We start from the raw sequence: 72,089 nt of genomic DNA, 5'->3' as shown, positions 1-72,089 counted from the left end.
CGATGCGTGCGATCACACATGTGCCTAAACCCTTAAAACATATTTTTGTAATTTTATTTAAGAAAGAGAAAAGGTTTTCAGCACAAGGACGATGCGTGCGATCACACATGTGCCTAAACCCTTAAAACATATTTTTGTAATTTTATTTAAGAAAGAGAAAAGGTTTTCAGCACAAGGACGATGCGTGCGATCACACATGTGCCTAAACCTTTAAACGTATTTTGATAAATTACTTTATTTAAATTGTAAATACTGCATTATTAAATATATATTTTAGGATAAGTAAATATGTAGAATGAGTAGATAGAAGAAAATAAAATAATAAATAAAATAAAAATAAAAGAAATAAATAAAACAAATGAGATAAGATAGACAAAATAAATGAAATAGAATAAAATGAAATAAGAAAAACAAACGAATAAAAATAACGAGCGTTGGGTGGATCATAAACGGACGTTGGGAACGAAGTGAAATAACGAGCGTTCGTTTCGGGGATTAACGAACGTTTGTTGAGAATGAGGAGGAGGAACGAGCATTGGGGACGAGCGTTCGGTTTGGATTTGAATGACGAGCGCTCGTTGGGACGAGCGTTCGTTGGGGACGAACGTTCGTTGGGAAAGGATTGAATGACGAGCGCTCGTTAAGGACGGGCGTTCGGTTTGGAGTTGAATGACGAGCGCTCGCTGGGACGAGCGTTCGTTGTTGGCGTTGAATGACGAGCGCTCGCTGGGACGAGCGTTCGTTGGGGACGTTGAATGACGAGCGCTCGCTGGGACGAGCGTTCGTTGTTGGCGTTGAATGACGAGCGCTCGCTGGGACGAGCATTCGTTGGGGACGTTGAATGACGAGCGCTCGCTGGGACGAGCGTTCGTTGTTGGTGTTGAATGACTGAGCGCTCGCTGGGACGAGCGTTCGTTGGGGACGAACGTTCGTTGGGAAAGGGCTGAATGACGAGCGCTCGAGCGTTCGGTCAGGAGTTGAATGACGAGCGCTCGTTGGACCGAGCGTTCGTTGTTGTCGTTGAATGACGAGCGTTCGCGAGCGTTCGTTTTTGGCGAGCGTTCGGTTGGGAGTTGGTCACCAAAAGGTCCGTCCAAGAAGTGGACGGACAGACGTTCGTTGAGGAGGTAGGGGACGAACGTTCTAAAAAGGCTTAACGTGCGTTATTTATGGGCTTGGCCCACCCGGGTGATTTCTAACCTAGAATCTCCTAGGGGTTTGGCACCTTCCCTTCCATTCCTCACCCACTCAGATTCAAACACCCTCCCGTAAGCTCACTCCCACGACTCACACACTCTCCAGAGACCCAAGGTCTCTTACTCTCTTCGCGGGCTCGCCGCCGCCTACATTAGCGCCGGCCACCATCGCCTCAACCAGCACACGCCTTGGCCTCGCCGGCGACAACTCGCGCCACCAGCCCAACTGACGACCGCGGCGCCACTGCTTTCACTCCCTCGCTTCTCCCACACTAGCCTAGGGTTGAGGCTTTTCCACGCTGGGCACCTCCTGCCGCCGCCTCTGCCAGAGCCGGCCACCGTCGCCTCTAACCGGAGCACGCTTCCTCACCGGCGCTACCTCCGTCACTTTCCTCCCTCTCCGTTCGAGGATTCTCTCGACTGCTAACCGTCCCTGCAACACCACCTTTCCCTCTCTTCTTCCCCTAATCTTCATCGTTTCTCCTTTTTATCTACTGATTGATTTGGCATTTGGTTTATTCATTCTTTGTTTTCCTATCTTGGTGCTCCTGCTTACGCTATTATTTACGTGTTTTCCTGGATGCAAGTGAATGGATACTGGATTTTTTGTGTGTTGATTAGATTATGAGAAAATGATGAATGAAGCTGAGAACTGGATTCGTACTGGAAAGCGAATAGGATGTGAGAATTGGGAGTGGAAGGAAAAGGTGATTGGAAGGGTGTTGGTAGTAGCCGTGAGTGCCAAAACATGGCCGTGGGTGAATCTGGATGGTGAAAGGGGTATCCGACGAGTGAATGGAGGCAAATAGACTTATTATCTGAATGTGGTTGCTGCAATTGATTCTCTGGTTTTCTGGTTTTCAGGTGATGGGATACAGCAAAGCCATGTCTATGGTGTTGGAGTGGTGTTAGTGATGGAGTTCTACGTGATGGGGAAATGGTGGGTTCGAAGCTGGCCAAAGAATCTACGTTGGTGATGGATGAATGGAAAACAAGAAAACAAGGGTAACAGAACCAGACCAGACGTAACAGGCAAAGTAACCTCTCAATATAATTTCATGTTTAATTCAAACACCATCAGACAAACCAAACCAAGCATCATCAAATCAAATGCAAGCCAATAACAATACTATGATCCCAAGATTGTAACATTTACGCTAGTGACCAGCGAAGCTTGAAGCTTGAAGGATGAGGACTTACCTTTTACGTTTTCCCCTTGTAGGTTTGGATGGAACAAAAGAAAAGGAAACCACTTATGTGATAATGGCAGGAAGACAATAATGGGATTATGAAGGAGAAGATGCGTCGTGTAGTAGCTACAGTTGATGCTCGTGCTCCTTCTTCCCTCTGTTTTGCCACTCTTTTATTTCTTTCTTTCTAGCTTCTATATTCCTCTTCCTTGTCTCTGTTCCAGTGATCCGTTCCTCACCAAGACCCTCCTCTCCTTGCTGTGAAAAGCTCCCCTGGTCTCTCTGCTCTCTCTGAGTGTTTTTTGTGCCAATTCTCTGTGTCCGAATCCCGTACTGATTTCGTACGTAAAAACCAAAACGCTTCTGCCACCCCCGCCACTCTGCAGAAAACGGTTTCTTGCTTTTCTGTTCCCCACGTTCCAGCCAACCTCCCTTTCTTTTTCAAATCTTTTTCTTATATTTTTCCTTTACTTAATACTAAAATGAAAATAGAATAAAAATAAAAGCAATAACTAAATAGTAAAATTTTAAAATAAAAATAACGTAAGAAAAATATATATACATATATATGGAGAAAAATAAGATAACATATAAAAATAGATAAAACAAAAATGACGATAATAATAAATAAAAACAAAAAAAAACAAACAATAATAAATAATAATAACAAACAAATAAACAAGTAACAATAAATAAATACAAGACAAAAACGAGAACAAAAATAAAGATACAAAGAAATAAATAATAGATTATAGTAAAGCCAAAAACGATCCGGACGAAATTTGGTATTGACAAGTCCATCATAATGTCTAGAAGGCATTCTCCTAGGATTAGTGATAGTGAAAAAGAACATTTTTCTCTTCAAACTTTAGTTAATGAATTCAAGGAAATAAGAAGAGAAATGAATGAAGAGAAAGCCAATAGAGAGCTTCAAAATGCTGTTATTCAAGATGAGTTAAGAATGATAAGGAAAAGTAAGTCTAGGGGAAGTCAGAGTGAAATCTCTCAAGAGGGAGGGATGTCTATGAGTCTGGGTGATTATTACCCTCATCAGCCTTCTACTTCTAGAAGGCATAGGAGAAATTCTCATGCACCCCCACCCCCTAAAGAAGTCAATGTGGTGTTGCCTCACTTCCATGGGAAAGACAATGTAGAGGCTTATCTTGATTGGGAGATGAAGGTAGAACAATTGTTTGAATGCCACCAAGTGAGTGAAGAGAGGAAGGTCTCTCTAGCTACCCTAAGCTTTCAAGGGTATGCAATGTATTGGTGGACTGCCTTGGTCCAAGAGAGGCTTAGACATCAAGCCCCTCCCATCCACTATTGGAATGATCTCAAGTCTGCCCTTAGGAGGAGACACATTCCCTCCTACTACAATAGAGAACTCATGGATAAACTCCAAAGGTTACAACAAAGGTCTATGATAGTTGAGGAATATAGACAAAAGATGGAGTTGTATATGATGAGGGCAGGCATAGTAGAAGGTCCAGAAACTACTTTAGCTAGATTTTTAAGTGGGCTCAATTTTGACATAAGAGATAGGGTTGAACTTCTACCTTATAGAGATTTGAATGATCTTGTTCAAATGTGTATAAAGGTAGAACAACAAAACTTGAGAAAATCTTCTTCTAAAAGAATTCAAGTTCAACCTACTTTTGAAAAGAAAATTTTTAAAGAAAGAGAGACCCAAGAAAGAGACACCCTCCCACACAAGAACAAGTGAAATCAAATGCTTCAAATGTCTAGGAAGGGGTCACGTAGCTACTCAATGTCCTACAAAAAGAAACATTATTTTGAAAGGCAAGGACATTTATAGTAGTGAAAGTGACACCCCAACTAGTACAAGTGAGAGTGAGGAAGAAGAGAGGGAAGAGGAAATATATGCTGATGATGGGCAACTTCTCATGGTGAGAAGGATACTTAGCAACCAACCAAGTCTTGAACACATATCACAAAGAGAGAACATCTTTCACACAAGATGTAAAATTCAAGAAAATCATTGTTCTCTCATTGTTGATAGTGGGTCTTGTTGCAATTGTTGTAGCACAAGGTTGGTTGAGAAGTTGAAACTTGATATTATACCCCATCCAAAACCTTATAAACTTCATTGGCTAAATGAAGATGGGGATATAATAGTCAAGAATCAAGTGAAGTTGGCATTTTCCATTGGGAACTTCAAAGATTAAGTTTTATGTGATATAGTTCCCATGGAAGCATGTTGATGAGAGGGTCGCACCTCTCACAAAAGTTGTGCATAAAAGAGTGCAGTATAGTACTAGGAAGTGACTCCTAGGTCGTCTCTCAAGGACCAATTTTGGTTCAGTCTCAGATCAAACACGTAGTGGGGGGGATTTGATGGTTGTTTTTGTGCAGGAAAATGTAAATGTTGAAAGTAGTAAATTAACAAACCGTAAAAATAAAACAGTAAATAGTAAAAACGAAATGAAACAGTAAAAATCGAAATCACAGTGAAAATAAAATGCGGAACAGTAAATTGCAGAGACGCACAATTACGGAAATTAAATTTTGAAAGTGAAATTATTTCTAAAAATTCCTAAATGCCATAACATGTTGAGCTTCCATGTATTTCATTCAAAAGAAAGAAAAAAAAATAAAACAAAAGGAAATAGGTTCTTCAAACAAAAAAAACCGTGGCCTCTCATCCTCTCCACACGTAAACATACTTACTTCTCCTATGATTAAACTACAATTTAAAATCAAGTGCTAAAGTATTCTACCAACTCTTATCCTTCACGTAAGGAAGAGAAGCCAAAACCAAATTCTCTTCTCATTTAATTAAGTTGCTCAAAGAAAAACCAAGCTCATGACAATAAGATTCAACACTAAGTATGCGGAAATAAGATTCTCATTCAGCTGAGTAAAGAACTTGAATTGCAAAGATAAGCCAATGCTAGTAAAATTTCAGTGATGTGCTAATAAAATAACAGTACATTCCAGCAGCTCAAGAAGAGAAATAGAACAACATTCAAGCTACTATAAGAAGTGAAAACACGTTCATGGAATACAACAAAATGAGTGAACTTCCCCTCTTTCACGTCCCTTTCTCCATGTGTCAGCTCAACTCTTCCAGCTCAACCGTAACCCTCCATTCTCTCAACGTACTGCTCCCCTCTTCAAAGCAAAGAAAACCAAAAAAACTCTAGGTGGCGGCTGGATGCCTCACACGTCCAACTCCCTTCTTTTCTTTCAACTCCACAGGTTTTTAAACCCTCATGTGCCCTCTGTCCAAGCACACCTCTAGCTGCTGGACGTAGCAGCTCCATCATGGGCCATGTGCTCTTTCTTCTGTGCACACCCGCTGTTGCCTTCCATTCTCCGCGTGAAGCTGTTGTCCGTGTGAAGGCTGGACTGCTGCACCTCTATTCTCTCCAAGCACACACCTAAAGCCCATCATCATTCCTCATTCTCGGTTGGCAGTTGGAAGCCTTTCTCCAAGCTGTTGGATCTCCAAATGGAAGTCACTTCCTCTGCTGGATTCAACCCCCCCGTGGACCAGCTGCTGCACCTCCTAATTAATATCTTCCCATTCACGTGCTTTTTCTTTGCTGGACACTCCAATTCAATTTGTCCATGGGCCCCGCTGTTGCTTTGCTTCCAGAATCAGGCCGTGACACTCCATAGTTGCTGGATGCCACCCCCTCTTGCTTACTGGACCGTGGATCCAAGTGTGGGCCTGTTGTACCAATTCAAAGCTGCTGGCTTGGAGCTCTCCATCAACGTGCATCTGCTTGCTGCTGGACTTGAGTTTGTTGGACCAGGCCATGATCGTGTGCACCTCTCCAAATGTTCTCTGTGAATATGTTTCTATTTTCTAAGTGGTGGATGGGTGATGAGAGGGTCGCACCTCCCAACAAAAGTTGTGCATAAAAGAATGCAGTATAGACTAGGAAATGACTCCTAGGTCGTCTCTCAAGGACCAAATTGTGGTTCAGTCTCAGATCAAACCCGTAGTGGGTGGGGGGTTTTGAAAGATCTTTGTGATTTGAAATAAACTAAATTAAAAACTGAAAATTAACTTCATCCAAAATAATTGAAAACATTGAATTAAATTAACAAAGCATGAAGACCAAACGATCCTAAAACAAGATGTGTGGAGTAATTTAAATGCACTAGAGAAATCTAAACACTCATTTAACACTATTGAATTGCAAAGCGTCAAGCGAAATAGACGAGATTAAAATGAACAGAAACGATAAACTGAACAATGCAATAGATGAGTGTCCAAAGCAATTAAGACCAATAAAATGCAAAGCTGAAACAAATGGCAACGGCGTGAATAAATTCAAATGCAATAAGCTAAAAAGAAAAATAAGGACACGTTGCAGCTTGGAATGAAATTAAATGTAAGGTTACGTGAACAAATTGAATGCATAAAGCAAATTCACAAACAGCAGGAAACACAAATGAAACCTAATAAATGAAGTGCCATGGAAAAGTAAAATAACTAAATTAGAAAACATTATCATGGTTGGCAGCTGGAATAAATGCAACAAGTAAAGCTAATAAATTAAAAGCACAAACAATGTCACATCTTCTTCACGTGGCTTCACACCGCTGGCGCCTCCTGCTACCATTTCCCCAAGCCGAGACAACACCACTTCTTCCTCCTACGTGCTCTCCTCTCTCATCCATAAGCAATTCAATAAAATTTCTTTTCTCATAGCCTACCACCGTACACCTGCTACTCGTGCCCTCCAAATGCTATAATTGATGTGACCGCTCCTTACTCCAACCCAATCTACTCTTCATTCCATAAACGTGCAGTTTCTCTTCTACCAGCTCCACATTTTCGTGCACACCCTTTCATCCCTTCAACACTTGTCTCCGTATGCACACCAACAACCCAAGGCCGGACGTGACAGCTCCCATTAGAATAAAATAAACTTTGCTAAAAGCAAGTGCTGCTCCAGATTCATCCAATAACAACGTTCCAAATAAAGTCAAGAAGCCCCCCCTCCTAAAACGAGAGACCGAGAGTGTAAGGGGCGGCTGTTCCTCCACCAGACCGAGACCCTCCTTCCAGCACACTCTCCCTCTAGCCGTAACCCTCCATGTCTTTTCTTTCTCCCGTTCTACTCCTACTAGGTCACACCTCTTTCTCCAACTCTCCCCCTTTTTTTACTGTGGCCACTGGACCTGCAACCAAGCTGCTGGATGCCTTGCTGGACCGTGAGCTCCTCCAGCTGCTGTGGACGTGTTGGACGAAGCTTTCACTCTGCTGGACGCACCCCTCTTTTACTAGATGTTCCATTCATCCGTGCACTACCTTCTTTCCTGCCGTTGGTTGCTGGTGCTTCTTCTTTTTGCCACCCGCATGCTGTTGTTGGACGCTTGAATCAGCTCACAGTGCGTCCAAGCCAGTGCTGGGCCGTGGAGGCTGCTGGATGGGTGATGGACAAATTTGTAAGCACCAAAATATGATGTCACAAACTTGTTTCACAATCGGCAAGTATGACCGAATCGTTCAAGTAATAAAACTTGGTAAGACCAAGTATCGTTCTTCCCAAAGGACTCACGGCCTAGTTTAGTTATGTGATTTCTTGATTAGCTAAGACTTAAGAAAACAATAATTGAAATTTTAATATGCAAGATGAAAATAAACATGTATGCATGAATTGATCAATGGCAAAGACATAAGATAAACACTTTCAATGGATTAAATGAATGAATATGTTGTTGGGGGTCAATTTCATCTCATCCACTCTCATATATTTTAGGAATTCCTCTTTCAAATCATCATTGTTAATGCCACTCTCTAATGTACCATTCTAGATGGCTTCTCCCTAATCAAATAGTTCATACAATTCCTAGCATTCCTAATGATTAGTTCATGAGTGCAGGAGCTTAAGGCAACCAATATAATGTTGTCAGTAAAATATTGGGAGAAATTCCCCGGATCTAGATTTCCCCGTACGTGTCCGTATCAACAAAACCAATAATCATGCATTAGAATGAGTTAAACAATGCAAGCATTGAGCAAAGAGGAAAAACCCTAACTAATGATGAAAAGAAAGCATATGTCTTAATTCAAAGATGTATTCAACAAATCCATATATGAGAGCTTCAAGAGATTACATTGATTCCCCAACAAACATACAAGGTTTAGTTCACCATATTCATGTTGAACCTAGATGAATAACAATGAAAGTATGAAAGAATAAACCCAATAAAGGTGAAGAGGTAGCCTGAGCATCCAAGATCCTCCTTCAAAGGGGTGAAAGAGAGAGTGTTTTCCTCGTTTCTGCCAAAGATCTCTAACTAAAGGACGTGCAAGCCCTTATATACTAATCTAGAGTTACAAAAGATTACAAAAGCCCAAGCCCAAAAAGTGCCGCTCAGCGCCATTTACCGCTCAGCGGTGGTTACGCGTCTTCTTTCTTCCCCTCAGCGGCCATTTGCCCCTCAGCGGTTCCAACGCCACCTCTTGAGTGCCGCTCAGTGGTAGTTTGCCGCTGAGCGGTGCCTTCGACTTCTCCTTTTTGCACTCTTTCTTGTCTTTTCTAATGTCCTCTCTCTTATTCTTCACTTCTTTCACCAAATTCACCTCAAAACCTGCACAAAAACACTTAAATCAAGCATAAACCTGTCCAGCTCTCTTATTTCTGAAAATATAAACAAAATGCATGATTTCAAGCTAGTTTCTAAGTCTAAAGGTTGCTTTTAGTATCACTTTTAAGCATGAAAATAACAGTTTTTCAACTGTTATCAATGGGCTACTCCTTGTGCAAGTTGTGGCACCTCCCAAACTGGACACGCTGCTGGACCAAGGCCGTCAGTTCATTTCTCCCCTTCAATCACCAAATAAAATCAGCACTCCACTTAATTTCCATGGGCCACTACTGCCAGCGTGTTCCCCTCTTCCACGAGCTCCCTTCTTTTTCTGGACGCACCCCCATTTTTGCTGCCAGCGTGTGCTTGAAGGCTTGGTCCGAGTGCTTCAATGTGGGCCCTTCTTTAATTCCAACTAAGGCTGAATAAGATGAATGGCCGTGTGATGTGTTTTTCCTTCCAGCAAGCAACATGCACATCTCCAAGTGCACCCCCAAATATGAAATCCGCACCTCCTCACTCATTTAGCCTCTAAATGTCCCAAATTGTATTTCCAAAATTTTCCCTACAATTAATAATGCAAATAATTAGCTCAAATCATTCAAATTAATTAAAATAAGAATTTCTGATCAAATTAAGCACAATTAGGAAAAATGGGAAAATACTGGACATTTAAGCACAATTCCCTAATTAAATTCGGTACAATAAGCTAAGTGAAATTGAGAAAATATTGACTCATCAAAATAGACCACACTTAGTCTTTTGCACTCCTGGGCAAAATCAAGACGCAGATCAAGGAATAGTTCAAAGGACTTTTAGGAAGGTGACACAGACTCAGCATATAGAAAACAAAGACTCAACAAGGACAGAAACAGAATTACACAGTCCTCAAGAAATCTGGACAGAGAAAAGAAGTAGACAATTCCAACACAGAATGAATCAGAGAAAGCAGATACTCATGAAATCATCCAAGCAATTCAAGACATGGCAAAATGATCAATCAGCTCAAGAGGTGAATCAAAAGTAACAAAACCTCACAGATGCACTATCAGTGTTTCTCTCAAGTGTCTATGGTAAGCAATTTCAACTCAATGCACTCAAGAAAGCAAACAACAACAAACTTAGCAAGCCTCTAATATCAACACTCAAAACATATGCATGTTCAAATCAAAAGGTCTTTTATGGATGTAATGGGGCCAAGGACATGGGAGGATAACATATGGATGAGAAGCTATAAACCAAAAGAAATAGAGGAGCAATGGGGAACAAGTGTAAACACATTCAAATCACACCCAAAACCTCTAATTCAATCCTCTTCTTGACTCCATTATTCACACATTTTTTTTTTTTGCTCTCTCTTTTTTTTTTTTTTTTTTTTCAAAACAAAACTGTAAAAGACAAGATACACGTATATTTACAAAAACAAAACAAGAAGAGGAACCAACTAGCCAACTCATAAGAATCCCCAAGGAGACCACACTTGTTCCCAAAACACTTCCAAAGCTCCAAAATTCCCTAAGGTTAAGGTAATCATGGTTTTTCACTTAGGGGTAGTGTATGAGCTTCAAAACAAAGAAATGAGGAAAGTATAGGCTCAAAAGGGGTTATCAAAGGTTTAGAACACGGTAGGCTTATTTGGCTAGAAAGGCTCAAGAACAAAACTGCCTTTATCACTTCCAAACATGCATATCAATCAAGAATTATCAACAAGAGTCAAGCCAAGGCATATGTGCAAGCAATCAAGAGACATATCACACACAAGAAAGAACATCAAGTGGCTCAAATCTCACACAGGGTAATTGTCAAAATCAATTCAACCTCTCAAACATCATAATCATCTTCCAAGCAAAGAAAAGCAAGGAATCCAACATCTCAGAGTATCAATGAAGTGAAGGAAAACTGACAACCTAACCACAATCCAGAATTTACGAAAAGCATGCAAAACTGTACACAAGACACAACAAAAACTACCTAGAAAAGAAAAAAAATTTAACACGGAAAACAAAAACTAACAAAGAAAAATCAGAATCTCCCCCAATAGACCACACTTAAACCACACAGTGTCCTCAATGTGTCATAAGCATAAGATCAGAAATCAGAACAATCAACACATCATAGACAAGTGCAATAAAAGTAGGAAAAGGAGGAGAAGAGAGAAAGAAAACTCCCCTGATCATGGTGGCAGTTGCCAATTTTGGACTTGCAGGGAGATGTCTTCCACCGTTGGATCCAGCCAGGAAGTTTTGAGGAAAAATTGCTTCATCCTCCATATTTGATCAAGCAGGGAAATGTCTTCCACAGCTGGATCTAAGAAGATGTGATTGTTGATGAGCGGGTTCAGCTGGTGCCTATTGATGTTGAAACTAGTGTGTATGTAAGCACCTTTTCCTTCCACTGTGGGTGCATGTTGGTCAAATTCATGTGTACCTCCTGCAACATGGTTAGTGCAATGTGGCTCCAAAGAAATGACATGCAGAGGTATAACACCCAATCCCAATTTATCAGACTGAACCTCAGATACATCCTCAGAACATGAATCAATTTCAAAATCACAAGCAATATCAACTACAGACTCATATTCATGTTCAATGCATGGAGAATAAACATTCGGATGCAACAGCAAAAATTGGTTCTCATCATGCATAGAGGGGAAATTAAAATCAGACTCAACAACAATATAATCATCAGCATACCTCTCAACCACATAATCATCAACATAATCAAATTGAGGTATGCTTACCTCCTCTTCCTTGAAGATTGCTAAAGTGTGGGAAGATGAAGGTGGTCTACCTGGTTCAGGGTTACTGCTTATTTCTGCCTGCTCCTCAAAATACTCATCACTCTCCTCAGGTGCAAGAGTAGGGACATAGGATGATGGGAAAGTAGATGGCACAATAGTAAGTTCATGACTCTTCTCCCCATCTTCTATGTTGATGCCACTATCATCATCATCTGGAATCTGAACAGTCTGAAATGGTAACTCTGAATCTTGAGACTGTTCCTTAGTGAGTTGAGTGGCCATCTGCCCTATCTGATCAGTCATACTCTGAATGGCAGCTCCTATTTCTTGCTGGAACTGCATGTTCTCTTGCCGAAACTGAAGGTTTTGCATGGTCATCTGCTCCAACAACTCCTTCAATGTAGGCTCAGAAGTAGAAGGCTGAGGAGCTATTTCGGCAGGAGCACTATACTGCTGACTCTCGTATTGCTGGACTGTTGGAGGCATAAAAGCACTCTGGAATGGTGGTTCTTGATATTGATGCTGTGGAGCATCATACCATCCCAAGGTAGGGTCATTCCATCCAAGACCGTTGCTGTAAGCATATTGCACAGGGGAAAATTTGATCAGAAACTGATGCTCAAGATATCCCCAATCGGTAACGGATCTCAGAGGAAGAGAGTCTTTCCAATCCTTAGCTGCTCCTTGTAATGAATGCGGAAATGCGCTCAAGAAAATGTAATCAAGAGGGACATCTGGAGGCTTCATTGAAGAGCACATGATGTGGAGCTCCTCCAAATGTATGTGTGGGCATTCTCCTGCAAAACCATGAAACTTAGGCAGCAAATGTATCAGTCCAGGGGTGAGATCGCAATGAAGATCATCCTCTTTAAATGAAACCGGCTCACAAAGAGCACTCTCAGAAATTAGAGGATGAGTCGTATTGTTCTCAACATAGAAATCAGCAGAATATGAATTACAATCAAAGTAACATGCAGAAGGAGAATCATAATCAGAGGCACTGGCAGAATAAGCAGTATTCACAAAATCAAAATAGGTAGACATGGAAAAAGAAGAATACTAAAAATCACGAAACAAATAAAACACAACACATTTATACATGCAACACGCACACACAAAACAGAACATCACATCACATCACATCACAACACAACACAACACAACACAACACAAGACAAAACACAACACACACAAACACAACAAAAACCTAAGACCGAACCATTGGTCCCCGGCAACGGCGCCATTTTGATGAGAGGGTCGCACCTCCCAACAAAAGTTGTGCATAAAAGAATGCAGTATAGACTAGGAAATGACTCCTAGGTCGTCTCTCAAGGACCAAATTGTGGTTCAGTCTCAGATCAAACACGTAGTGGGTGGGGGGTTTTGAAAGATCTTTGTGATTTGAAATAAACTAAATTAAAAACTGAAAATTAACTTCATCCAAAATAATTGAAAACATTGAATTAAATTAACAAAGCATGAAGACCAAACGATCCTAAAACAAGATGTGTGGAGTAATTTAAATGCACTAGAGAAATCTAAACACTCATTTAACACTATTGAATTGCAAAGCGTCAAGCGAAATAGACGAGATTAAAATGAACAGAAACGATAAACTGAACAATGCAATAGATGAGTGTCCAAAGCAATTAAGACCAATAAAATGCAAAGCTGAAACAAATGGCAACGGCGTGAATAAATTCAAATGCAATAAGCTAAAAAGAAAAATAAGGACACGTTGCAGCTTGGAATGAAATTAAATGTAAGGTTACGTGAACAAATTGAATGCATAAAGCAAATTCACAAACAGCAGGAAACACAAATGAAACCTAATAAATGAAGTGCCATGGAAAAGTAAAATAACTAAATTAGAAAACATTATCATGGTTGGCAGCTGGAATAAATGCAACAAGTAAAGCTAATAAATTAAAAGCACAAACAATGTCACATCTTCTTCACGTGGCTTCACACCGCTGGCGCCTCCTGCTACCATTTCCCCAAGCCGAGACAACACCACTTCTTCCTCCTACGTGCTCTCCTCTCTCATCCATAAGCAATTCAATAAAATTTCTTTTCTCATAGCCTACCACCGTACACCTGCTACTCGTGCCCTCCAAATGCTATAATTGATGTGACCGCTCCTTACTCCAACCCAATCTACTCTTCATTCCATAAACGTGCAGTTTCTCTTCTACCAGCTCCACATTTTCGTGCACACCCTTTCATCCCTTCAACACTTGTCTCCGTATGCACACCAACAACCCAAGGCCGGACGTGACAGCTCCCATTAGAATAAAATAAACTTTGCTAAAAGCAAGTGCTGCTCCAGATTCATCCAATAACAACGTTCCAAATAAAGTCAAGAAGCCCCCCCTCCTAAAACGAGAGACCGAGAGTGTAAGGGGCGGCTGTTCCTCCACCAGACCGAGACCCTCCTTCCAGCACACTCTCCCTCTAGCCGTAACCCTCCATGTCTTTTCTTTCTCCCGTTCTACTCCTACTAGGTCACACCTCTTTCTCCAACTCTCCCCCTTTTTTTACTGTGGCCACTGGACCTGCAACCAAGCTGCTGGATGCCTTGCTGGACCGTGAGCTCCTCCAGCTGCTGTGGACGTGTTGGACGAAGCTTTCACTCTGCTGGACGCACCCCTCTTTTACTAGATGTTCCATTCATCCGTGCACTACCTTCTTTCCTGCCGTTGGTTGCTGGTGCTTCTTCTTTTTGCCACCCGCATGCTGTTGTTGGACGCTTGAATCAGCTCACAGTGCGTCCAAGCCAGTGCTGGGCCGTGGAGGCTGCTGGATGGGCTACTCCTTGTGCAAGTTGTGGCACCTCCCAAACTGGACACGCTGCTGGACCAAGGCCGTCAGTTCATTTCTCCCCTTCAATCACCAAATAAAATCAGCACTCCACTTAATTTCCATGGGCCACTACTGCCAGCGTGTTCCCCTCTTCCACGAGCTCCCTTCTTTTTCTGGACGCACCCCCATTTTTGCTGCCAGCGTGTGCTTGAAGGCTTGGTCCGAGTGCTTCAATGTGGGCCCTTCTTTAATTCCAACTAAGGCTGAATAAGATGAATGGCCGTGTGATGTGTTTTTCCTTCCAGCAAGCAACATGCACATCTCCAAGTGCACCCCCAAATATGAAATCCGCACCTCCTCACTCATTTAGCCTCTAAATGTCCCAAATTGTATTTCCAAAATTTTCCCTACAATTAATAATGCAAATAATTAGCTCAAATCATTCAAATTAATTAAAATAAGAATTTCTGATCAAATTAAGCACAATTAGGAAAAATGGGAAAATACTGGACATTTAAGCACAATTCCCTAATTAAATTCGGTACAATAAGCTAAGTGAAATTGAGAAAATATTGACTCATCAATGGGTTACTTCTTTTCCATGTGGGTCGTCCACTGCACTCTTCCTTCTTTACATGAGTTGGAGCTAAAACATAGAGAAAACCGTGAGCTTCCTTCCTCTCAAGGTGGCTGCTGCACCTTCATTCGCTGTTGGTCCGCCTCCGTGTGCTCACCAAAAAGACAGTGAGGAGGTCTTCTCGGTGGTGGCTGCTCCAGCTCCATATATGCCGAGACACCACTCTCCTCAACGTGTGCATCTTCTCTTCAAGCTTCTGGATGCCTTGCTACTGTGACCGAGAAGATCTGTTGTACTGGACGTGGATGCTTCCTCTCCTCATTCCCGTGAATTTTTACTTACTCCGTGCAGCCCACCATTTCTCTGGACCGTGTGCTTATTTCTGCTTCCAGCCGTGGGCTCCTTCTTTGCTGGACGCACCCCTTGACTGTGAAGAATGAGCGTGGACGTGTGCTGGACCGCTGCCCTCCAAAGTTGGTGTGTGCACCGCCTAAGATGAAGAACGTGCTGGACCATGAACGTGGCAGTTGCTGGGCCACTTCTGTGCTTTCATTTTTTTCTCCATGCCACCTCCAAAGTTCAAGTATTCCAGCTGCTCATGGACGTGGCAGCACTTCACATTTAAATTGCTCGGCTGGACCATGTGCTGGATGCACCCCCAAAATTGAAATCCACACCTCCTCTCTCATTTAGCCTCTAAATGTCCCAAATTGTATTTCCAAAATTTTCCCTACAATTAATAATGCAAATAATTAGCTCAAATCATTCAAATTAATTAAAATAAGAATTTCTGATCAAATTAAGCACAATTAGGAAAAATGGGAAAATAGCGGACATTTAACACAATTCCCTGATTAATTCTAGTACAATAAACTAAGTGAAGTGAATAAAATATTGACTCATCACATGTCATGTGTTATTGGGGAGACCATGGCAATTTGATCATCAAACTATCCATCATGGTCTAACCAATACCATCACTATCCATCAAAAGGACAAGAAGTTTGTGCTTCATCCTTTGACTCCTACCCAAGTGGCTAAGGATCAAGCACAAATGAAGATTTTAAGAAAGCAAGAGCATGATCAAAAGAAAAAGTCAAAAAGAAAGGGAGGTATAGAAACAAGTGTGCCACCTAAGGTCACTCAACATGAAGTTCTTTTAAACAAAAAGACTTTAATCAATACACTTCAAGTTGAGCAACCTTCATATCTTCTTCTTTGTCAAGGGACACTTACATGCACATCTAGTGATTCAAAGACTTCAACTCTTTCTCCATCCATTCAAAAACTTTTGAAAGAATTTGATGATCTATTCCCACAAGAAATTCCAAAAGGGCTTCCACCCATAAGAGGAATTGAACATCAAATTGACTTCATTCCATGGGCAGTTCTTCCTAATAGGCCAGCCTATAGGACAAATCCCCAAGAAACTAAGGAGATTGAGACACAAGTCCAAGAGTTGCTAGATAAAGGTTTAGTTCAAAAGAGTCTAAGTCCCTGTGCTGTACCAGTGTTACTTGTACCAAAAAAAGATGGGAAGTGGCGCATGTGTTGTGATTGTAGAGCTATCAACAACATCACAATCAAGTATAGACATCCCATTCCTAGGCTTGATGATATGTTGGATGAATTGCATGGAGCACAAATATTTTCAAAGGTAGATTTAAAAAGTGGCTATCACCAAATAAGAATTAAGGAAGGTGATGAATGGAAAACTGCCTTTAAGACCAAGTTTGGATTATATGAATGGCTAGTTATGCCTTTTGGTCTTACAAATGCTCCAAGCACATTCATGAGACTTATGAATCATGTCCTTAGGGATTGCATTGGGAAGTTTGTAGTTGTTTACTTTGATGACATCTTGGTATATAGTCAAAATTTGCAAACTCATGAAAAACATTTGAGAGTTGTTTTAACAATTCTTAGAACACACAAATTGTTTGCAAACTTTGACAAGTGTACCTTTTGTGTTGATAGTGTCATATTTCTTGGATTTGTGGTCACCAAAAATGGGGTTCATGTGGACCCAGAAAAAATAAAGGCCATCCAAGATTGGCCTCCTCCAAAGAATGTAGGAGAAGTAAGGAGCTTCTGATGAGAGGGTCGCACCTCCCACAAAAGTTGTTTGCAAAATTAATGCAGTACAGTGCTAGGAAGTGACTCCTAGGTCGTCTCTCAAGGACCAAATGTGGTTCAGTCTCAGATCAAACACGTAGTGGGGGGGGGTGGTTTGAAAGTGTTCTTGTGATTGGAAATAAACTAAATTAAAACACTAATGCAAATGGAAATGTAAAAACGGTCTCAATTACAAAATTAAAGCAGTTGGTCACTAAAGCTAACATTACTACTAAATCAAATAAAACTTGCGTGACTCACTTAAATTGAAATTGCTAAATTAGAAAACGTAACATTGAAAGTGACAAGCATGTGAAATAAAATTAAATGTCCAAGGTACGAAAAACGGCAGCAAAACTAGAACATTCAATGCAAAAATTTTAACCAATAAAAAAAAATGAAAAGTAACTTTCGTCATGATGAGCATCGAAAGAAGCAATTGGCAAATTAGAAAAGCATGACTTAAAAGTTATCAAGCATTCAAGCATGTATTCAATATGAAAATTATAACCAAACTTAACTATAAGATTAAGCATTAAAATAATAATAAAGTAGACCCTGGAGCTCCTCTGGACGTGGTAGTGATGGACAAATTTGTAAGCACCAAAATATGATGTCACAAACTTGTTTCACAATCGGCAAGTATGACCGAATCGTTCAAGTAATAAAACTTGGTAAGACCAAGTATCGTTCTTCCCAAAGGACTCACGGCCTAGTTTAGTTATGTGGTTTCTTGATTAACTAAGACTTACAAACGAAATATTTGAGTTTAAAATGCAAGACAGAAAATAAACATGTATGCATGAATTTTGATCAATGGCAAAGACAAAAGATAAACACTTTCAATGGAATATATGAATGAATATGTTGTTGGGGGTCAATTTCATCTCATCCACTCTCATATATTTTAGGAATTCAACATTCAAATCATCATTGTTAATGCCACTCTCTAATGTACCATTCTAGATGGCTTCTCCCTAATCAAATAGTTCATACAATTCCTAGCATTCCTAATGATTAGTTCATGAGTGCAGGAGCTTAAGGCAACCAATATAATGTTGTCAGTAAAATATTGGGAGAAATTCCCCGGATCTAGATTTCCCTGTACGTGTCCGTATCAACAAAACCAATAATCATGCATTAGAATGAGTTAAACAATGCAAGCATTGAGCAAAGAGGAAAAACCCTAACTAATGATGAAAAGAAAGCATATGTCTTAATTCAAAGATGTATTCAACAAATCCATATATGAGAGCTTCAAGAGATTACATTGATTCCCCAACAAACATACAAGGTTTAGTTCACCATATTCATGGTGAACCTAGATGAATAACAATGAAAGTATGAAAGAATAAACCCAATAAAGGTGAAGAGGTAGCCTGAGCATCCAAGATCCTCCTTCAAAGGGGTGAAAGAGAGAGTGTTTGCCTCGTTTCTGCCAAAGATACTAACTAAAGGACGTGCAAGCCCTTAAATACTAATCTAGAGTTACAAAAGATTATAAAAGTCCAAGCCCAAAAAGTGCCGCTCAGCGCCATTTACCGCTCAGCGGTGGTTACGCGTCTTCTTTCTTCCCCTCAGCGGCCATTTTGCCCCTCAGCGGTTCCAACGTCACCTCTTGAGTGCCGCTCAGCGGTAGTTTGCCGCTGAGCGGTGCCTTCGACTTCTCCTTTTTGCACTCTTTCTTGTCTTTTCTAATGTCCTCTCTCTCATTCTTCACTTCTTTCACCAAATTCACCTCAAAACCTGCACAAAAATACTCAAATCAAGCATAAACCTGTCCAGCTCTCTTATTTCTGAAAATATAAACAAAATGCATGATTTCAAGCTAGTTTCTAAGTCTAAAGGTTGCTTTTAGTATCACTTTTAAGCATGAAAATAACAGTTTTTCAACTGTTATCACAACCCCAAACTTAGAACTTTGCTTGTCCTCAAGCAAACAAAATGTAACTCCATCTCCAACCAATTCATATGATGGTTTACTCATTCAAAATCCTCTTTTCAAGATAAGTAATAACTTCACTCAAACTTAAGACCAAGAGTTCAATCAAGATGTGCACATGCTTTAGTGTTCACAAAGTCATTTAAATTCCAACAAATGCTATTTTTCATGAATGATCAATCAATTAAGCATGGATGTTCATGTGCTTATGGAATATTTCCTCACTAGGTAAAGTGTTTCACTCAACACACAAGTGTATAAGAGGTAAAGTGTTTCACTCATTCACTCCACTATCACAATGTCACATGAATCAACTTTGCCTTTCATTTAACCACAATCAAATACACTCACAAGCATGCATCATCACAAGGACTTTTCAATGGCTTATAATGTGGCTGGGCTAACAAGAAAATTGGTTTTTCTGGATCACAAAATCCTTGAGTTAAGAGAATCATAACAACACAATCTTCTTATTCATTCCCAACTTTCTTTTGCCTTTGCTTTTGCATTTGCATTGAGCTTTGCTTCTTTTTCTTTTCTTTTCTTTACATATTCTTACTTTTTAGCTGTTAGCTCAATGCTTTTTCCTTTTTCATGTTTCCCCAATAACCCCAAACTTGAACATTTAACAATACCACACAAGATCTTCTACTTAACTCAAGGTAAAGATTTTCAATCAAGGGTGTTCAGTGTATATTTAAGGCTAAGGGTTCAAAGGATAGAACACAACGTGTTCTCTTTTAGAAGGCTAACTTTATGAATTTGGCCAATAAAAATGGGTTTCAACAACACGGCCTTTGATCATATGATGCAAAACAAGCAATTGATTCAATCATAGAAAACCTGGGCAAAGGCATTCATGCTTTCAAAGTAATAGCATTCAACAATAACAACTCTGGAGCTCAAAACCTCACATATAAGCTCATTCACATTTGACATGCACATCCTGCTTAATTTCACAATCACAATCATGATATTATGCATTTGTTCACAAAGCTTGTGAATCACCTGTATAAGCATTTTAATGTGCACATCATCTCAACATCAATCAATCAATAAGCATCATCAAGCATTACTTATCACACAATCACAGTTAATAGCAAACCATCATAACAAACCAGGTGTTCAATAGAGTACATCAAACCCTAATCTAAAAACAAAAACAAATAAGTTCAGAAAACTTAAACCATAAAAGCATAATCATATGATAGCATTCATCAGTAAATGCTATCTCAGCTCCTCATCAGTCCGAGCTCTCTGTATCTTCCTCTTCCTCTTCATCATCATCTTCATCAAATGCATCCTCCTCCTCTGCTTCATCTTCCTCCATATCTCTGGCTGAAGCTTCAGCTGCTCCAGCTCCTCCATATACTGGTTCTTCTGGCCAAGCTACCACATTATGGAATTCATCCATAGTCCACCTGTGTGCTGGAGGGGTATCATACATCCCCACTATCATCTCAGCCGTGGCCACCTGCCCTCTGTGGATGGACTGCAACTGAGCACCTATAAGAGACATATACATGTCCCTCATCTGGAATGGTTCTGCCTCATGAGTATCAGCAGAAGTCCTGCTCTGTGCTGGCCTTCTCTCTCTACGAGCCTGGCGTGGTGGCACTGGCTGGGCTGCCTCATCACCTCCACAGTACTGTCTGTAATAGGCCTCATCTATAGCTTTTCTTGGCCTCTCAAATGGTGGAACAGAAGTGTCCACCCCAGCTAGCTTGCAAAGGTGAGTGATCAAAGAAGGATGTCCCAGTGGTGCTTTGTTGTTTGAGGTGTTAGCACACACACTAATCTCATCAGCTATCACCTGCCCAATATTAACATTCAAGTTTCTGATAACACAGTAGATGAATAGTGCCCTGCTGAGAGTAATATCTGACACATGTGAACATGGCTGAATGTTGGCATGAGAAAACGCCATCCAATACTTTGCAAGGGGAGTCAAATCTGTCCTCCTAATGTTAACCACTGAGCCAGATCTATTCCTTTGGAAGTGTCCTCCAGGTATACACAATACTCTCTCCACATCCTCATAATCAGCACCTTCCTCCATGCTAAGAGCAAACTGGCATTGCTCACCAGCCCACACAGTATCCAGAAAGTTATTTATGGAGTCAGGATCATACCTGATAGCATGGCCTCTAACATAGCCCAAATAATTCTCAGCTGGATAATCACCAATCTTCTTTGCATTGGTGTAAAATTCTTTCACCACAGCTATGTTGGCAGGTGATGGATAAGTGGCTAGCTTCCCCCAATCATTCCCTAACACTTGCTCTCCAAATTGAGGAGCAAAGTTAGGTATCATTCCAACCTTTCTCTCCATTAGAAGTCTCCTGTCCTGAACCACCCTAAAGTGCTTCTCATGTTTCCTAGAGAGGAACCTGCCATTATGGGGCTGCTCTGGTTCCTTTTCCTTTCTCTTGGTTGCCATGGTTTTCAATCTCTTTCCTGAAGAGGATGTCATTCCTGCATTCAAACATAAATCCAAAACCACAGAACATGATGTTAATCATTAGTAAACACAGAACACAACTCCTTTCGAAGCTAAACCACCGCTGAGGGCCAGAATTTCCCCTCAGCGCCACCAGTGCCACATCCAAACATGCAACAAACCAGAAAAAACAAATCTGACAGAGTGCCGCTCAGCGGTAAATGCCGCTCAGCGGTGATCTGCAGATTTTTGCAAATCTCTTTTTAAAACAGTCCTAACTCCACCCAAATGCAATTTTCAGTTTTCCAGTTCATAATCAAGCAGTTTAATCGGTTCAAACATCAAATATATCATCAAATCATGCATAGAAATCAAAACCCCTAAATATTCATGCTTTGACAATCACATTCAAATTCAAGAACCCTAGAATGAACACAATGCATTTTACTTACTTGGGTGGAGATACTAGATGCAATGAGAATGCCTTCAAACTAGAATGCTATCTTCCAACCCCAAACTTTGATGGGACACTAGTGAAAAAGTGAATAGAAGAGAGATTTTCTTAAGAGGGAAGAGTGAAAAGATGTGGAAAACCTAGGAGAAGGTGTGTGGAAGTGTTTGTGCAGAGAGAAGTCTGGAAATAAACCCTAAAACGCAGCTTGGGGTATAAAAATACCCTAATGGGCTCGGGTCCCGCTAAGGGGAACTTAAGCCCCTCTGCGATAGTACCGCTCAGCGGTAATTGCCGCTCAGCGGCACTTTCGTGAAGTGCTCCCCTCCTTCTTTTCTTGACCTACGTGCCTTCCCTACATGTCTCTCATAGGTTCCCTGCAATTCAATGTTAAAAATGCTTATGCAAATCCTAACTAAAAATAAACAAACAAAAACAATAAATCAACTGGGTTGCCTCCCAGGTAGCGCTTGTTTAACGTCACGAGCCTGACCCAAAATCCACCAACACCCATCAGTAGGTGTTTCAAACTTACCAGCACCCATCAGTAGGTGCAAAATCTTCTCACCAACACCCATCAGTAGGTGTTACAAACTTAGTATCCTTCAGTAGATACTTAACCACCTAGCATCCTTCAGTAGATGCTAGATCAAACAAAATAATATCCAGAATAATATTCACAAATTATAAATTACAAAACCAAATCAAAAGTTTGTAAATCCACTGGGTTGCCTCCCAGCAAGCGCTTCTTTAACGTCACTAGCTTGACCCTGTTAAAGCTCACGTTCCATCTTCTTTATAGTTGACGTAGTCCTTCCACCAACCTTTCAACTGCTTCCTTTGGACTGTCTTAGATTCTCTAGAATATGGAGACTCTATCTCTATCATCTCCTTCTCTTTAAAGCCTTTAATAACCCACAACTTGTTCTTGAGTCTTACAGGTGTGCCAAGTTGGAGTCTTAATTTTTTCCAGTCTCTAGGAACTTCTTCTCCTTTTCCAATCTCTTCTACCTTGGGTGCCTGAAAATACAAACAATGGTTATCAGAAACCTTAAGATTTTTATTTTTACCTCTCGTTATGGGTGCATCTCGAAATGCAGCTTTATAACTGGCTTCTTCCTCCTTTGCTTGTATCTCATCTTTGAACACATCCACCACCACTCTCTCCTCTCTGTCTTGGAGAACCACTATACCTTCATTCACATCAATGATAGCCCTGGCCGTTTTCATAAACGGTCTTCCAAGTATGATAGGTATCTTCTCGGTCTCCATCTTCATCACCACAAAGTCTGCCAAGAACTGAAGTTTGCCAACACAAACTATAATGTCCTCTACAATTCCACTTGACTCCTTTGAAGATCCATCGGCCATTACTATTCTAACCTTTGCAGGTTTCATTTTAACCTTGCCAATTTGCTCCAGTAAAGAATAAGGCATCAAGTTAACACTTGAACCTAAATCAAGGAGAGCTTTCTTCACCTTTTTCTTCCCTATAGAACAAGGGATAGAAAAGCTGCCTGGATCAGATGCTTTAGGAGGGAATGGCTCTTTTTTAACAGCTATACACTTCTTTGCTTCCTCATCTCTACGTCTTTTCTTTGTAGAGATGTTCTCATCAGATTTTGTGTAAACTGTGATTTTCTGTAGAATCTGCTCCCAAGGTGCTTCATTATCCAACATATTAAATAATTCTGTGAAATCCATTTGTTTCTCCTGATTTATTGGAAAAGGAAAATTATTTTCACTCTCTATTTCTCTTCTTTCTTCTGTTTCTTCTTCTTCTTCCAACTCAATGATCTCTTCATTTACACTCTTGACCACTTTGCACTCTTCTCTGGGGTTAACCTCAGTATTAGCCCCAAAGTTTCTGTTGGGTCTTTCTTCCAATTGCTTAGTGATCTGACCCATCTGAATCTCCAGATTCTTTATAGCAGCTTCAGTGCTCTTTTGAGAAGATTCAGTTTTTTGAATGAATTGCTGAAGAGTTTCTTCCAACTTTGTTGATCTGTCATTAAGCATAGATAATTGTTGCCACAAAGTTGGTTGCTGCTGCTGCTTATTAAACTGATTAGCCTGCCCAGTTTGTCCTTGGCCAATGCTTGGATGTGGTTTCCAACCCTGATTATAATTTCCTTGACGGTATGGAAACTGATTAGCCATGAAGTTAACATCCTCCAAGGCCTCTACTGGAAAAGCACACTGGCCATTTATGTGATCACCTCCACATAGTTCGCACAACTGGGTTTGTACCTGTGCAGCAGATTTTAACTCTTTAGGTAGTGAAGCAAGAGTTTTGGTCAGAGTTTCCAGCTGTTGAGTTAGAATCTTATTCTGTGCTAGCAGAGCATCATGGGTTTGTAATTGAAGAACCCCTTTCTGTTGCATAGGGGCGCCTCTTTCATTGTGAAGCTCATTATCACTTGTAGCCATATTTTCAATAATTTCAGTTGCTTCCTCTGGAGTTTTCCATTTGATATTGCCTCCAGCTGAGGCATCCAGCATCATCTTGGTTTGTGAACCAAGCCCTCCAAGGAAAGTTAGGACTACTTCTTGATCTTCAAAGCCATGCGTAGGAGTTTTACGTAACAAGCTTTTATACCTGTCCCATGCATGTCCCAGTGATTCCTCCATGCCCTGCTTGAATGAAGATATCTCTTGCTTTCCTTTAGTCACTTTAGATTGTGGAAAGTATTTATTCAAAAACTTTGCAACCACTGCTTCCCACTCTGTGAAACTTTCTTCTGGAAAAGAGTTCAACCAAAGCTTAGCATTGCCTCCCAATGAGAAAGGAAACAAGCTAAGTTTGATAGCTTCGTCTGGCACCCCATTGATCTTGACCGTGTTGCAGATCTCATTAAATGTTGTAAGGTGCTCATATGGGCTTTCATGTGATAACCCAGTAAATTGATTACTCTTTACCAGTTGAATTAATGCTGGTTTGACCTCCATGTTGGCTGCATTGACTCTAGGTCGAGCTATGCTATTGAAGTGCTGAGGTCCAGCAAGATTAGTATAATCTGCAAGAGTTCTTCTAGCATTATTATTGTTCTCCATACTCCCTGTGCTGTGAACAGAACCTTGTGGTGATGATTGTAGGAGAGTTTCAGGAGAAGGGAAAAGTTCTCTGGACGTTCTGATTCTTCTCCTCCTTCTACTCTCGTCTAGTCCTTCAAGTAGTGGTTCTGTTGTTTTCTTACTTCTAGTTCGAATTGCCTTCTGCATGCACAAGAAAACAAAACCCTAGAAAAGATTTGTTAGCACAAAAAGATATAGAAGAAAATAAAGATTGAAAAGATATAAGAAGATAAAAGATTTAGAAGATAGAATCAAATAAAATATAATAAAACCTAATCTAAAAAATAAAATCTAATCTAAAAGATAAAATAAAATAAAATCTAACCTAACCTAAAAGATAAAAATAAAATCTAATAAAATCTAACCTAAAAATAAAAAACAGAAAACAGAAAAACAGAAAACAGAAAAATAAAATAAAAATTCGAAAATAAAATAAAATCTAATCTAAAAAGAATAAAATCAAATCTAACCTAAAAGATAAAAATCAAATCTAAAAAAAATAAAATCTAATAAAAACAGAAAAAATAAAAACAGAAATTCAAAATCAAAGTCAAAGGTAATCAATAATCACACAAATTAACCAGTTAAACCACGAGTCCCCGGCAACGGCGCCAAAAACTTGATGGACAAATTTGTAAGCACCAAAATATGATGTCACAAACTTGTTTCACAATCGGCAAGTATGACCGAATCGTTCAAGTAATAAAACTTGGTAAGACCAAGTATCGTTCTTCCCAAAGGACTCACGGCCTAGTTTAGTTATGTGGTTTCTTGATTAACTAAGACTTACAAACGAAATATTTGAGTTTAAAATGCAAGACAGAAAATAAACATGTATGCATGAATTTTGATCAATGGCAAAGACAAAAGATAAACACTTTCAATGGAATATATGAATGAATATGTTGTTGGGGGTCAATTTCATCTCATCCACTCTCATATATTTTAGGAATTCAACATTCAAATCATCATTGTTAATGCCACTCTCTAATGTACCATTCTAGATGGCTTCTCCCTAATCAAATAGTTCATACAATTCCTAGCATTCCTAATGATTAGTTCATGAGTGCAGGAGCTTAAGGCAACCAATATAATGTTGTCAGTAAAATATTGGGAGAAATTCCCCGGATCTAGATTTCCCTGTACGTGTCCGTATCAACAAAACCAATAATCATGCATTAGAATGAGTTAAACAATGCAAGCATTGAGCAAAGAGGAAAAACCCTAACTAATGATGAAAAGAAAGCATATGTCTTAATTCAAAGATGTATTCAACAAATCCATATATGAGAGCTTCAAGAGATTACATTGATTCCCCAACAAACATACAAGGTTTAGTTCACCATATTCATGGTGAACCTAGATGAATAACAATGAAAGTATGAAAGAATAAACCCAATAAAGGTGAAGAGGTAGCCTGAGCATCCAAGATCCTCCTTCAAAGGGGTGAAAGAGAGAGTGTTTGCCTCGTTTCTGCCAAAGATACTAACTAAAGGACGTGCAAGCCCTTAAATACTAATCTAGAGTTACAAAAGATTATAAAAGTCCAAGCCCAAAAAGTGCCGCTCAGCGCCATTTACCGCTCAGCGGTGGTTACGCGTCTTCTTTCTTCCCCTCAGCGGCCATTTTGCCCCTCAGCGGTTCCAACGTCACCTCTTGAGTGCCGCTCAGCGGTAGTTTGCCGCTGAGCGGTGCCTTCGACTTCTCCTTTTTGCACTCTTTCTTGTCTTTTCTAATGTCCTCTCTCTCATTCTTCACTTCTTTCACCAAATTCACCTCAAAACCTGCACAAAAATACTCAAATCAAGCATAAACCTGTCCAGCTCTCTTATTTCTGAAAATATAAACAAAATGCATGATTTCAAGCTAGTTTCTAAGTCTAAAGGTTGCTTTTAGTATCACTTTTAAGCATGAAAATAACAGTTTTTCAACTGTTATCAGGTAGCAGTCCTATTCTAATTGGATGAAAATTTAAATCCATGTGCTTCCAAAGGCTGTAGGTGAAATGAATCACCGCCTCTCCTTGCTCCAAAATGAATTCAGCCCGTGACATATGTCCATTTTTCTAATTCCCGTCAACACCAAAATCCATCACCGCTCCATGATTCCACTTAATCACACTTCTTTTTTTCTACAAGAAATTAATTGGATGCCATCAACGCTTCTTCCAAAACCAATGAAAGTGATAAAGGCTGCCAGCGTGCATACTTCTTCACAGCAAAATAACACTCTAATTCATAGAATATAAAAGTAAAATCTGGTTCAAACATGAAGACAAAAACAAGACCATGTGCTCTTCAAAATTCTTCTCGGTTCCAACATAGAAAAGAAAACGAAAACCTTCTACTCTGCAACTTCACCGTGTGTACACTAAATGAAAGATGAATAATCCCTCCTAAAAGCAAAGAAAGTGAATTGAATCCTACTGGACATCACCGTCCATCTCTCCTACGTGTGCTCTCTCCATGCCGTGACACACACCTACTTTCTCCATACTAAGCTTTGACACGACATCTCCTCCAACGTACTTCACTTCTTCCAGCAAAATCAATCCCGTGAGCTGCCTTTCTTTCCACTTGAATGAAGATTGAAATTAGTGCCCCCTTCTCCAGCAAAGAAAAGGAACCAGCTTGCTTATTAAGATGAGACCAGCGTTAACACTTCCCAATCCAAAACAGCGTACAAGGTAAAAAAAAAAAAAACAAAATCAGTGTGCCAGTAAACGTTCAAAGCCAAAGGCTAAAACCAAAAAAAATATCCCGAGAGAGTAACGTGCCCCCTGCAAGTGGCGGCAGGCTGCTCCCCTTTTCATTCATTCCAAACTAATAAAACATTCCAAGAGAGAGAGCCCCCTTCGTAAGGGTGGCGGCTGCTAACTATAAAGCCGTGTGTCCTCCCTTTGATAAGGGTGGGGTCCACACAATAAAACCCTAGGTCCAAGTCACTAACTTCTAATTTTTGGGTCTAATCTAGTTTACCAAAAATTGACCCAAAATGTAAGAGTTGATACAGAAATTCTAAACTACTGAATTACAATTTAATTAATTTCTAAAATGTCTATGTGGAGAGTCTTGAATTTATTTGGCATTCTTCCTGATGTCCCAAAATGTATTTCCGAAATTTTCCTGCAATCCAAAATGCATTTAATCAGCTCAAATATTCCAAATTAATTAAAATAAAAATTTCCGATCAAATTGAGCACAATTAGGAAAAATGGGAAAATACTAGACAATTAAGTACAATTCCCTGGTTTATTTAAGTGCAATAAACTAAATATAATTCAAGAAATAACGACTCATCAAAATAGACCACACTTAGTCTTTTGCACTCCTGGGCAAAACCAAGACGAAAACCAGGGAACTACTCAAACATCAGGGAGCTGACAGAGACTCGACAGACAGACAACAAAGACTCAACAAGGATAGAAACAGAGTTACACAGTTCTCCAGGAATCTGGACCAAGAAAAGAAGTAGACAATATCCAACACAGAATCAATCAGAGAAAGCAGATACTCATGAAATCATCCAAGCAATTCAAGACATGGCAAAATGATCAATCAGCTCAAGAGGTGAATCAAAAACAACATAACCTCACAGATGCACTATCAGTGTTTCTCTCAAGTGTTTAGGGTAAATCAATGTCACTCAATGCCCTCAAGAAAGCAAACAACAATAGACTTGGCAAACCTCTAATATCAACACTCAAAACATATGCATGTTCAAATCAAAAGGTCTTTTATGGGTGAAATGGGGCCAAGGACAAGGGAGGATAAATATGGATGAGAAGCTACAAACCAAAAGAAATAGAGGAGCAATGGGGAACAAGTGTAAACACAGTCAACTCACACCCCAAAACCTCTAACTCCATCCTCTTCTTGACTCCATTATTCACAATTATTCACATTTTTTTTTTCTTCACTATTTTTCTGCTCTTTTTTTTTTTCATCCTGTCTCTTTTCTTTTCTCTATTCAGCACACAATTTCAAGAGACAAGATACACATATATTTACAACAACAAAACAAGAAGAGGGACCAACTAGCCAACTCATAAGAATCCCTAAGGAGACCACACTTGTTCCCAAAATACTTCCAAAGCTCCAAAATTCCCTAAGGTTAAGGTAATCATGGTTTTTCACTTAGGGCTAGTGTATGAGCTTCAAAACAAAGAAATGAGGAAAGTATAGGCTCAAAAGGGGTTATCAAAGGATTAGAACAAGGTAAGCTTATTTGGCTAGAGAGGCTAAAAAAAAAAAAACAAAACTGCCTTTATCACTTCCAAACATGCATATCAATCAAGAGTTATCAACAAGAGTCAAGCCAAGACATATGTGCAAGCAATCAAGAGACATATCACACACAAGAAAGAATATCAAGTGGCTCAAATTCTCACACAGGGTAATTGTCACAATCAAATCAACCTCTCAAACATCATAATCATCTTCCAAGCAGAGAAAAGCAAGGATTTCAAACAAATCAGAGTATCAATGAAGTGAAAGACACATCTACAACCTAAACAAAGTTCAGAAATCAAGAGAAACATGTAAAACTGTACACAAGACACGACAAAAATAACCTAGAAAAGAAAAAATTTAACCAAGAAAACAAAAACTAACAAAGACAAATAAAAATCTCCCCCAATAGACCACACTTAAACTACACAGTGTCCTCAATGTGTCATAAGCATAAGATCAGAAATCATAACAGTCAACAGATCATGGACAAGTGCAATAAAAGTAGGGAAAGGGGGAGAAGAGAGAAAGAAAACTCCCCTGATCATGGTGGCAGTTGCCAATTTTGGACTTTCAGGGAGATGTCTTCCACCACCGGATCCAGCAAGGAAGTTTTGAGGAAGAATTGCTTCATCCTCCATATTTGATCTAGCAGGGAGATATCATCCACAGCTGGATCTAAGAAGCAAAGATTGTTGATGAGCAGGTTCAACAGGTGCTTATTGATCTTGAAGCTTTTGTTAGTGTGAGCACCTTTGTTGTCCACTGTGGGTGTTTGTTGATCAAATTCATTTGTACCTCCTGCAATAGGGTTAGTGCAATGTGGCTCTGTAGAAATTTCATGCAGGGGTATAACACCCAATCCTAGTGTAACAGGCTGAACCTCAGATACACTCTCAGAACATGAATCACTTTCAAATTCAGAAACAATATCAACCACAGACTCAGATTCATGTTCAGTGCATGGAGAATAAACATACGAATTTGATATCAAAAATTGGTTCTCATCATGCAGAGAGGGAGAATTAAAAACAGACTCATCAACAATATCATCATCAACATACCTCTCAACAACATATTCATCAACAGCATAGTCAAAATTTGGTATGTTTACCTCCACTTCCTTGAAGATTGGTAGAGTGTGGGGAAATGAAGGTGGTCTACCTGGTTCAGGATTACTGCTTATTTCTGCCTGCTCCTTAAAATAATCATCAGTCTCCTCAAGTGCAAGGGTAGGGACATAGGATGATGGGAAAGTAGATGGCACAGTAGTAAGCTCATGACTCTTCTCCCCATCTTCTATGTTGATGCCACTAACATCATCTGGGATCTGAACAGTCTGAAATGGTAACTCTGAATCTTGAGACTGTTCCTCAGTGAGTTGAGTGGCCATCTGCCCTATCTGATCAATCATACTCTGAATGGCAGCTCCTATTTCTTGCTGGAACTGCATGTTCTCTTGCTGAAACTGAAGGTTCTGCATGGTCATCTGCTCCACCAACTCCTTCAATGTAGGCTCAGAAGTAGAAGGCTGAGGAGCTATTTCGACAGGAGCACTATACTGCTGACTCTCGTATTGCTGTGGAGCATCATACCATCCCGAGCTAGGGTCATTCCATCCAGGATCGTTGTTGTAACCATACTGAGCGGGGAAGAATTCATCCAAGAACAGATGCTTAAGATCTTCCCAAGAAGTGATGCATCCTGGAGGAAGACAATACAGCCAATCCCTTGCTGCTTCTTGTAATGAATTTGGGAATGCCCTTAAGAACATGTGATCAACCGGTACATGTGGAGGCTTCATTGAAGAGCAAATGTTGTGGAATTCCTCCAAATGTTTGTGTGGGCATTCACCTGCAAAACCATGAAACTTAGGCAGCAAATGTATCAGTTCAGTCTTGAGAACGCAATGAACATCATCCTCAGTAGGTGGAACCGGTTCCCGAAGAGAACTCTCAGAAGTCGAAGGATGAGCCATATTGTTCTCAACATACAAATCAGCAGAATGTGAATCACAATCAGAGTAACATGCAGAAGGAGAATCATAATCAGAGGCACTGGCAGAATAAGCAGTATTCACAAAATCAAAATAGGTAGACATGGAACAAGAAAAATACTAAAAATTACGAAACAAATAAAACACAACACATTTATACATGCAACACGCACACACAAAACAGAACATCACATCACAACACACACAAACACAACAAAAAGACCTAAAACTAAACCATTGGTCCCCGGCAACGGCGCCATTTTGATGAGAGGGTCGCACCTCCCACAAAAGTTGTTTGCAAAATTAATGCAGTACAGTGCTAGGAAGTGACTCCTAGGTCGTCTCTCAAGGACCAAATGTGGTTCAGTCTCAGATCAAACACGTAGTGGGGGGGGTGGTTTGAAAGTGTTCTTGTGATTGGAAATAAACTAAATTAAAACACTAATGCAAATGGAAATGTAAAAACGGTCTCAATTACAAAATTAAAGCAGTTGGTCACTAAAGCTAACATTACTACTAAATCAAATAAAACTTGCGTGACTCACTTAAATTGAAATTGCTAAATTAGAAAACGTAACATTGAAAGTGACAAGCATGTGAAATAAAATTAAATGTCCAAGGTACGAAAAACGGCAGCAAAACTAGAACATTCAATGCAAAAATTTTAACCAATAAAAAAAAATGAAAAGTAACTTTCGTCATGATGAGCATCGAAAGAAGCAATTGGCAAATTAGAAAAGCATGACTTAAAAGTTATCAAGCATTCAAGCATGTATTCAATATGAAAATTATAACCAAACTTAACTATAAGATTAAGCATTAAAATAATAATAAAGTAGACCCTGGAGCTCCTCTGGACGTGGTAGCAGTCCTATTCTAATTGGATGAAAATTTAAATCCATGTGCTTCCAAAGGCTGTAGGTGAAATGAATCACCGCCTCTCCTTGCTCCAAAATGAATTCAGCCCGTGACATATGTCCATTTTTCTAATTCCCGTCAACACCAAAATCCATCACCGCTCCATGATTCCACTTAATCACACTTCTTTTTTTCTACAAGAAATTAATTGGATGCCATCAACGCTTCTTCCAAAACCAATGAAAGTGATAAAGGCTGCCAGCGTGCATACTTCTTCACAGCAAAATAACACTCTAATTCATAGAATATAAAAGTAAAATCTGGTTCAAACATGAAGACAAAAACAAGACCATGTGCTCTTCAAAATTCTTCTCGGTTCCAACATAGAAAAGAAAACGAAAACCTTCTACTCTGCAACTTCACCGTGTGTACACTAAATGAAAGATGAATAATCCCTCCTAAAAGCAAAGAAAGTGAATTGAATCCTACTGGACATCACCGTCCATCTCTCCTACGTGTGCTCTCTCCATGCCGTGACACACACCTACTTTCTCCATACTAAGCTTTGACACGACATCTCCTCCAACGTACTTCACTTCTTCCAGCAAAATCAATCCCGTGAGCTGCCTTTCTTTCCACTTGAATGAAGATTGAAATTAGTGCCCCCTTCTCCAGCAAAGAAAAGGAACCAACTTGCTTATTAAGATGAGACCAGCGTTAACACTTCCCAATCCAAAACAGCGTACAAGGTAAAAAAAAAAAAAACAAAATCAGTGTGCCAGTAAACGTTCAAAGCCAAAGGCTAAAACCAAAAAAAATATCCCGAGAGAGTAACGTGCCCCCTGCAAGTGGCGGCAGGCTGCTCCCCTTTTCATTCATTCCAAACTAATAAAACATTCCAAGAGAGAGAGCCCCCTTCGTAAGGGTGGCGGCTGCTAACTATAAAGCCGTGTGTCCTCCCTTTGATAAGGGTGGGGTCCACACAATAAAACCCTAGGTCCAAGTCACTAACTTCTAATTTTTGGGTCTAATCTAGTTTACCAAAAATTGACCCAAAATGTAAGAGTTGATACAGAAATTCTAAACTACTGAATTACAATTTAATTAATTTCTAAAATGTCTATGTGGAGAGTCTTGAATTTATTTGGCATTCTTCCTGATGTCCCAAAATGTATTTCCGAAATTTTCCTGCAATCCAAAATGCATTTAATCAGCTCAAATATTCCAAATTAATTAAAATAAAAATTTCCGATCAAATTGAGCACAATTAGGAAAAATGGGAAAATACTAGACAATTAAGTACAATTCCCTGGTTTATTTAAGTGCAATAAACTAAATATAATTCAAGAAATAACGACTCATCAGCTTCCATGGGTTGGCAAGCTTTTACAGAAGATTTGTTCCTAACTTCTCTAGTCTTGCTTCACCCCTCAATGAGTTGGTGAAAAAAGATGTTACATTCCATTGGGGGGATAAACAACAAAAAGCTTTTGAGCTACTCAATGAGAAGCTCACACAAGCACCCATTCTAGCTTTGCCAAATTTTTCCAAAACTTTTGAGCTAGAATGTGATGCTTCAGGATTTGGCATAGGTGCAGTATTATTACAAGAAGGACACCCAATTGCATACTTTAGTGAAAAACTTCATGGTGTCTCTTGTAATTACCCCACCTATGACAAAGAACTCTATGCACTTGTGAGGGCTCTTCAAACTTGGGAACATTATCTTGTTGCCAAGGAGTTTATCATTCATAGTGATCATGAATCACTTAAGTATTTGAAGAGTCAACACAAGTTACAAAAGAGGCATGCTAAGTGGTTGGAATTCATTGAACAATTCACTTATGTTATTAAATACAAGAAAGGAAAATCCAATGTGGTGGCTGATGCTTTGTCAAGAAAAATTAATCTATTAGCCACATTGGGAGCTCAAATTCTTGGATTTAATAACATTCTTGAATTATATTCACAAGATCTTGATTTTGCTCATATCTATGAGGAATGTCTCAATAAACCTCAAGGAGGATTCTATGTGAAAGAAGGATATCTTTTTAAAGAAGGAAAAATTTGCATTCCTCAAGGTTCACATAGAAAACTCCTTGTTAAAGAGACACATGAGGGAGGATTAATGGGACATTTTGGGGTAGAAAAGACCCTTGGCATGTTGAAAGAAAAATTCTTTTGGCCTCACATGAGAAGGGATGTTCAAAGGCATTGCTTTAAGTGTATAACTTGTTTAGAATCTAAATCTAAATCAATGCCTCATGGACTGTATACTCCTTTGAATGTTGCTTCCACCCCTTGGGAAGAAATAAGTATGGATTTTGTGTTAGGTCTTCCCAAAACTTCTAGGGGTTTTGATTCTATCTTTGTGGTGGTAGATAGATTTAGCAAAATGGCTCATTTTATACCTTGCCACAAAGTAGATGATGCAAGCAACATTGCAAAGTTATTCTTTAGAGATGTGGTTAAACTTCATGGGTTACCTAAGGTAATAGTTTCGGATAGAGATACAAAATTTCTTAGTCACTTTTGGCGGACCTTATGGTCTAGATTAGGGACTAAGTTATCTTTTTCTACTACTTGCCATCCTCAAACAGATGGTCAAACTGAAGTAGTCAATAGATCTCTTTCCACTTTACTAAGGGTAGTTCTTAAAGGAAATCATAAATCTTGGGATGAGTACCTGCCTCATGTTGAGTTTGCCTACAATAGAGTAGTTCATGGAACTACTAAATTGTCTCCTTTTGAAGTTGTTTATGGTTTTAATCCTTTGACACCCATGGATTTAATACCCCTTCCAAATTCTATTGATTTTGTTCATCAAGATGAATCATATAAGGCAATGACACAATGTCTAGCCTTGATTATATGTGCTAAATCAGTCCACACATGATTCTGTAATCACAAATTTGCATCACATTTGCTTCTCTGGTTTGATCACGTGCAATCTGTTTTGTCTAGATTTCTTTGCATCTAAAGCTTTGAACAGGTTTATTTGGTGATGTTAAACATGTTCCAGGCAGTGCCAACCAGTATTAATCACTACAATGCAATAAGCATAGTTGAGTTCCTCAAAAATCTGGTTTCAAGTGTTGTCACATTTTCATTCAATCTTTTTCACCGTGATTGTTGTCTTTGATGTGTCTTAGGTGTTTAAAATTCTTCTAGCTGATATTCTGCAGTTAGATCTAGTGTTAGGACTTTCCTAGAGTCATTGTGTGTGCTTTCAAATTGTCATTTCCATGCTTTCAAAATCTGATGCAGTTTTGGTCCAATTTTCTTGAATTTTTGCAACTGCTACTGTCATACAAAGCTGCTGGCTATTTCTATGCATTATGAACAATTGAACAAGTGTATTTTGTCATTTTCAACTTGTGTGCACTGTTCAAATGGTTCTTGAGAAGCCTATATGCAGATTTCTTCTTTAAACCACCCTATTTTGTTGCATTTTTGGCTACAGCAGAGGTGATTTAATGACTCTGCAATCCAAGTGTATAGCAATCATAAAAAGCAATTTAAACCCTGCAATCCAGATTTGAAAGGTCAAAAACCAGAAACCACAAAATTTGATGTTCTTTGTGGCATTTCATCAAACAGTTTCGAATTTTATCAAACAGTTTCGAAGCACACAATTTCATTACTGTTTTGAGTTTTTTCTTGCTTGTTTAATCTGTTCTAGTGCCTCTCCTAGGTTCCTTTAGTGTCAAAGCTTAAATTCACTTGAATTCAACTTGTTTGCCTTCTAATTTGTGCCCAAAATCTGTTATGCGAAAATTAAATCCTGGTGCAGCAGCTGATTTGTTGTTGACTAGTTTGGTATTTGTTTTGGGTGTTGTGACGAATTGGTGCAGCTGTTTTACCTCAGATTCCTTGCTCCAAGAGGGTAGCATCTTAGGAAGTGGATGAGGTGTTAAAAGGGCTTCAAGCTTGGACTCCAAGAGCACTTTAACATTGCTGGTCCAGCAACCATTTCAGCAGCAAAAACACATCACCTTTGGTCTTCAACCAATCTGAACTAGCAGCCACACTTGGCTTTATTTCATTGTACCAACATTGCATTGTAAATTTGGCTTGGTATCACGAAACCTTTGTAATTTGTTTCCATTTTGTGTTCATTTTCAATTTAAAGTGACTTGGAAAAATGCTTTTCAAGCAATTCCAAGTGCACCATCAAACATTGTAATAGCTTAGTTTCCACTTCTTAGTGTGAAAGTGTGTCAAGGGACTCAAAGTGTCACTTGCACTTTCACTTAGGATCGCATAGCATTTTCCATTTGCATTGTTTTCCTTTACTTTGCTTGCTTAACTTTTATGTTTTAAGTCTCCGTGATACATAGGAGCGCGTTTCATATAGATAAACCTTATTTTGGTTTCTAGGTTCATAGCTTTCTTGCATTTAAAAAGTTTTGAAAGATTTCTACCTAGACACTAAGGTAAGAAACAACCAAAGACACTCTGGCTAGGAAGGACAAGGTTCTTAAGCTTGTCCATTTGTGACTCACCTCTCCTTCCTGGGAGCTATTTGGTTCATTTTACCTCTAGAATCTTTCTAGAAATCCTTCACAAAAAAATCAAAAAAAAAGTTTTTGATGTCTTGTTATACTTCTTATCCGTCTTCTTGTTCAAATAGGTCCTCTTGGTCTTCTAGTTTTGATCAATCCATTAGTTTCAAAGAAATTAAAAGAAAACTTGATGAAGCTAGAAGAAGGACTTGTTCCTTTCATGAATTTGATCGGATTGAGGGTGAATTGTATAAACAAGCTAGGGCAAATATTCCATTCTTTGGTGCGGATATTGGTGCTTTAATATACCTAGCTTGGGAAAAGGACATTAATGACATACATCCATTTATTGCTAGAAAAAGTAAACCTGAATCCTATTTCCATTCTAGCAATAATGAATCTTATGTCCTTAGTCTCTACACATCTAGATTTGAAAAGCATGCAAGAGAGTGGTGGGATGAGAGACAATATCATGTTAGGATAGGTAGAAAATCTCCCATTCATAATTGGTCTGAATTAAAATCTTGCATGAGAAAAGAGTTTGTGCCTTCAACTATTAAGAGAAACCTACAATTGCTGAGAGCTTACATTCAAGATGGAAAAACATTTCTTGAAAGCTTAAATGACAATGGTTTCCTTATTAGAGAACTAGAATTTAATATTAATCTTAAGGAGCTGCAAGCTAAGCAAATAGAATTAAAGTTAAAAAGAGATGTTGAGAGACAAGAAAGAGAGAGAGAAAAAGCAGAGAGAAGAAATAGAGAGAGAAAAGAAGAAGAGAGAAAGGAAGAAGAGAGACAGGAAAGAGAGAAAAAAGAAGAAGAGAGAAGGAAAGAGGAAAATAAAAGAGAAGAAGAAAAGAAGAAAGCAGAGGAAAGTAAAGAGAAGGAGCTCTTGCTAATGCTGGCAACTCCTACTCTTACCATCACCATGGAACCTAAAAGGGAAGGGTTCTCATTCTTTACTTCTTTTCCATTTATTGTGCACTCTTCCATTATTCATTTTTCTTTTAAATCAATTGCCATCCAATATTCTGTGCAATCCTTTTCAAAATATGGCAATTCAAACCTTGAGTTAATGTTACCTTTGTGTAAACAAGTAACTCAAGATAAAAATCCAATAACTTGGGACTATGGAATTTCCCATTTTTCCAAGCCTAAATTTCTGAAAATCTTTTTCAAAAATACAAGACTTTTCTTTTGTCTTCTTATCTTTGTTTACATCTTCTTCATCATACTCATTTTTGCAATCTTTTGTGGATATATTTTTGATCCCGGAGGAAAACAAAAACCAAAGTTGTGCTTCTTTCTTTCTTCCCGATTTGAGGACAAATCGTTTTTAAAGAGGGAGGGAATGATGGCAACCCCTTTAGGGACTTCCCATCCAAAGAAGTATCAACTTTACTCTAAGACCAAGAAAGGGAAGTTGAATAAAGGACTTAATATTTTTCTTTCTAAAGTCTTAGCATGTTCTTCTTTAACTAAATATCTTTATCTTGTTTTGTAGGTAAGAATCCATGAGCATCCATACTAGGAAGCTTAAACCAGCAAAAGAGAGAAAATGAGGCAAGTAGAAGTACATGTTGTAGCCAAACCGTGAAGCCTTCACATTGGAGCACATTTTCAACACTTTCCATGTGCAAAATAATCAACCATGCACATGTGGAGCACATTCCAGCCGTGGCCCATATTTTCCACGTGAAACACATTCAAACCATGCATCTCCTTCATCTAAAGCACATTTCCCACGTGAAACATCTTCAGCTGGTAGTCTATGCACGTTTGAATAGTTTCTTTAGCACATTTCAGAGGCTTCTCTTACTCTATAAAAGAGAGCTTCTCATTCTTGTAAAAGGAACTTGAATTGATATAGTGAAATGCTGTTGAATTGGTTCCAGCCACTTCTTCTTTCAAGTTCATTGACTTGTGCCTTCTTAGCACACTTATCTCTAGCTTCCTTCCCCCTTGGAAGGTTGTCTGAGCTAGAAACACTGCAAACACACCTCCAAAACCGCACCAAACTTTCCATCGAACACCTGGTGTGCACCTCCGTTTGCCATTCATCCAACCAGTCCGCTGCGTCATTCTGTCCAAGAAGCTGCTCCGTTCTTGAAGCTTGGAGTTGCTTCCATCAATACCCCCTCTGATACCAACACTAGGGTTTGTATCTTTGGCAGAGACGAAGCAAACACTCTATTTTCCACTACTTGAAGGAAGATCTTGGATGCTCAGGCTACCTTCTGCTCTTTCTAGGGTTCTATCTTTCTTTCATTCATTATTGTTCATCTAGTTTCACCATGAATATGGTGAACTAAACTTTGTATTGTTGTTGGGGAATCAATGTAGTCTTGTGAAACTCTCATATATGGAATTTGTGTTTTAACGTCTTACATTAAGATATATGCTTTCTTTCATCTTTAGTTAGGGTTTTTCCTCTTTGCTTATTGCTTGCTTTGTTTAACTCATTCATTGCCATGATTATTGATTTTGTCGATACGGGAACGTACAGGGAAATCTAGATCCGGGGAATTTCTCCCATTAGCATATTGGTTGCCTTTAAGCTCCTACACTTTAGAACTAATTACTAGGAATGATGGAGCCAAATTCCATAGGAAACCAGTGGCCTGAAGCTCCCAGATCAGAAGTGTGGTAGATGTGTTGGTGTGCAGCATCATCTACTTGGGTAAACCATGCAATCTCACTATTTCCTTAAAGAAGAGTCGAGATATATAGCTAGCATCATCTACTTTGTGGCAGGGTATAAAATGAGCCATTTTACTAAAACGATCTACTACCACAAAGATAGAATCATAACCCCTTTGAGTTCTTGGTAATCCTAGGACAAAGTCCATGCCTATGTCCTCCCAAGGGGTATTAGCTATGGGAAGAGGTGTATAGAGTCCATGAGGCATAATCTTTGACTTAGCTTGTAAACAAGCTATGCATTTAGAACAATGCCTTTGAACATCTATTCTCATGTGTGGCCAATAAAATTTACTTTTCAAAATGTTTAGAGTTTTATCAACTCCATGATGGCCCATAAGTCCTCCTCCATGACTCTCTTTGATAAGAAGTTTTCTAATGGATCCTTGGGGTATACAAAGTTTTCCTTTATTAAAAAGATACCCCTCAGAAAGATAGAATCCATCAAAAGGCTTCTTAAGACATGATGAATAAGTGGATGCAAATGTTTCATCATTTTCATACAACTCTTTTATGTCATCAAATCCTAATATTTGGGATCCTATGGTTACTAATAATGCATGTCTTCTAGATAAAGCATCCGCAACAACATTAGTACTCCCCTTTTTGTGTTTGATGACATAGGGAAATTGCTCCAGATATTCCACCCACTTGGCATGTCTTTTGTTTAGCTTTACTTGCCCTTTTATGTACTTGAGAGATTCATGGTCAGTGTGGATGATGAATTCTCTAGTAATCAAGTAATGTTCCCAAGTTTTTAAAGCTCTAATGAGGGCATACAACTCTTTGTCATAGGTAGGATAGTTCAAGGTAGGTCCCCTAAGTTTTTCACTAAAGTAAGCTACGGGATGTCCTCCTTGTATTAAAACAGCTCCTATACCTATCCCAGATGCATCACATTCTAATTCAAAGGCTTTGGAAAAATCAGGTAAAACGAGAATGGGTGCATGAGTTAACTTATGTTTCAAAGTCTCAAAAGACAACTCTTGCTTATCACCCCAAAGAAAAGGAACATCTTTCTTGACTAACTCATTTAAAGGAGCAGCTATGGTGGAAAAGTCTTTCACAAATCTCCTATAAAAACTAGCTAGCCCATGAAAGCTTCTTACTTCTCCTATATTTTTAGGGGTTGGCCATTCTTGTATAGCCTTGATCTTCTCTGGATCAACATGCGCACCTTCTTTTCCAACTTTGAAACCAAGGAAAATCACACTTTCTTGACAAAAAGTACATTTGTCAAAGTTGGCAAAGAGGTGGTGTTCTCTAAGAAGAAGCAAGACTTCCTTGATATGTCTAAGATGCTCTTGAAGACTTTGACTATAGATTAAGATGTCATCAAAGTAGACCACTACAAATCTGCCTATGCATTCCCTAAACACATGATTCATTAATCTCATGAATGTACTTGGAGCATTGGTCAAGCCAAAGGGCATGACTAACCATTCATATAAACCAAACTTGGTCTTGAAAGCAGTTTTCCATTCATCTCCTTCATGAATTCTTATTTGATGGTATCCACTTTTAAGATCAATTTTGGTGAAGAGATTTGCTCCATGTAATTCATCCAACATGTCATCTAGCCTAGGAATGGGGTGCCTATACTTGACAGTTATGTTGTTGATGACCCTACAATCTGTACACATTGTCCAAGACCCATCCTTTTTAGGGACCAACAACACAGGCACCACATAGGGACTTAAACTCTTTTGGATCCACCCTTTGTTCAACAAGTCATTAACTTGTTTCTCTATTTCTTTTGTTTCCATAGGGTTGGTTCTATAGGCTGGCCTATTGGGTAGGCTTGCCCCAGGCACCAAATCTATTTGATGTTCTATTCCCCTCAAAGGTGGTAATCCACTTGGTACCTCTTTGGGAAATACATCATCAAATTCCTTTAAAAGTTTTTGCAACCCCTTTGGTAGAGAACCAAGTTCATGAGTGATTGAAACAAATGCCTCTTTGCAATAAAGAAGGAAATGAGGTTGTCCAAGAAAAAGATTTTTGGAAATATTCAAGGTTTGAGGTTGGACAACTTCATGGGCTGAGGCATGGGTTACCAAATTCTTTCTTTCTTTCTTATTTTCTTTTTTCTTTTCTCCATCCAACTTCTTCTTAAGAATTATTTGGTCCTCTCTTACTTGTGAAGGTGTAAGAGGACACAAAATAATTTTCTTTCCCTTGTGTTGAATGGTGATTTTGTTGGTGACTCCATCATGTAAAGCTTGTTTATCATATTGCCAAGGTCTTCCAAGTAATATGTGCCCAGCTTCCATTGGTACTATATCACAAACAATTTGATCTTCATATTTGCCAATGGAAATGGGTACACTTACTTGTTCTTTAACTACTATTCCATCATCCTCTTTGATCCATTGAAGTTTGTAAGGTTTAGGATGAGGAGTAGTGGTTAAGCCAAGCTTCTCTACCATTCTAGAACTACAACAGTTGCAACAAGAGCCACTATCCACTATCATTGAACATGTCTTTTCTAAAACTTTGCATCTTGTGTGGAATAGGTTCTCTCTTTGTGACTGTTCTAGTTCTACATGTTTGCTCTCAAGGAGTCTTTTCACCATGAGTAAATCTCCATCACAAGGTAGAGTTTCTTCTTCTTCAGAAGTGGATGTTTCAGACTCACTACATGAAGAACCCTCACTTTCACTTTCATGTTCAAGAATGTAAGTTGACCTTCTATTTCGACACTCAGATGAATAATGCCCTCTTTCCCCACATTTAAAGCATTTGGTTTCCTTACTTTTATTATCTTTTGGAGGTTCTTTGGCTCTTTCTTTCCCTTTCTCCCTCTCTCTAGATTCTTCATATCTTGGCTTAATTAGACTACCCTCCCTCTTATATTCTTTCTTGTAACTATGAGGGTAATCTTTCTTAGTAGAGCTTTTTCTTTTGAGTTGCTGCTCTACCCTCACACAAAGTTGGACTAACTCATTGAGATCATTGTAGGGTATAAGTTCAACCCTATCTCTTATGTCATAGTTGAGTCCACTTTGGAACCTAGCAATTGTGATTCTTGGTTCCTCTCTTATCCCAGCCCTCAACATGAGTAATTCCATTTTTTGTCTATATTCCTCAACACTCATGTTCCTTTATTGGAGTTTATGGAGTTTATCCACTATCTCCCTATCATAGTAGGCTGGTACATGCCTCCTCCTCAAGGCAACTCTCATTTCATTCCAATACCTAATGGGAGGTAAGTGTCTTAGCCTATGGTCCTTGACTAAGGCTGTCCACCAAATTAAGGCATAACCTTGAAAGCTTAGAGAAGCCATGGTGACTCTCCGTTCATCATCTATTTGGTGGCACTCAAACAATTGCTCAACTTTCATTTCCCACTCTAGGTATTCTTCTACATCATCTTTTCCATGAAAGGAAGGTAGATCAATCTTAGGCTCTCTTGGGTAATGCTCTCTAACTCTATGTTGTCTTCTAGGAGGCATTTGGTAGTGGTCATCATTGTGATGACTACTATTTTGCTCAATTTCACTTGGAGAAGATGATAATTCTTCTCTTCTCCTATGGGAAGACCTCTCTTTCTTTTTATCTTGATTAATCAAAAGTTGACTAATCATATCTTTGAGCTCACTAATCTCTTTATCCCTTTGTTCAAATCTTTGCTCAAATTCTTCCCTTAAAGACATTTCACTATTGGGTTTCAAACTTCCTTGCTAGGAATTGTATGAACTCGTAATTAAGGATAGGCCTTCTTGCAAGGTGATTTAGAGAGTGGCATTAGCATTGATGAAAAGAATGATGAATTCCTAAAAATATATGAGAGTGGATAAGATGAAATTGATAACCCCAACAATATACTCATCCATCTAATTCATTGAAGTGTTTGTATTCTGTTTTTCTCCATTGATCAAATTCATGCATACATATTTAATTACTTTCTCTTGCATTTAAACCTACAATCAATTTGTTCTTAAGTCTTAAATAATCAACAAATCATATAGCTAAACTAGGCCGTGAGTCCTTTGGGAGAACGATACTTGGTCTTACCGAGTTTATTACTTGATATGATTCGGTCACACTTGCCGAGGGTTAAACAAGTTTTTGGCGCCGTTTTTCGGTGTTCATAAATTTGTCATCAAGTTTTTGGCGCCGTTGCCGGGGACTCGTGGTTTAACTAGTTCATTTGTGTGATTATTGATTATCTTTAACTTGTTTTTGAATTTTGAAATTTGAATTTCTGTTTTTTATTTTTTTCTGTTTTTATTTTATTTTATTTTATTTTATTTTCTGTTTTTATTTTATCTTCTTATCTCTGATCTTATATCTTCTTTTATATCTTTTTGTGCTAACCAATTTTTCTAGGGATTTGTTTTCTTGTGTATGCAGGAAGCAATCCGAACTAGGAGCAAGAAAACTGTAGAACCTCTTCTTGAAGGTTTAGACGAGAGTAGACGGAGGAGAAGAATCCGTACATCTAGAGAACTTTTTCCTCCTCCGAATACTCTGTTACAACCATCACCACAAGGTTCTGACCATAGCACTGAAAATATGGAGAATAATAATGCCAGAAGAACTCTTGCAGATTACACAAATATAGCTGGACCTCAACACTTTAACAGCATAGCAAGACCGAGGGTCAATGCAGCCAACATGGAGGTTAAGCCAGCATTAATTCAACTGGTGAAGAGTAATCAATTTAATGGGTTGTCTCACGAAAGCCCATATGAGCACCTCACAACTTTTAATGAGATCTGCAACACGGTGAAAATAAATGGGGTGTCGGACGAAGCAATCAAACTTAGCTTGTTTCCATTCTCACTAGATAGCAACGCTAAGCTTTGGTTAAATTAAATTCTTTTCCAGAAGAAAGCTTTACAGAGTGGGAAGCAGTGGTGACCAAGTTCCTAAACAAATATTTTACACAATCAAAAGTAAATAAAGGAAAGCAAGAGATTTCATCATTCAGGCAAGGCATGGAGGAATCACTGGGGCATGCATGGGACAGATATAAAAGCTTATTAAGAAAGACTCCCACGCATGGATTTGACGAAGTGGAAGTAGTCCTAATCTTCCTTGGAGGTCTTGGTTCACAAACCAAGATGATGCTTGACGCCTCAGCAGGAGGAAATATCAAATGGAAAGCTCTAGAGGAAGCTACAGAAATCATTGACAATATGGCTCTAGTGACAATGAGCTCAACAGTGAAAGCAGATATCTTAGTCAGAAGGAGTTTCTACAATCAAATGATGCTCTGCTTATTCAAAATAAAATTATTTCTCAACAGTTGGAAGAAGTAATTATGAAACTTTCTCAATTACCACGAGAAATACAAAAGGTTTCAATGGTTCAATGGCAACAGCAAAAATGGCAAATGCAATCTACTCCATCTGAGAAGACAACCAAACTTGATGAGAATTTTCAAATATTCTTGAAGACGAATGCATCTTATTGTAAGAATGTGGAAGTTGCATTTGAAAATATGAAGATCCATATTGCGCGAATAGTTGACAAGATGAAAAATGGTAATATCAGAAAGGAGTGTAAAACTGTTATGACCAGAAGTAGTAAGGTGTTAGAGGAGAGAAAAGAAGAAAGAGAGGAGAAAGAAAATGAGAGTGAAAAAGAAACATGTGAGTGGAAAGAAACAGTTGAGAGAGAAAAAAAGAAAGAAGAAGAAGATGAGAAGAAAGAAAAAAAAGAGAGAGAAGAGAAAGATGAAAGACAAAAAGAAAAAGAGTTTGAAAAACCACTTCCTTATCCAAAGAATTATTCAAGGAAGGAGAAAGAAAAGCAGTTGGAAAGATTCATGGAGTTGTTTAAGAAGCTGGAGATTGCTATACCATTCTCTGAAGCATTGCAACAGATGCCATCATATGGAAAGTTTTTGAAGGAACTTCTTACAAAGAACAACAAGTACATTGAAAAGGAAACTGTCAAGGTACAGGGTAACTGTAGTGCAATCATATAGAAATTACCTCCTAAGCTTAAAGATCCAGGAAGCTTCACTATTCCATGCACCATAGGAGACTTGGAAGTTGGAAGAGCATTGATTGATTTGGGAGCTAGCATTAATTTAATGCCATTATCCATGTGTAGAACAATTAAGGGTTTGGAAATCAAACCAACCGGAATGGCTCTTCAACTGGCGGACATGATGGAAGAACGGATTGGTTGATTCGGGTGGAGGAACAAATCAACCAAGCTCACCTCTGACTTGGACCATAGAAGCACCCAGCAATGGAAGAGGTGCTTCAGCAATGCAGCGGAATGGGTTGAAGATGACTGAAGGAAACAGAAAAGTAAGTTGAATGAAACAGTGGTTCGGTGAAGGAGAAACTGAAGCACAATTTCAAACAGTGGTGTTCTGTGAATTGGGAAGTGAAATGGAGGTAGAGATTTGGGTGCTGAAATGTGATGCGGATGGGTGGAGATGTGCTAGTAATGGAGCCTAGCTAGGGAGAGAGGCTAGAGGAAACTCTCAAGCTCTCTCTCGGTGACCTTCAATAAGAAGAAAGTTCTAGACAGCATCAACAGAAAACTATTCTTCATTCAAATCCAAGGTGGGTTACAAGCAATGGAGCAAGGTATTTAAAAGAGAAACAAAGTTCCTGTTTCACGCCTACACTTAGCTACGTTAGCTATGATGCAAGGAAGCAAGTGCTAGCTGTGCAAGGGTGAATAAACGTGAAGCTCCACGTGGACAATAAGCAATCAACTTGGTGAAGAAACATGAATGGCTACGTGGGCAACAAGCTAGCAGCACGTGGAAAACAAGTTTGAAGCAGTTTCAGCCACTGAACACAACTCCATTCCATTGGCGCTAGACTTCTTTCTTCTTCAACAAAGCTGCTAGAATATGGCTCGCATTGGGCTTCCTAGAATAGCTTGCTAGACAATTGTATAATGCATCCAAGTGAAGATTTAATCTTGATTCTCCATTCTTGATGTTTCCTTGCTTCTTGATTTGTCAAGCTTCTTGGCTAGTTGATTCATGATGTCCTAGCTTTATTAGACCCTACAAAACACATATAAACATATTAAAGAGAATCCTACTAAGACTTAGAGAAAGAAAATTAAGAAAGTGTCTTTAACAATCCTTCTTCACTTCCCTTTCTTAGCCTTAGCTTAAGTTGATACTCCTTTGAATGGAATGCCCTAAATGGGTTTCCATCATACCCTCCCTCTTAAAAAACGATTTGTCCTCAAATCGGAAAGATATAAAGAAGCACAACTTTGGTTTGTTACTTTCCTCCTGGATCAAAAATATATCTACAATAAGCATCAAATATATCTCTAATTAGTATCAATCCAAGAAAGAATTTTTTCATGGAAGTAGCTTTACAATAAAGACTTTGTTTTATAGTTTTAAAGAAATCTGAAAGTCCTAATTCACAAGTCACTTTTCTTTTATCTTGAGTTTCTTGTATCCCTAAGGGTAACAATAACTCAAGATTTAAATTGCCATATTTTTAAGAGGGTAGTATAATGATAATTGGTGTGGCAATTGGTTTAAAAGAGAAGTTATCATGCAAAGACTTAAAGATAATTGAAGAAGAATTAAAGGATTGGAAACCTTCCCTTTTTGGTTCCCTTTGAATTGTAGGAGTAGAATTTGCCATCAGTAGCAAATGCTCATTTTCTCTCTTTTCTTTTTCTCTTCTCTCATCTTCTGTTCTCTTCTCTTTTTCTCTCTTTCTCTTTTCTTCTTCTATCTTTTCTCTCAATTCCTCTTCTCTCCTTCTAGTCTCTCTCTTTCTTCTCTTATCCAAGATTTTCTCAAGTTTTTCTTTAAATTCAATTTCCCTTCTAGAGAAACCATCTAGACCTTTCATAAATGTTTTTCCCTCTTGAATGAGGTGTCCCATTAATTCTAGGTCTCTCTTGGCTGAAGGAGGAACAAAGTTTCTTCTCATGCAAGCTCTTAGCTCATACCAATCATGAATTGAGGATTTTCTACCTTTCTTGACACTATATTGCCTATGATTCCACCACTCACTTGCATGTTCTTCTAATCTAGAAAGATATATGTTAAGAGCAAAGGATTCACTATCTCTAGCAAGAAAAAGATGTATTTTATCAATTTTTCTTTCCCAAGCTAAATATGTTAAAGCACTAATGTCCCTACCAAAGAATGAAATATCTTTCCTAGCTTGGTTGTACCTTTCATCCTTCCTTCTTTCTTTTTGTTCACCTTCATTTTGATTTTTCATGTATTGGGCAAACAAGTTCCTAAGCTCACTCATTTCTATTTCTCTCTTGGTGATCATGATTTCCTCATTCTTCTTTTTAATTTCAAAAGTGGATTCTTAGTTTGAAAAGGTTTAAGATTTTACCTAGAGACAATTCCCAGGTAAGAGAGGTGAGCCAAAGGCCGCTTAAATACCAAGTCTTACCTAGCCAGAATGTCTAAGGTTACTTACTTGACCATTTTCAAAGTAAGATTCACTATTGAATTTAAAAAAATGGACTCAAACAAACAAAATGAAAGAGTTAAAACACCTATACTTCTAATGGAACAACATCTTAGAGCATGAAAATAAAACAAAAGAAATCCTAGGTGAGGCTTGTAGCTTTGGCTAATAAGACACACTCACCGTCTACTATCAAAGCAAGCAAAGAAAATTGCCAAGATTGGAGAGAGCACCAAGGACTCTTCCAAACACTTGGTCTTAAATGGCCTTTTACAAACAAAACTGAAAACTAAAATGGAAACATATTACAAGTTCAAAACTCAAAAGAATCAAGCTAAACTACTCTGCTGCTCCATATGTGCACTGATTTGAAACTTGTTTTTGTTGCTCTCTTAGTGCTTTAGCCCTTCAATCCTTGCTCAAAGTGGTTTCAAGCTTCTGGAACAGTGTTGGCTATTTTAATGGTCTTCACAAGCTCTCCAAAACAGTTTTTGAAAATCTGCTGCACAAGCTCTAAGACACCCTTCAAGTGAAAACCTGCACTGTTATATCAAACCAGCAAGAATATCCAATGTTCCAGTTTAACAAATCAATTTATTCAATTGGTCCAAAATTGATGATGGAATCAGCTTGAATTTAAGGACCAAACTGGTCAAAACAGAACTGGATGAAAACTGGGTTATTGTCTAGAAGACAACACCAAACTGCACCAAAAATCAGAAAGCTGAATTGGTTTAAACAAGGTGTGATGAAAACTGTTTTGAACAATTTTTTAAAAACTGAAATCTACACCTTCAATTGTATAAACCAGTTCAATCAACAAGTTTCAAAATCCTTTTGATCATTTAAAATATTTCTCAAATCATAACTGTATAAGCCAATTGCATAACACAAATCAGATTCTGAAACTGGACTGTTTCAGCATTAGACAATAGTGCAGTATTTCTCTCGGCCAAGGCTATTTGGCTTCATGTGCATTCACTCAAATCTCACATTCTGAACTGTTCAGGGTATTTTCACTCCACTGACAAATTTCTTTTGAATGATATACACTCAATCTCACCATCACTCAAATGTTTGGCTTGTGTCTCAAAATTTGGCTACTAGAGTTGCCAAATTTTCACTCTTTTTCTCACTGCAGAATGGTGTTTTAGGAAGCTATTTTTTTCTTGCTGTGGAGGCACTTGGATCAAGAGCTATATGAGTTTCCACCCCTCAAAATGCTACCACTAGCATGAGCAATCACCCTAACACCAAATCTGCACCAATAAGCATCTAAACAGCACCAGAAATCAGAAAGTAAGGCTGGAACAGAGCTGACTTATTATGGACAAAACCAGAATTTCAATTTAAAGACAAACAAGCAATTAAGGCTATTAATAAAGGAGGCACTGCAAATAGATCCTAACAAAGCTCTAGAGTAGATTAATTGATGGACGAGATCTGAGGAGTTCGGACCGACGGAGGCAGCAGAAGGCGATCCGGATCCTCGAAGCCTCTTCGACGAGTGAAGACGCAGCGGAATGGAAAGGAAACGCGAGATTGAAGGGGTAGAACTGATATCGAACACTGGATAATCTAGGATCTAGGGTTTAATCGGTGGAAAACCTAGAGACTGAAGGAAAACGCGAATCAGACCGATTAAGCGGTGGAAAAGTGAAATGGAACCAATTAATTGGTTGAAGTTGAAGATTGAATGGTGGAAAGTGGTTTGAATGGTGAGAAATGGAGTGTGGATCTGTGGTTGGAGACGAGGAATTCTCGAGAGCGAGAATGAGATGCTCTGAGATGTGGCTGGAGGCGTTATGGATGCACGAGGGAAGAAATGAGAGGCGCGGTCTGAAGATGTGGTTGATGCGTTGGAGTGGAGACGTAAAGATGAGCTGACGCATGCAAGATGTGGCAGTGGAAAGTCAGTGTGGAGGATGAGAGAGAAGCACGGTGGAAATTGGAAAAATGAAAGTGAGAGAGGTGCTTGGAAGGTGGCTAGAGGGAGTCTTTGGACTCTCTAGCCTATGACTTTCAAGAGAGAATAATTTCTGATTTCAGAAAATTCAATTCTCATTAATCTCAAAAGTAACAATACAATAGAGGAGCTGGGTATTTATAGTAACCCATGCTCCTTAAGAGCTAAACTATAAAAGGTAAAAATACAAAAGGAGGACTACGTCAAGTACGATTCCATCATACCCTCCCTCTTAAAAAAAGATTTGTCCTCAAATCTGGCAATCGCCTTATGAAGAAGCTCCACACAATCTTTGGGAGCATGGCCATCTTGGAGTGGCCTTATTCTTTTATATTAACTTTTTCTTCCTCCTGGATCAAACACAAATCTGCAATAAACATCAAATATATTTTCAATTAATACCAATCCAAGAAAGAATTTTTCTATAAAAACAAGGAAATAAGGACTTCTAATATTTTGTTTAGTAGTCTTTGTAAATTTTAGAAGTCCAAATTCAGTTTTGTCTTGAGTTATTTCTTTCCTTAAAGATAAGAATAACTCAAGATATGAATTGTCATATTTTGAAAAGGTTTGCATGGAATATGAGATGACAATTTGTTTGAAAGAGAAGTTAAAATTTAAAAAATAATCAATTATTGGAAAAGAAGTAAAGATTTGGAAACCTTCCCTTTTAGGTTCCATGGTTTTTGAAAGAATAGGATTTGCCATCAGGAATAATTTCTCCTTTTCTTTCTTCTTTCTTTCTTGCCTTTCTTTCTTTCCTTCTTCTTTTCTCTCTTCTTCTATTCTTTTATCTTCTTCTCTTTCTTCCTTTTCTTCTTCTCTTCTTCTCTCTTCTTCTCTTCTTCTCTTCTTAATTCCTCTCTTCTTCTCTCTTCTCTTTTCTTTATTTCTTCTCTCTCTCTCTCTCTTCTCTTCTTCTTTCCTTTCTTCCTTTTCTTTTCTCTCAATCTCTCTTTCTCTTTTCTTATCCTTGATCTCCTTAAGTCTTGCCCTAAATTCTAATTCTCTACGAAGAAACCCATGATCATTTAAACTCTCAAGAAATGATTTTCCATCTTCAATGCAATCCCTAATTAGTTCTAGGTTTCTTTTAATGCTTGAAGGCACAAACTTTCTTCTCATGCAAGCTTTTAAATCATGCCAATCACGTATGGAGGACTTTCTATGATATTGTCTTTCATTCCACCACTCTCTTGCATGCACTTCTAACTTAGAGAGATATATACTAAAAACATAATATTCACTCTCTTCATAAAACCAAGGATTTATTTTATCAATTTCTTTTTCCCAAGCTAGGTATGTTAATGCACCTATGTCTTTACCAAAGGATGGAAGATTCCTAGCTTGTTTAAACATTTCATCAACTTTATCTAACCTAGAAGACCTATATGAACCATAAGAAGACATCTTTGTTTTTAAAAGTTTTCTTAATTTAAAGGGTTCAAAACTTTCACTTAGACAAGTCCCAAGTAAGAGAGGTGAGCTAAAGAGCTGCTTAAGTACCAAGTCTTGCCTTGCCAGAAATGTCTTAGGCTACTAACTAATTACCCCTTAAACTAAAATCACCTTTAGAAACAAAGTACACAACTCAAACAATCACAAACAATTAAACGCTAAAAGACTAGTCTCTTCGGACTCTAATGTAAAAAGGCTTAGAGTTTAATCCCTTTTAGCCTAATCACCCCTAAATTTGAACACAAAATCAAACAAACAAAACACTTAAGAAACCAGCGGACTCTAATGACCCCTACGAGATACACCAATCAAGTCAATATTAAAGTCTACTCCTATGGTGAAGCTTGTAGCTTTGGCTAACAAGACACATTCACCTGTCTAGCTATGCTAAAATTAAAGCAAGTAAAGTTGCCAAGAGTTTGAAAGAGCACCAAGGACTCTTCCAAAGCACTTGGACTTTATAAAAGGCCCTTTTACAAAACAAAAGCTAAGGCTAACAGTAGGCTAACACAAGCCTATTACAAACAAATTGAAGAAAACAATTACAAAGAAAACAAGCTATGCTACTAGTCTTGTTCTTGAACGTCCTGGGTACGGTTCACTGCTGCAGGGCTTCACTTGATCAAAATATGGCCTTCAACTACCTCTCTCAGCTTAATCAAGAAATTAACTTGTCCAATCCTGCAACACAAATGAATCAAGGCTGCTGTCACTTACACCCTTAGTAAAACTAGTTTGCACAAAAATATAGGGCAGTAAGAACTTCCCTTTCTCTTAGCTGCACAAACTTTCTAGTAAGATTCTGCAGCTGCTCAATTAAACTCCTGGACAATTTGAATTCCAATGAAAGCAACTCTGCACAGATAATTCATACCAATTCAGCAGATCAAGTAATTCAACAATGAACAATTTAAATCCAAAACAGTTTAAACAGTCAGAAGCAATTAAACTAGATAACTCCCTTTAGTTCAAAGCTTCCACATGAAGTGCTTAGGTTGCTGTTTTCTCAGTAAGTTTCTGCTCAAACTAAACTCTCAAATATCAGCTTTGCACACACCAAAATCAAACCAGATTCTATTAGACACATGCAAATGGTCATTATACCAGATTCAAAGAAATGTAAAATCTATGCTGAAACCGAACTGATTAACAACCACCCCAGTCTAATCAAAATCAGATTAATCCAATACAATGCAGAACAATTCCAATTTAGAATTCAGATTGGCTAATCCTAGTGTACAAAAAAAACTGTCATACCAGATTCAACACTTGAAATTATGCTAATAAAAAACAAGCTATAACAAGAAGAGTTCAACCAAAACAAAAGCAAGTTAAGGTGAAAGAAACTCCCTTCAATTCAGATGGCTGCTACTGGTTGCTCAACGAATACACTCTTGTTGTTGTTAACCAGCCTTGGATCTCCTAGCTTTTGTCTACTCTTCCCTTTCACTCGGTCTGGTGCAACTGAGACATTGAATAATTCCTATTTGCTCTCAAACTGTTCCAAGTATTCTGCACAGTTAATTTTCAACCAAAATCAACAGGATATTCATTCAATATTATCATTTACATCACTTACAAGCTAAAATAGAATAGCAATTCACAACAAAGGGTAAGTTAGACAACTTCCCTATTTGAATGGTTGTTTCTAGCCTATTTCAAGCTCCACACTGAGGTGTTCCTGCTACTGTTTCTTCAGTAATATTCTGCTCAACTAATGATTCATTCACATCAGCTCTGCACACATAAATCTCAACAAAATCCAGCAACAAAATCCAGCAAGTGCAAATGGACAGTGAATAAATTCAGATTGGATGTAATTCAATGCAGAAACTAACCACCTAATTAATTCAAACGCCAAGTCAGAACTGGAATTTAGGTGCTTTAATCACTTCTTAAAACTGAAGGATGCATTGGCAAATCAAATAAATGGACAAAGAGTAATGTGAGGCAAATCAGAAATTGGCAGTTTTAAAACAGTGTTGTTGCACTTCCAGAAATGCTCATAAAACAATCAGCACATTATTTAAAAATCCTATGCATCTACCAAGTTCCCATAGGTCTTATCAAATCAGAATCAACATTCAACATGCCCAATTAAACCATGAAATCACAATTCATTTTCAAAACAGTGAATACATCATGAATTCAGCAAGCAATGTTTTAACTAAAATGAATGCAATGACAGTTTAAAGATTCACAAGCACAAATAACAGTTCCAGGAAATCAATAATCAATTAAAACAACAGTGATTGCAGTTGTAGTTGCAACAAATCACAGTTGCTCCAATCTAATTACTCCAATTTCTTTTCCTGCACAATGAACACAATCAACAAATGGTTAAATGAAACTGAACTCTCTTGCAAATGCCAAGGAATTTAGGCTAAATTAGCCTTACTAAGCTCACAGCACTGAGGTTTCTCTTTAAAAATTTAAAGCACATAAATGAAAAGGTTTGGAAGGGAGATTCTCCCTTGGCAGTTCAAGGCTTAAGAGTCTTTTAGACCACCACCACCTAAGATGCTACCAAGCACACAAACCTCCTTTCAAATTCCAGAAATCCAGAGTGTACAAGCTTCTCAATCAAGAATGGCTAGGCTAAGGTCAAAATCAGAAACCAGAAAGAACAGGACAGCCACAAGACAATGACAACACAACAGATCTATTGCTTAAGACAACTCTAGATCAGATGAATAAAGCAATTAAAGCTCAAATTAAGAACAGCAGATCAGAGTTCACACGTGAAAGACAAAACCAAGACAGCCAACAATTGACAAACAAGAAACAAGGCTAGTTAATAAAGGTACTCACAGCAAATAGAGCCTAAGGAATAGAACTAGAAACAGATTAAAAACACAAGAAAATCACAGCAAGTTGAATCATACATGACCAAACAGATTTGCAACTGAAATAGAATAATGCATTGCCAATTACTCTAAAATGTTCACTCCAATCCAATTATATGATGAACCAGAAAAAGGAGAGAACATTAAGAGTAAAACTGTGTTGTGAATTGCACTTGCCACTTGACTCTTTATGTGGTTCAATCAATACTTCTTTTCTAATTGCTTTTTCTTTTTCAAATCACAAGAACTCATGCTTTTATACTTTCACTTTCTTTTGCTACAATTCACAACATATAATTTGACTCTATTTCAATTCAACTTCACAAGATATGAGTCATGATAGAAACAAATGATTCAACTCAAAAAAAAAATATCCAAAGGAAAACAAGAGGCTAATCACTCTCAGCCACAGTTATATTTTCAAATACCACTGGTTTAGGTTTCCTTGAGTGACCAAAAATTTATTCTCAATTGCAGAATTGATAACAAAGTGAAAACAGTGAATGCACATTATGGATCACAAACTCAGAAGTTCAAACTAAGTTCAATCACTATTGTAAACAGTTTTAATGCAATTCTGCAGATTCATATACCTCAATAGATGCCAATGAAACGAAGACAATACTGGAAAAATATTTGAATCAGAACTTGGCAAAGAATTTAAAACCAAGTATAATGACTCACAGACTCTTCAAAGAAAAACCAGTTCGGTGTAGCTGGCCAAATCACAAATCTGTTGATTAATCAATGTGCAACCGAGCTAGGCTAAGCCTTTCATTGCTCACTTGGTATGCACTTGTTATTGATTAGGCAGAAACCAAGCAAAGCTATCATTAAACAGATTCAAAAACATGAGATTCATTATCTCTACCGCTGAAATCTACCACCAAGCTCATTTATCTAAATGTCATAGCTTATATATGGTGAATAGAACTTACTCAGTGCAAGCAACTCAAATGAATCACAAAACACAAACATCAGCTAGTTAAACTCGAATTTAATTGACAATTAAAACAATGCACAAGACTAGAACATGACAGAAATGTGATTTAGAAAATAAAAACTCAAATAAAGTGAAATCACCGAATAAAATGAAAATAAAACTCAAAGTAATGACTCCAGGCACAGAACAAATCAGAACACTCAAGACAATGAAGGAAAATGATGAACACCTCAGAAATGAAAAGAAACAACACAAAATACTCAGAATCAAAATCAAACCGAGACATAACTAGAAACAAAAACAGAGACGCGAATCAAACGCAAGAACTGAAGAATCGAAACAACTCAATAATGGAAGAAAACTCAGAACAGAGACGAACCGAGATACTTACCTTCGAAGCGTGTTCGACCTTGCTCTGAATACCACTTGATGGATGAGGCCTGAGGAGTTCGGACCGACGGAGGCAGCAGAAGGCGATCCGGATCCTCGAAGCCTCTTCGACGAGTGAAGACGCAGCGGAATGGAAAGGAAACGCGAGATTGAAGGGGAGAACTGATATCGAACACTAGAAAATCTAGGATCTAGGGTTTAATCGGTGGAAAACCTAGAGACTGAAGGAAAACGCGAATCAGACCGATTAAGCGGTGGAAAAGTGAAATGGAACCAATTAATTGGTTGAAGTTGAAGATTGAATGGTGGAAAGTGGTTTGAATGGTGAGAAATGGAGAACAATCGGTGGAAATCAAAGGAAGTGAGTGAAAACCCTAGAAGAAGATGAGGAAGTGTGGTGAACGAAGAGAAGATACCTTCGAAGATGCGTATGGAGTGTGGATCTGTGGTTGGAGACGAGGAATTCTCGAGAGCGAGAATGAGATGCTCTTAGATGTGGCTGGAGGCGTTATGGATGCACGAGGGAAGAAATGCGAGGCGCGGTCTGAAGACGTGGTTGATGCGTTGGAGTGGAGACGTAAAGATGAGCTGACGCACGCAAGATGTGGCAGTGGAAAGTCAGCACGGAGGATGAGAGAGAAGCACGGTGGAAATTGGAAAAATGAAAGTGAGAGAGGTGCTTGGAAGGTGGCTAGAGGGAGTCTTTGGACTCTCTAGCCTATGACTTTCAAGAGAGAATAATTTCTGATTTCAGAAAATTCAATTCTCATTAATCTCAAAAGTAACAATACAATAGAGGAGCTGGTTATTTATAGTAACCCATGCTCCTTAAGAGCTAAACTATAAAAGGTAAAAATACAAAAGGAGGACTACGTCAAGTACGATTCCATCATTAATAAAGCAAGAAAAACCAAAATGCAGGTTGAAATCAAGGTGAAACCAAACTGTTTGATATTTTCCAAAACTGTTTGATGAAATGCCCCAAAGAGAATCATATTTTGTGTTTTGTGGTTTTAACTGCTTGAAACTGGATTGCACGGTTCTGCAAGCTTTTTAACACTTGATATGGCTTATTTTGATCATTTACTTTCAATCTAAAACAATGAACCAACTCTTGCTACAATCCAAATTTAAATTTGAAGATCAAATCATCAAAACAGATTCAATTTTCAACACTGCCCCAGAAAAATTTGGCTTGATTTTGGTGGTTTGAAACTCAACTTTCCACAGAAGTGGCTTAAACTCAAAATGAATAACTTCAGCAACTTTAATTAGTGATTTGAAACATGTTCAAACTCTGAAATGGGTTAAAAACATATTGCTACTCAGATTGACCTTGCCACTTCCTAATTTAACTCAAAATATGATGGTTTAAGAAACAACTGTGCACTTAGGCCAAGATATTACTAATTGAAATCTGCTAGCAACTTTTAAACACCATTTTAAACTTGTTCAAGCTATCAAATAGCTCAGAATTAGCAGAAATCAAAAACAGACCTTGTTATGGCCAATTTATGCAGAAAAATACCCCATCAATCCACCAAAATCAAGTTTGATTGATTTAAAAGCTATATCAACAATGAAAATGACTCAAGGAAGTCTTAATACACTAGATCAAGCTGGAAATTATCAGCTAGAATGAATTAAATTTAAATTAGACATCCAAGGATTTTTAAGCACGGTGAAAAGCTTGAAATAAGACCAAAACAGTGGAATGTTATTAATTGTGAGCAACCAAGCTATGCAAATTGCATTTCATTGCTTGTAATGGTCTGCTACACTTTCAGCATCATTGAATATCATCAACCAAATTTGTATAAAACACTAGAATCAAAATAAAATCAACTGGAAAACAAACTCATGATTTAAAAACATAATTGAAATTTTGCAGCAGAGTTCAACACAGATTTGAAATCAAAATGGATTTCTAGTGCTTTAACCTGTATCACCAAGGCTAGAACAAATTCTCATTGCCTTTATTGGTTGATATATGGCTTATCTAGCACTTGAACTCAAGCAAAACGAATTAAACCAGCATAAAAGAATACCAAAGCAGTGACAGAAATTAAAACTGCAATATTCACTTGCACATGACCAAGACAACACTGAAATTGAAAATTAAAGCTGGAAATGACTCAAACAAAGAAAATTCACCGTTTAAAATAAAGGATAAACATGGTAACAGAATGGAAGCACACCGAACAGTGATTAAACACACGAAATTAAGAAGAACAGAACCAAAACAAAATGGAAACAATGCTGGAACAAAAACTGGACAGAATGCAAAAACAGAAACAGAATTGGAATAAAAATGGATGAAATAGCTTAGCTCTTGGTGCGTGGACGACCTAAGCTCATGATACCACTTGATGGAAGAACGGATTGGTTGATTCGGGTGGAGGAACAAATCAACCAAGCTCACCTCTGACTTGGACCATAGAAGCACCCAGCAATGGAAGAGGTGCTTCGGCAATGCAGCGGAATGGGTTGAAGATGACTGGAGGAAACAGAAAAGTAAGTTGAATGAAACAGTGGTTCGGTGAAGGAGAAACTGAAGCACAATTTCAAATAGTGGTGTTCTGTGAATTGGGAAGTGAAATGGAGGTAGAGATTTGGGTGCTGAAATGTGATGCGGATGGGTGGAGATGTGCTAGTAATGGAGCCTAGCTAGGGAGAGAGGCTAGAGGAAACTCTCAAGCTCTCTCTCGGTGACCTTCAATAAGAAGAAAGTTCTGGACAGCATCAACAGAAAACTATTCTTCATTCAAATCCAAGGTGGGTTACAAGCAATGGAGCAAGGTATTTAAAAGAGAAACAAAGTTCCTGGTTCACGCCTACACTTAGCTACGTTAGCTATGATGCAAGGAAGCAAGTGCTAGCTGTGCAAGGGTGAATAAACGTGAAGCTCCACGTGGACAATAAGCAATCAACTTGGTGAAGAAACGTGAATGGCTACGTGGGCAACAAGCTAGCAGCACGTGGAAAACAAGTTTGGTGCAGTTTCAGCCACTGAACACAACTCCATTCCACTGGCGCTAGACTTCTTTCTTCTTAAACAAAGCTGCTAGAATATGGCTCGCATTGGGCTTCCTAGAATAGCTTGCTAGACAATTGTATAATGCATCCAAGTGAAGATTTAATCTTGATTCTCCATTCTTGATGTTTCCTTGCTTCTTGATTTGTCAAGCTTCTTGGCTAGTTGATTCATGATCTCCTAGCTTTATTAGACCCTACAAAACACATATAAACATATTAAAGAGAATCCTACTAAGACTTAGAGAAAGAAAATTAAGAAAGAGTCTTTAACAATCCTTCTTCACTTCCCTTTCTTAGCCTTAGCTTAAGTTGATACTCCTTTGAATGGAATGCCCTAAATGGGTTTCCATCAGGACAGGTCTCTTAAATATCCATATGGAGTGGTTGAAGACGTTTTAGTGAAGGTTGACAAATTTGTATTCCCAGTAGATTTTATTGTAATGGAGATGGAAGGGAATAGTGATGTACCTCTCATTCTTGGGAGACCTTTTATGAAGACTGCTAGAGTTTTAATTGATGTAGAGAATGGTAAGCTTAAATTGAGAGTTGATGATGAAGAAGTCACTTTTGACGTATCCAAGGCCATGACATATCCAAATGATGATAAAGCATGTTTTCAATTTGATGAACTTGATGAAGTTTGTATGATGCAAGAAAGGATGGTGCAGTATGTTTCTCCACTAGAGAAAACTCTTATTGATGCTTGTGAAGATTTAGATGAAGAAGAAGAGAAATTAATTGATGAATGTCTGATGGACTTGGAAACATTGAAAAAGAGTTCAGTGGAAGATCCAATGTTCGAAATAATTGATAAGGAAGAAGAAGTCAAAGCAAAGACGCTAGAATTAAAAAGATTACCAGCACATCTGAAGTATGTTTTTCTAGAAGATGATGGAACAAAGCCAGTCATCATTAGTAACTCTTTATCTCTACAAGAAGAAGAACAACTGATAGAAATTCTGAAAGCTAACAAAGAAGAAATTGGGTGGTCAATCTCAGATCTTAAAGGTATTAGCCCAACTTATTGTATGCATAAGATCTTTATGGAAGAGGATTATAAACTGAGTGCTCAACCACAGAGAAGGTTAAATCCTATAATGAAGGAGGTGGTTGGAAAAGAAGTATTGAAACTATTAGAAGCTGGTATCATCTATCCAATCTCTGATAGTGAATGGGTGAGTCCAGTACAGGTGGTTCCAAAGAAAGGTGGGATGATAGTAATTCATAATGATAAGAATGAACTTATTCCTACTCAGACAGTTACTGGATGGCGTATGTGCATTGATTATAGGAAGCTAAATAAAGCCACTAGGAAGGATCATTTTCCTCTTCCTTTCATGGACCAGATGTTAGAAAGATTATCAGGTCAAGCTTTCTATTGTTTTCTAGATGGATATTCTGGATACAATCAAATTGTGGTAGATCCAAAAGACCAAGAGAAGACGACCTTTACTTGTCCTTTTGGTATCTTTGCTTATAGAAAGATGTCGTTTGGATTATGTAATGCTCCAGCTACATTTCAAAGGTGTATGCAGGCAATTTTTGCAGATCTCTTAGAAAAATGCATTGAAGTATTCATGGATGATTTTTCAGTTTTTGGAAATTCTTTCCAAAGGTGTTTGGCTAATTTGAACACTGTTCTTAAAAGATGTGTTCAGACAAATCTTGTTCTTAATTGGGAGAAATGTCATTTCATGGTAACTGAAGGAATTGTGCTGGGACATAAAATTTCTGCTAAAGGAATTGAGGTAGATAAAGCTAAAGTAGAAGTCATTGAGAAACTGCCTCCACCAACAAATGTAAGGGGGATTAGGAGTTTTCTCGGTCATGTTGGGTTTTATAGAAGATTCATTAAAGATTTCTCAAAAATTGCTAAACCATTGAGTAATCTTTTGATGAAGGACGCTCCTTTGTGATGAATGAAGAATGTTTGAAAGCTTTTGACATATTGAAGAGCAAATTAGTGTTAGCTCCAGTAATTGTAGCCCCAGATTGGAATAGAAATTTTGAATTAATGTGTGATGCAAGTGATTATGCAATAGGAGTTGTTCTTGGCTAGCGAAAAGAATAAATTTTTCATCCAATTTATTATGCCAGCAAAGTTCTGAATGATGCTCAGTTGAATTATGCTACCACAGAGAAAGAATTTCTAGCTATAGTGTATGCTCTAAAAAAATTTAGACCTTATCTTATTGGGTCTAAGGTGATTATCTATACAGATCATGCAGCTATCAAATATGTGTTGACAAAGCCAGAGTCTAAGCCACGTCTGATTAGATGGGTACTAATCTTGCAAGAATTTGATGTGGAAATCCGTGATAAGAAAGGATGTGAGAACTTGATTGCTGATCATTTGTCACGGTTAGTCAACAAGGAGGTCACTAGCAAGGAATCAGAGATCTGGGAATCTTTTTCAGATGAAGCACTCATGTATATTCAGCAGAGGCCATGCTTTGCTGATATGGCTAATTTCAAAGCTGCAAGGGTCATGCCAGAAGATTTAACTTGGAAACAAAGAAAGAAATTTTTGCATGATGCCAAGCAGTTTGTCTGGGATGATCCTTATTTTGTTCAAGATTGGAGCAGATAATCTTCTGAGGAGATGTGTGACAAATGAAGAAGCAGAAGAAATTCTCTGGCATTATAGTTTGTGTTGGCAAACTTCAGTTCTTGGCAGACTTTGTGGTGATGAAGATGGAGACAGAGAAGATACCTATCATACTTGGAAGACCGTTTATGAAAACGGCCAGAGCTATTATTGATGTAAATGAAGGTATAGTGGTGCTCCAGGACAGAGAGGAGAGAGTGGTGGTAGACGTCTTCAAAGATGAGACGCAAGCAAAGGAGGAAGAAGGTAGTTATAAAGCTGCATTTCAAGATGCACCCATGACTAGCCGTAAAGATGAAAATCTCAAGGTTGTAGGTAACCATTGTTTGTTGTTTCAGCTACCCAAGGAAGAAAAGATTGGAAGAGGAGGAGAAATTCCTAGTGACTGGGAGAAAAGAAGACTCCAACTTGGCACACCTGTAAGAATCAAGAACAAGTTGTGGGTTGTAAAGGGCTTTAAAGAGAAGGAGATGATAGAGATAGAGTCTCCATATTCTAGAAGGACCAAAACAGTTCACAGGAAACAGCTGAGGAGTTGGTGGAATGACAACATCAACTATAAAGAAGATGGAACTTGAACTTTATTGGGTCAAGCTAATGACGTTAAAAGAGCGCTTGCTGGGAGGCAACCCAGTGGATTTAAAGACTTTTGATTTGGTTTTGTAATTTTTAATTTGTGAACATTATTTTTGTAATTATTTTGTTGGAGATAGCATCTACTGAAGGATGCTAGGTGGTTAAGTATCTACTGAAGGATACTATGTTTGTAACACCTACTGATGGGTGTTGGTAAGAAAATTTTGCACCTACTGATGGGTGTTGGTGGATTTTGGGTCAGGCTCGTGACGTTAAACAAGCGCTACCTGGGAGGCAACCCAGTTGATTGAATATTTCTGTTTGTTTATTTTAGTTAGGGTTTGCATAAGCATTTTAAACATTGAATTGCAGGGAACCAATGAGGGGCATGTATGGGAGGCACGTAGGTTAAGAAAAGAAGGAGAAGAGCACATCAGGAAAGTGCCGCTGAGCGGTACTCTCGCAGAATGGGCTTTAGTTCCCCTTAGCGGGACCCGAGCCCTTTAGGGTATTTTTAAACCCTAAGCTACGCAAGTTCTCATACTTTCAGGCTTTTCTCTGCACAAACACTTCCACATACCTTCTCCAAGGTTTTCCACATCTTTTCACTCTTTCCTCTTAAGAAAATTTCTCTTCCACTCACTTTTTCACTAGTGTTCCATTCAAGTTTGGGGTTGGAAGAGAGTATCTTAGATTGGAAACATTCTCATTGCATCTAGTATCTCCACCCAAGTAAGTAAAATGCATTTTGTTCATTCTAGGGTTTTTTATTTTGAATGTGATTGTCACAGCATGAATATTTAGGGGTTTTGATTTCTATGCATGATTTGATGATATATTTGATGTTTGAACCGATTAAACTGCATGATTATGAACTGGAAAACTGAAAATTGCATTTGGGTGGAGTTAGGACAGCTTTAAAACAAGAATTTCAAAAATCTGCAGAGTTACCGCTGAGAGGTAAAGTGCCGCCGAGCGGCACTCTGCCAGATTTGGTTTTTCTGTTTTTTTGTGATCTGGATTAGTGCACTGGTGGCGCTGAGGGGAAATTCTGGCCCTCAGCGGTGGTTTAGCTTCGAAAGGAGTTGTGTTCTATGTTTTACTAATGATTAACATCATGTTCTGTGCTTTTGTATTTGTGTTTGAATGTAGGAATGGCATCCTCTTCAGGAAAGAGATTGAAAACCATGGCAACCAAGAGAAAGGAAAAGGAACCAGAGCAACCCCACTCTAGCAGGTTCCTCTCTAGGAAACATGAGAAACACTTTAGGGTGGTTCAGGACAGGAGACTTCTGATGGAGAGAAAGGTTGGAATGATACCTAACTTTGCTCCTCAATTTGGAGAGCAAGTGTTAGGGAATGACTGGGGAAAGCTAGCCACCTATCCTGCACCTGCCAACATAGCTGTGGTAAAGGAATTTTACACCAATGCAAAGAAGATTGGTGATTATCCAGCTGAGAATTATTTGGGCTATGTTAGAGGCCATGCTATCAGGTATGATCCTGATTCTATCAATAACTTCCTGGACATTGTGTGGGCTGGTGAGCAATGCCAGTTTGCTCTTTCCATGGAGGAAGGTGCTGATTATGAGGATGTGGAGAGAGTACTGTGTATACCTGGAGGACACTTCCAAAGGAATCGATCTAGCTCAGTGGTTAACATTAGGAGGACGGATTTGACTCCTCTTGCAAAGTATTGGATGGCGTTTTCTCATGCCAACATTCAGCCATGTTCACATGTGTCAGATATTACTCTCAGTAGGGCACTATTCATCTATTGTGCTATCAGAAACTTGAATGTTAATATTGGGCAAGTGATAGCTGATGAGATTAGTGTGTGCGCCAATACCTCAAACAACAAAGCACCACTAGGACATCCCTCTTTGATCACTCACCTTTGCAAGATAGCTGGGGTGGACACTTCTGCTCCACCATTTGAGAGGCCAAGAAAAGCTATTGATGAGGCTTATTACAGGCAGTACTGTGGAGGTGAGGAAGTAGCTCAGCGAGTTCCACCACGCCGTGCTCGTAGAGAGAGAGGGCCAGCACAGAGCCAGACATCTGCTGAGACACACGAAGCAGAACCATTCCAGATGAGGGACATGTATATATCTCTTATTGGTGCTCAGTTGCAGTCCATTCACAGAGGGCAGGTGGCCACTGCTGAGATGATTGTGGGGATGTATGATACACCTCCAGCCCACAGGTGGACTATGGATGAATTCCATAATGTGGTAGCTTGGCCAGAGGAACCAATGCATGGAGGAGGAGCTGGAGCAGCTGAAGCTTCAGCTAGAGAGATGGAAGAAGATGAAGCTGATGATGATGATGCATTTGAAGATGATGAAGATGAGGAGGAAGAGGAAGATACAGAGGACAGCTCAGACTGATGAGGAGCTGAGATAGCATTTACTGATAAATGCTATCATATGATTATGCTTTTGTGGTTTAAGTTTTCTGAACTTATTTGTTTTTGTTTTTAGATTAGGGTTTGATGTACTCTATTGAACACCTGGTTTGTTATGATGGTTTGCTATTAGCTGTGATTGTTTGATAAGTAATGCTTGATGATGCTGATTGATTGATTGATGTTGAGATGATGTGCACATTAAAATGCTTATACAGGTGATTCACAAGCTTTGTGAACAAATGCAGGATATTATGATTGTGATTGTGAAATTAAGCAGGATGTGTATGTCAAATGTGGATGAGCTTATATGTGAGGTTTTGAGCTCCAGAGTTTTTGGTATGATTGAATGTTATTACTTTGGAAACATGAATGACTTTGCCCAGGTTTTCTATGATTGAATCAATTGCTTGTTTTGCATCATATGATCAAGGCCGTTTGTTGGAACCCTTTTTATTGGCCAAATTCATAAAGTTAGCCCACTAAAAGAGAACACTTTGTGTTCTATCCTTTGAACCCTTAGCCTTGAACATACACTGAAACCCTTGATTGAAAATCTTTACCTTGAGTTAAGTAGAAAATATTTTGTGGTATTGTTAAATGTTCAAGTTTGGGGTTGTTAGGAAAACATGAAAAAGGAAAAGCATTGAGCTAAGAGCTAAAAAGTAAGAATATGCAAAGAAAAAAAGAAAAGAAAAGAAAAAGAAGCAAAGCTCAATGCAAATGCAAAGGCAAGTTGGAATGAATAAGAATAATTGTGTGTTATGATTCTCTTAACTCAAGGATTTTGCGATCCACATAAACCAATTTTCTTGTTAGCCCAGCCACATTATAAGCCATTGAAAAGTCCTTGTGATGATGCATGCTTGTGAATGTTTTTGATTGTGGTAAAATGAAAGGCAAAGTTGATTCATGTGACATTGTGATAGTAGAGTGAATGAGTGATTACCTCTTATACACTTGTGTGTTGAGTGAGACACTTTACCTAGTGAGGAAATATTCCATTAGCACATGAACATCCATGCTTAATTGATTGGTCATTCATGAAAAAGAGCATTTGTTGGGTATTAACTGACTTTGTGAAACACTAAAGCATGTGCACATCTTGATTGAACTCTTGGTCATAAGTTTAATTGAAGTTTTTACTTATCTAAAAAGAAGATTTTTGAATGAGTGAACCATCATATGAATTGGTTGAAGATTGAGTTATATCTTGTTTGCTTGAGGACAAGCAAAGTTCTAAGTTTGGGGTTGTGATAACAGTTGAAAAACTGTTATTTTCATGCTTAAAATTGATACTAAAAGCAACCTTTATACTTAGAAACTAGCTTGAAATCATGCTTTTCTTCATATTTTCAGAAATAAGAGAGTTGGACAGGTTTATGCTTGATTTCAGTGTTTTTGTGCAGGTTTTAAGGTGAATTTAGTGAAAGAAGTGAAGAAGGAGAGAGATGGAATCAGAAAATACATCAAAAAGTGCAAAAGGAGAAGCCGAAGTCACCGCTCAGCGGCAGTTTACCGCTGAGCGGCACTCAGGAAGTCACGGGAGGTCCGCTGAGGGGCAAAATGGCCGCTGAGGGGAAGAAACGACTCACGCACTTACCGCTGAGCGGTACTTTACCGCTGAGCGGCACTTTTATGGGCTTGGACCTAATTTTCTGTATTTTACGAATAATATATAAGCTTTAGGGTTTCCTAGGGTTAGGTATCTTTGGCTGGAACGAAGCAAACACTCTCTCTTCCACCCCTTTGAAGGAGGATCTTGGATGCTCAGGCTTCCTCTTCACCTTTCTAGGGTTTTATCTTTCATTCTTTCATTGTTATTCATCTAGGTTCACCATGAATATGGTGAACTAAACTCTTATGTTTGTTGGGGAATCAATGTAATCTTTTGAAGCTCTCATATATGGAATTTGTTTTTACATCTTTTATTTAAGACCTATGCTTTCTTTCATCATTAGTTAGGGTTTTTCCTCTTTGCTTAATGCTTGCGTTGTTTAACTCATTCGATGCATGATTATTGGTTTTGTCGATACAGGCACGTACGGGGAAGTCTAGATCCGGGGAATTTCTCCCAATATTATATTGGTTGTCGTTAAGCTCCTGCACTTATGAACTAATTATTAGGAATGCTAGGAATTGTATGAACTCGTAATTAGGGAGAAGCCTTCTTGAAAGGTACTTTAGAGAGTGGCATTAACAATGATGATTTGAATGTTGAATTCCTAAAATATATGAGAGTGGATAAGATGAAATTGACCCCCAACAACATATTCATACATATATTTCATTGAAAGTGTTTATCTTTTGCTTTTGCCATTGATCAAAACTTCATGCATACATATTTAATTTTCGTCTTTTGCATATAAAAATCCAAATATTTCGTCTTTAAGTCTTAGCTAATCAATAAACCACACAACTAAACTAGGCCGTGAGTCCTTTGGGAAGAACGACACTTGGTCTTACCAACTTTATTACTTGAACAATTCGGTCATACTTGCCGATTGAAAAACAAGTTTGTGACATCATATTTTGGTGTTCATAAATTTGTCCATCAGTGCACATCTTGATTGAAATCTTGGTCATAAGTTTGATTGAAGTTTTTACTTATCTTGAAAAGAAGATTTTTGAATAAGTGAACCATCATATGAATTGGTAGAAGATTGAGTTACATCCTTATTGCTTGAGGACAAGCAAAGTTCTAAGTTTGGGGTTGTGATAACAGTTGAAAAACTGTTATTTTCATGATTAAAATTGATACTAAAAGCAGCCTTTAACACTTAGAAACTAGCTTGAAATCATGCTTTTGTTCATATTTTCAGAAATAAGAGAGTTGGACAGGTTTATGCTTGATTTCAGTGTTTTTGTGCAGGTTTTAAGGTGAATTTGGTGAAAGAAGTGAAGAAGGAGAGAGATGGAATTAGAAAAGACATCAAAAAGTGCAAAAGGAGAAGCCGCAACTGCCGTTAAGCTCCTGCACGAAAAGAACTAATTATTAGGAATGCTAGGAATCGTATGAACTCGTAATTAAGGATAGGCCTTCTTACAAGGTAATTTAGAGAGTGGCATTAACAATGATGAAAAGAATGTTGAATTCCTAAAGTATATGAGAGTGGATAAGATGAAATTGATAACCCCAACAACATACTCATCCATATATTCCATTGAAGTGTTTGTATTTTGTTTTAGCCATTGATCACACTCATGCATACATGTTTATTTTCGTCTTTTGCATAGTAAAATCCAATTATTTCGTTCTTAAGTCTTAGCTAATCAACGAATCACATAACTAAACTAGGTCGTGAGTCCTTTGGGAGAACGATACTTGGTCTTACCGAGTTTATTACTTGAAACGATTCGGTCACACTTGTCGATTGTTAAACAAATTTGTTGCGCCGTATTTCGGTGTTCATAAATTTGTCATCACTCAGGCTACCACTTCACCTTTCTAGGGTTTTATCTTTCATTCTTTCATTATTATTCATCTAGTTTCACCATGAATATGGTGAACTAAACCTTGTATTGTTGTTGGGGAATCAATGTAGTCTTGTGAAACTTTCATATATGGAATTTGTGTTTAAACATCTTATTTGAGATACATGCTTTCTTTGATCATTAGTTAGGGTTTTTCCTCTTTGCTCAATGCTTGCTTTGTTTAACTCATTCAATGCATGATTATTGATTTTGTCGATACGGGAACGTACGGGGAAATCTAGATCCGGGGAATTTCTCCCAATAGTATATTGGTTGTCGTTAAGCTCCTGCACTAAAAGAACTAATTATTAGGAATGCTAGGAATCGTATGAACTCGTAATTGGGATAGGCCTTCTTACAAGGTAATTTAGAGAGTGGCATTAACAATGATGAAAAGAATGTTGAATTCCTAAAGTATATGAGAGTGGATAAGATGAAATTGATAACCCCAACAACATACTCATCCATATATTCCATTGAAGTGTTTGTATTTTGTTTTAGCCATTGATCAAATTCATGCATACATGTTTATTTTCTGTTTTGCATATTAAAATCCACTTATTTCGTTCTTAAGTCTTAAATAATCAACGAATCACATAACTAAACTAGGTCGTGAGTCCTTTGGGAGAACGATACTTGGTCTTACCGAGTTTATTACTTGAAACGATTCGGTCACACTTGCCGATTGTTCAACATGTTTGTGGCACCGTTTTTCGGTGTTCATAAATTTGTCATCAAGTTTTTGGCGCCGTTGCCGGGGACTCGTGGTTTAACTGGTTAATTTGTGTGATTATTGATTATCTTTGACTTTAATTTTGAATTTCTGTTTTTATTTTTCTGTTTTTATTTTTTCTGTTTTTGTTTTGTTTTATTTTATTTTATTTTATTTTATTTTATTTTATTCTCTGAATCTTATATCTTCTCCTATATCTTTTTGTGCTAACCAAATATTCTAGGGTTTTGTGTTCTTGTGTGTGCAGGAGACAATTCGAACTAGGAGCAAGATAACTGCATAACCTCTTCTTGAAGGTTTAGACGAGAGTAGACGGAGGAGAAGAATCCGAACATCTAGAGAACTTTTCCCTCCTCTGGAAACTCTGTTGCAATCATCACCACAAGGTTCTGACCATAGCACAGAAAATATGGAGAACAATAATATCAGAAGAACTCTTGCTGATTACACCAATACAACTGGACCTCAGCACTTTAACAGTATAACTAGACCTAGAGTCAATGCATCTAACATGGAGGTCAAACCAGCATTGATCCAACTGGTGAAGAGCAATCAATTCAATGGGTTATCTCATGAAAGCCCATATGAGCACCTCAGTACATTTAATGAGATCTGCAACACAGTGAAAATCAATGGGGTGCCAGATGAAGCGATCAAACTTAGCTTGTTTCCTTTCTCATTAGGAGGCAATGCTAAGCTTTGGTTAAATTCTTTTCCAGAGGGAAGTTTCACGGAGTGGGAAGCAGTGGTAACCAAGTTTCTAAATAAATACTTCCCACAATCAAAGGTGAACAAAGGCAAGCAAGAGATTTCCTCATTCAGGCAGGGCATGGAAGAATCACTGGGTCATGCATGGGATAGATATAAAAGCTTGCTACGAAAAACACCCACGCATGGATTCGATGAAGTGGAAGTAGTCCTTACCTTCCTTGGAGGTCTTGGTTCACAAACCAAGATGATGCTTGATGCCTCAGCAGGAGGAAACATTAAATGGAAAACTCCAGAGAAGCAAAAGAAATTATTGAAAATATGGCTACTAGTGATAATGAGCTCAACAGTGAAAGAGGAGCTCCTATGCAACAGAAAGGAGTTCTACAATTACAGACACATGATGCCTTGCTAGCACAAAATAAAATTCTAACTGAACAGCTAGAGACTCTTACTAAAACACTTGCACAATTGCCTAAAGAGTTGAAAACTCCTGCACAGGTACAATCTCAGTTGTGTGAATTATGTGGAGGCGACCATATCAATGGTCAATGTGCCTTTCCAGCAGAAGCCGTGGAGGATGTGAATTACATGACCAATCAATACCGTCAAGGGAACTGCAATCAAGGGTGGAAACCACACCCAAGCATTGGTCAAGGGCAAAATGGGCAAGCTGGTTAATTTAATAAGCAGCAGCAGCAACCCACCTTATGGCAGCAGATTTCTATGCTTAATGAAAGGTCCATGAGGATGGAAGACACTCTTAATAATATCATACAGAAAACTAAGTCTACCCAAAAGAGCACTAAAGCTGCTATCAAGAATTTGGAGATTCAGATGGGGCAGATCACCAAGCAGGTGGAAGAAAGGCCAAATAGAAATTTTGGGGCTAATACTGAGGTTAACCCCAGAGAAGAATGCAAGGTGGTAGAGAGTGCTTAAAATGAGATAGTTGAGTTAGACAATGGAAAAACAGAAGAGAAAAGAGAAATAGAGAGAAAAAATACTTCTCCTTTTCCAATACATCAAGGGAAACAACTGGATTTCACAGAATTATTCAAGATGGTGGATAATGATGCACCTTGGGAGCAGATTCAACAACAAATTACGGTTTACACTAAATCTGATGAAGACGTCCCTACAAAGAAAAGACGTAGAGATGATAAGGCAAAGAAGTGTAAAACTGTTAAAAAGGAGCCATTCCCTCCAAAAGCAACAGATCCAGGAGGCTTTTCTATCCCTTGTACCATAAGGAAGAAAAGGATTAAGAAAGCTCTGATTTAGGTTCAAGTGTTAACTTGACACCTTACTCTTTACTGGAGCAAATCGGCGATGTTAATATTAAACCTGTAAAGGTTAATTTAGTAATGGCCGATGGATCTTCAAAGGAACCATGTGAGATTGCAGAGGACATCATAGTTTGTGTTGGCAAACTCCAGTTCTTAGCAGACTTTGTGGTGATGAAGATGGAGACAGAAAAGATACCTATCATTCTTGGAAGACCGTTTATGAAAACGGCCAAAGCTATCATTGATGTAAACGAAGGTATAGTGGTGCTCCAGGACCGAGAGGAGAGAGTTGTTGTAGATGTCTTTAAAGATGAGACGCAAACACAGGAGGAAGAAGCTAGTTATAAAGCTGCATTTCAAGATGCACACATGACTAGCCATAAAGATGAAAAGCCCAAGGTTACAGGTAACCATTTTTTGTTGTTTCAGGTGCATAAAGGAGAACAGATTGGAAGAGGAGGAAAAGTACCTGATGACTGGAATAAAGGAAGACCCCAACCTGGTACACCTGTGAGAATCAAAAACAAGTTGTGGGTTGTGAAAGGCTATAAAGAGAAGGAGATGATAGAGATAGAGTCTCCACATTCTAGAAAAATCAAAGCGGTACACAGGAAACAACTGATGAGTTGGTGGGACAAGAACATCAACTATGAAGAAGGAATTTGAACTTTACTAGGTCAAGCTAATGACGTTAAAAGAGCGCTTGCTGGGAGGCAACCCAGTGATTTAAAAACTTTTGATTTTGTTTTGTAACTTTTAATTTGTGGACATTATTTTTGTAAATACTTTATTGGATATAGCATCTACTGAAGGATGCTAGGTGGTTAAGTATCTACTGAAGGATACTAAGTTTGTAACACCTACTGATGGGTGTTGGTAAGTCTGTAACACCTACTGATGGGTGTTGGTAAGAAAATTCTGCACCTACTAATGGGTGTTGGTAAGATTGTAACACCTACTGATGGGTGTTGGTGGATTTTGGGTCAGGCTCGTGACGTTAAACAAGCGCTACCTGGAAGGCAACCCAGTTGATTGATTGTTTTTGTTTGTTTCATTGTAGTAGTATAATAGGGTTGTGCATAAGTAACCTGAGAATTGAATTGCAGGGAACCAGTGAGGGGCATGTTTAGGAGGCACGTAGGTTAAGAAAAGAAGGAGAAGAGCACTTCACAAAAGTGCCGCTGAGCGGCAAGTTACCGTTGAGCGGTACTATCGCAAAGTGGGCTTTAGTTTCCCCTTAGCGGGACCCGAGCCCATTAGGGTATTTTTATACCCTAAGCTACGCATAAGCTTCTATTTTCAGGCTCTTCTCTGCACACTCACTCACACATACCTTTTCCAAGGTTCTCCACATCTTTTCCCTCTTCCCTCTTGAGTAAATCTCGCTTTTACTCACTTGCTCACTAGTTTTGCATCTAAGTTTGGGGTTGGGAGAGAGCATCATTGAAGGGGATGATTTCTTCATTGTGGTACTAATGCTTAACAATGTATCTTTTGCTTTTGTGAATTATGTTTGATGCAGGGATGGCCTCCTCATCAGGCAAAGAGAATCAAGACTATAAGATCCAAGAAGAAGGAGGATACAGAGGACAACTCAGATTGAGGAGGAGCTGAGATAGCATTTACTGATGAATGCTATCATGAACTTATGCTTTTGTTGGTTTAAGTGTTCTGTACGTATTTACTTTTGTTTTAGACTAGGGTTGATGTACTCTATTGGAAACCTGGTTTGTTATGATGGTTTGCTATTGACTGTGATTGTGTGATAAGTAATGCTTGATGATGATTATTGATTGAGTGATGTTGAGATAGATGTGCACATTAAATGCTTATACAGGTGATTCACAAGCTTTGTGAACAAATGCAGGATATGATGATTGTGATGG

At 38.5% G+C, this 72,089-nt stretch overlaps 1 protein-coding gene and 1 pseudogene across 1 annotated transcript in view; both read right to left on the bottom strand.

Annotated features, from left to right (window-relative positions):
• The window catches only part of LOC148203814 (uncharacterized), a 12,496-nt gene extending 11,131 nt beyond the window's left edge, over positions 1-1,365 (bottom strand). The window contains exon 1 of the mRNA XM_088107766.1: positions 1,296-1,365. Coding sequence (XP_087963892.1) covers positions 1,296-1,365 — 70 coding nt within the window. The remainder of the gene's footprint in view (positions 1-1,295) is intronic.
• A 37,138-nt stretch (positions 1,366-38,503) lies between these two features.
• On the bottom strand, positions 38,504-42,675 carry LOC148203813 (uncharacterized; annotated as a pseudogene).
• Between the last annotated feature and the right edge of the window lie 29,414 nt (positions 42,676-72,089).

Source organism: Vigna umbellata, chromosome 2 (assembly GCF_029865625.1).
Source record: "Vigna umbellata cultivar VRB3 chromosome 2, Vumbellata_1.0, whole genome shotgun sequence".
Classification (NCBI taxonomy): Eukaryota; Viridiplantae; Streptophyta; class Magnoliopsida; order Fabales; family Fabaceae; genus Vigna; species Vigna umbellata.
The sequence above is the reverse complement of the archived record's forward strand: the minus strand, read 5'-3'. Positions and strand labels throughout refer to the sequence as shown.